Below are 50795 nucleotides of genomic sequence, written 5' to 3'. Positions count from 1 at the left end.
CTCAGCCACGTGAAGAAGTAACTCCCGAAAGGAGCACTGGAAAGGAGGAGTCAAACAGCGTATCTGCTCCTCGAAACTGTACTTCTCTGAAGTAAGAGAACATCAAGAAGAGCACAAAATATCTCCTGGGGGACTCAGGGGAGGCAGCAAAAAACCCGAGCGCTTATTAAAAAAGCAAATTCAGCATTTCCTCCCATAGCTGAGCAGTGAGTAAATCCCAGCTGGATGTAAGACGCTGGTGTTGAAAGAGCAGCATAAACCCGTAACACCCACAGAGAATATTTTGCAAGATCCAGATCCTTTAAAATCTCAACAAGAAGCAACACACAAGCAAGCTAAGGGTTAAAGCAATCCGACTCCCCAGAACCATCATAACAGGTTTTGTTCTTTCTTTGTTATTCCTTCCACAGTGTTTCTGTAACTTCCCTTTCCTCTTAACATTACTCTCCTAATCCTGAAGTTAAAGGGACAAACCAGTCATTTATGTAAAGTTTCCTTAACAAAGACACATAAAGCTTCTCCAGCACAGGTAATAACCCTGCTCTTCATTTCCAATATTCCCAGTAAAACTGGATCTATGGCTCAGCCTGCTCTGCCTGCAATGGCTTAAAGGGCAGCACCAGCTATTTTAGAGACAATCCCTCATAAAAGCATGCAAAGAGGCCATCTCAGTTTTGTTCCCTCCCCATCAACGCAGCTATTTTTCCAGCCACTTTCACCCCACCTTGCGAACATGCAGCCGATTTACTGCAGAAGGAACGCTGCCCGACTGCCCAAACGTCAGCCCCCGGGCAGGTGGAGGGAGGGTATTTGGTCCGGGATGCTTACAACTCCCTAAGCTAACGATGCAAAAACAATCATGGGAATTTCCCCCCCTACACCCCCAACTTTCTCTCCTTACTCCCAATTCTTGCAAAAGTTTATTTCTCTCCCCAAGATTTTAGACACTGGGAAGTAAACCAAGAGGACAGCCCTCCAGCGAGGAGGAACCACCCTGCCGAAGGTGGATCTTTCTCCAGGTGACCGAATGCGCCTGTGGGAAAGCTCCTGTGTACGGCAGGAGCTACGCTGGCTTCTCCTGGCTCGCCCCTCTTCCCAGGAAACCCACAGGCTTTGCGTGTACATTGTGTGTTATATTTCTTACTTAGCTTGTTCACTACAAGTGGTCCTTATGAGAATCATAAGGGATTCAATTCAAAACTCAGGTTATCCATATCCATATAGCTCCCTCCTCCACCAGCTCCAAACCAAGATAAACCACAGAACATGCAAGTGTGTGAAATCCACAGTTAGAACCAAAGCCCGTCCATGAGCCACAGCTTTTACAGCAGCACTGAACTATACATAGGCAGTGTATTAGCATAGAATGGTTTGGGTTGGAAAGGACCTTAAAGCTCATCCAGTTCCAACCCCCTGCCACGGGCAGGGACACCTTCCACTAGCCCAGGTTGCCCAAAGCCCCGTCCAACCTGGCCTTGAACCCTTCCAGGCAGGGGGCAGCCACAGCTTCTCTGGGCAACCTGTGCCAGGGCCTCACTACCCTCATGGTAAAGAATTTCTTCCTTATATCTAATTATAAGCATTCATCCAATAATAAAGACCTTAGCAACGTGCAAAAAGCAAATCAAAACAACTCTGATGCTTTCATTCAGGTACACAGACAACAGTTGCTGCAAAGCTACATCAGACACACAAACTGCCCAGGGCTTGAGACATAGGAGGGGAGAGCAAGGAGGGATGACAACAAAAACATCTATGAGAGATGTGACTGCTCTAAGCTTTGCTGTGTTTACAAACTCAGGAAAGCATTATTTCTCCCCAGGGAGCACCCAGCCTGTCCAAAAAGCTTGCCACCGAGCACACCTTGCCCCGAAACAAGCGGTTGGGTTTCAGGGCATTCCTTCTCCTGTGTGCAATAGCACATCTGAGCTGCCATTACTGCAAATAGATGGGCACAACAGGTCACAACTACGTTTCTTTTACCCCTCAGCTATGTTCCTTCTCATTACATTTCTTTTAATAACTTCAGCCAGCTGCTTGTCCTTTTTGACCAGCAGATTTTCAGACAGGCTGCCAGTCAAGTCACTCATACGAGTGAGCTTCACCATCGCAGGTTTCCAATGCAGCAATAAGAATTCAGCCGGGCTTGTTGCACACTGAGGTGAATTTAAAGTATTCAGAATGAAAACAGAATTCTTTAACAGTACATTCAGCTTTGATTACTCATATAAAGCAGTACACAAGCATTACTGAAAGTTTAAGATCTCTGTGGATAATAATAGCTGCACTACCATCTACAGCCTTTCATGTATTCACTCCTGTCTGGACTTTGGTTATTCATGGAATTTGAGAGGAATAATCAGCAAGTTCATTTCCTAGCGTGTGAGAAAAGAGATGGAGGAATAGGATACGAGGCCAGCTGAGTCTGCATTTTCAGATGGAGTGAACCAGGATAAGTAGTCCAACTCTAGCTTCAAGCTCTCCAGCACGTTTCATGCTCCAGGACAATCTTCCTGGCGTCATTAGAGACGGGCCAAGCTCACTAGGATGAGATATCTGGATCACAGGAGCTGAATCTTACTCAAATATGGAGACAAAGAGACATACCAATGCTCTCAGCAGCCAATTAGTTCAAATGAATCACCGGTACAGACCCAGCACTGTTATCGTCACAGCTTCAGTGCATGAGTTATTTCTGAAGATATCTACACGTCCTGCCAAGCTGACATGACTTGGCTCGCTCAGTAAACCTGATTTTTTTCAGAACCAAAAAGGAGGGGCAAAAACATCCAACACACTTTTGGATAATCAGGAATTTTAGCTGGGCAAAACATGTGCAGGCTGGAGACCTGAAGACAACAGGAATCCTCTGCCAGACCGCAGGGACCCCAGAGCTGGGAGACCTGCCTCTGAACGCTGCCTGACAGGGTTCCGTGTCCGTGCCTTCAGGTCGGCTCGAACACAATGTTCACGAGCTGCATCGCAAGATCTTATGGCAGCATTACATTTTTCAAGCATCCCCAAAGTAATGTTACCGTAAAAATCAAATGCAAGCGAAAGACACTGCAATGTAAAGTAGAGTGGAAAAACCTGAACAGAGATGAAATCTCTAACATGCAATTCTTTTTTCTCCAGCAGGTTTATTTTTACAGAGTATGTAACATTAGGAAAGCCTGAAAATAATTTATCCCCGCTCCACCCCATCACATACCAAGAAAATCCTCAAGTAGCGTTACCTATCCATCACGTGGACCCATTAAGAGGAAGAGATTATTACAGTTTCTGGAGTCACTGAGGCGGTGAGATTATCCAAGTCCCAGCTTGTTCCCAGTCTGCCAGGGAGGCAGCACCCAGGCTGTGGCCTGGGGCCAAGAACTAAGTTGCAATCACGTCTGGGTAACAGGCACCAGCTCCAGCAGCCGCCCCGCAACACCGGCTGGCTCTGCTCTGCCCTGAGCTGGGAGATCAAACAAGCATCTCTCAGCTCAACAGCTGTGAAGAAACAGCCACAGCAACACTCAGACCCTGCAAAGTGCTTCCGCTCGTGACTTTACTTCACAAGACAAGACCTAATTTGTCATCCTACTGGGAGAGATACGGGCATGTCCACGGGAGCTGGGGTATCAACCCAGTGCAAGTGGAGAGGTAAAGCATCACCTTCCCCAACTGCCCAGCATCACCCCTCGGCCCTCTCTGCTCCACCCACACTCAGGGTGGCTCAGACCCCACAGTGAACTGTCAGACCTCAATTACTGTAAAACCCAACCTGACTGCAGCCACAGTCTCTGTATCAGAGCACATAATCTGCTTTACTGCACCCAGGAGTTGTAACAAACAGAGGATTAAGACTTCAGGCAGTGGACAAACAGCAACAACAGATGCTTCTTAAACTGAGATTGTTTGTACACAGATGGCTATTAATCTCTCATTTAAGAAAAAAGAAAAACAACACTGGGCAAAGGAGGAGCCACTGGTATCTGTCAGGATGCGATGCTGTAATAGAGTGGGACTTGACAGCTGTCAGTCAAAGCCAGAGCCACTTCATCACGTTATCATCAGAAGCGGCAGCTCTGAGCAGAGATCACCAGACACCGGCCAGTGGCTGGGTACATGACTGCTTCCCGCTGCCCACCCTGTTCAATACTGTCATGGCTTGGGGGAGGGAAGGAGGAGGGGAAAAAAAAAAAAAAAAATCATACACTCTTTAGACACAGATGTATATTTAGATAAGTGAACTGCAAAGTTACTTAAACCTAATTACTACTGTAAATGTAGTTTAAAACACCCAAAACATTTCCACTGCTCAAGGAAGAGATTTAACAATAGGAGGAAGCACTAAGCCACAGCAGCTATTCTTAATACTCAAAAACATTTATTCTGATGAATAACCAAGACTTACTAATTTAAATTGAATATGTTTCTGTCTCCTGGGCATTTTCAGACTGTATAAAATTAGAAGTTTTAGTGGGTTTCTAAGGATGACCTTGTTTACCTCCCTATTCAAACACGTGCCTGACATCTACCGGGTGCTGTGCCTTGCCAAAGCCGTATCTTCCTTGCTGGACACTAAAGGCAGGAAGAAGTGACAGGCACCAGATTAATAACCACCAAGCTGCTTGTTCACTTCCTTCAAACACAGGGACCTATTACCACTGCAACCAGCTGACAATGTGCTACACATCACTTCTAAGGTGTGATAGAAGAGAGGCAGATGGGGCAAAGGATCAGCAGTCAGCTCCCTCTCCGGCTGCAGTGAGTAACCACCACCTCATGCCAGTCCAGCTATGTCAGCTGAGCTCACACGGGACTGGAGCCCATGCGGCAGAGCTTGCCCTCAGCACCACCTTCACAGAGCACTTTGCATCTCCTTAATTTTCATAGAGAAAGAATATGCAAAAGCTCAAATTTCCAAGCTCTCGTCCCAGCCCATTTCACAATCCCCATTTTGACTTTTGCAAGTTGGATTTTCTGGTGCCTTCTGGGAAATGGATGGGGCAACAGAGCTACAAATAGGAAGAGTGTCAGAAACGGACTTACTCTGCTGCCCCAGTTCTCAGCCCAAAGACGTGATGGATTACGTTGTCATCTTGTTTATTTCCTGCGCCATAATCACAAGCAGCGGGATAGGCTCCATGGGCTGAACTCACCATGAGTCAGTGTGTTTTTGGGCATCCCATAGGAGTTACTGCCCAAAGAACACCAAACATCCACTCCTGAAAGAAGAGAACTCACGCACATGGCACGGCCCCACAATCAGTGCAAAGCAAATGGTTCAGAGCTACCAAGGTTATGAGACAGCTAAACAAGAGCTACTGATAGCTTGACTCAGATAAGCTGGAGTTTTAGCAAGGACGGTAAGACAAGGGGAGGAGAAAAGCAGGAGTGACCTGATCAACTAAGCTATTTATTAAAAGTGAAACACCTGAACACCAGAGCATGGACTAAGAACAAATGCAGTTTTCAAAGCAATGTCTCATTTAGGGGTTTTTTTGATAGATTTTAGTATCTTACAGTTTTAAAAATGTCCCCAGAAATTTTTATATTGGGTCAGACTAGCTGAAACTACTTCGGAGATTAGGCTGGAACCCCCTCTGTGTTACTGAAGCTCATCTTGTTGAATGATTACAGTAAAAACTAAATCCACTTACTGAAATACTCCAAATTCAAGATCCAGAGAAAAATATTACCAAATAGGTCCCCACACACGTGGCTATAGGGCATTTACTTGGGAATGAAATGCCACTGTGCACATTTGTGGGTAGGGCATCCATCAGCCTCTGAGCAGGGGAACAGAACAATACACCATTCTCAAAGGGAGTAGCATTTTTACAGATCCTGATTGCTCAATCAATTATTTCCAAAATAAAAAGAAAATTTAATACAGCCTAGTAGCAGAAGTTCTTATTTAGCAGGCAGGCAATAGTAAGTGCCAATTATTCCACTCATAAGCAACAGTTGTGCTTGTACTCAAAAGTGCCAACATTTATCTTAACAGGCTTCTGTTCTATTTTGTCATCTAGTAACAGGTCCATCAGGAGGAATCCAAACTCCTCTGTGTGTGGACAGATTACAAGTGGCCCATAATTTATATTTATGGGCATTGTCCTCGTTTGTCCTCTAGAAGAGAATGAGAACAGAAACAGAACTGGGCTGCTGCTTTAAAGGCTCAGAAGTTTTTTTTTTAAAAAACAAGTCAGCTGTCACTATTTTTGCTATGCTGGCAACCTGCTCTGAAGTCACCACACACAGCTTGTTTGTACTAGTTTCGTCTATAAACGATGCAACAGCTGGGACAAAACTGCTTGAGATGCTGAACCTGATTGCACAATACAGCTCACAGCTCTTACAGAGCTATTAGTAGCCAAGAGTTTGTTAACTCATTAGGAGAGGACTTGTTTTTCCAAATTATTCATGACAAAGTTTAATTACACAAGTCTTCATGAAAACCAGAATCGGAAGATGGCAGACATCATTGAGGATTTAGGGGCCAGTGAGGGGATGGAAGAGCTTGCTATAGACATTTCCAAACAGCTTTGTAGTAGGGGATTTAAAGGAAGAACAACACAGGGCAGGTGAGGTCAGCAGTGCAAGATCATCTCAAAGGTCGGTCAGACACTAGAGTAGTGCCCATAAATCCCCACATGCTGTTTACTCTTGTATAAAACCCCACTGCCCTAACTGCAGGACCAAAGCGGAGATCAGACATACGAAGTCTCAGGTATCAATGTCAAGTGATGTTGCAAGGCAGATTTTTATTCTTCAGTTTACACCCAGTGTGCAAGTTCACGGGGCTGTTGCAGAGGCAACAAGAAGACAGCACACAGATCATCCACTGAATAAGCACAGTGAATCCAACAAGCAAAACAAGCAGAAATTCAGCTCAGACTCGCAGGTGAGTTGAAAACTACAAAGAGTAAGTAAAAGTAAACCTAAAGACATATACACAAGCAGATGAACTACAGCAACTATGTCTTACCTCACAGCTCTGCAGGTCTGATGAATTCTTAAAACCAAACTGACACTCAGGACTATATGTTTTAACCAGGCTGGTCTAAGCAACCTGTACAATGGACATTTTCTGACACAGGCATCACTTGACTGTGGCTGCTGACTTGACCCCTGCTCAGGTTTTGGCCCAACACACAGCTCATGCTGATAGAGCTCAGCCTGATCTCTGCTGGGAGCAGCACCACTGGGCTAAAGCAAGAGCTACACATACACCAGGTACTGAAGAGAGGAAAAGATAAGACCTCTTGTCCTTGCAGCTGTGCAAAAGCAACTGTTGGGCAGTTTCTGGTAAGACTGAAACTCTTCATAATTAACTGGAACAACCCACAGGAATGGTAGAAAACAAATTTCCATGATGGAAAGCGTAAGTACATCACCTTGCCCAAGAAGCTTTCAAGCTGACCCATCAGCATCTGCACTGCTGGAGGCTCCCAGGTTTCCCACTGTGATACTGGGACACCTGCAGCGTAACAGAGGAGGAAGGATGAGCATTCTCACCATCAGCTGGGAAATGGGCTTCCTCATAAGCACATGAGTTGGTGAACTTGTGAATTAATGAAGTAAGCAATTAGACAATTAACAACTTACACCAGCCCACTGAAAGGGAACTGAGCCCTCGTTTGATTTTTACTTAATGAGCTCATGTAACAAAGTTGGATTCACAGGATACACCCTCCTGTAACTTTGAGAGGTCCAGGTGAACCATGACACTTGACTCAGTACTATTGTCAGAAAAAGTACTTGGATAGGGTTAAATGATATTCATAGATCCCCAGCTAGCAACCAAGCAGCAGCTTCTTGACTAGTTTGTCTTTGCCATCTGCTTTGTTGACACTGACAATGAGATAATGCTAATCCATCACAAAATTGCACAGATCTGACTACCAGAGTTCACAGGAAAGCCTTAACGAAGTAATTCCTTGGTCTTACTTACAGATTTGTCCCCTGGTTCAGTTTTCTTCCAGCTAACACATCACTGCAGCTAGAATAAGCTTTGCAAAAAGCCATTCTCCAAAAAGCTTTTTCCAGAACGCATACTGGTATTTAATAAAGCTTTGAATTCTCCCAACTGACCTGGCAGCTCCAAACTCTTCCTGGCCTGCAAACATCCGGCAGCTTCACGCCTGCTTTATGCTGGCTAAGAGCACGTAGGAAGCACCAAGTGAATGAACTCTGAAACTCCTGGATTAGGGATATCACTAGAAGGACTGCTCCCAGGAGGTATCCTTCCTCTCCCATTAGTCAAAGGAAATACTGCATCTAAATACAGCTGTTACCTTTATCTACTTTACCCTTCTTATGCACAAGCTGGAATGAGTCCAGGACTCTGGAATATTTGACCAAAACAACAGTATCTCAGATCAGCTGCAGGGATGTATATACTGCAGCCTCATGTCCACCTTCCGCTATGAGGCATGCAAGGATTTCCTTCCACTGTGTTAGCCCTGCTGTTTTCAAACACTAACATTGTCTGAGCTTTACCTTGACCAAGAAAAACAACTTTCATCAGCAAAACTGTATTTATTCGTTGCCTAAAGAGGATATCCTTCCAGTTCCATTATATATTGGCCACCTGCTATGGACCTTGCAAGAATTACAGGCTCCTGTTCACTCAAGAGCTTACACACACTCTCAAGGCAAGAAATACTGCTTTCAGTTCCAGTGTTGGTCACTTGGTTAGGGTTGTCAGGAATATGATCAATGGAGATCAAAGGAGAAATGGGGGTTCACGCACTGGCAGCATGCTCAATTGTGTACGTAGAGACACTGAGAAATCTGAGCTCCCAGGACTCCAGCATAACTGTTAATTTGGCAGCATCGGTGAAAAAGTTTTGAGAGCAGCTGAACAGCAACCACCACCAGCAAGACAGCCTCATGCTCAGGCTTCAGAGCCATCACACAAAAGCCATCTTCCCAAACCAGCAGTGCCACGGAACAGCCCTCCAAATGCCCAGCACCCCAACAGGCAGACCTCTTTTCCTCATCTATCTGCATGCTCTCCACATCCACCACAGGCTAAGCCCAGTGAAGGTCCACCAAGAACTGAATGAAGATTAAGGAAAAACACATCTGTTATGCCACCTCCTCCAGGAAACAGGCACTTAACTGACCTCAACTACTTCATAAATGAGACCCTCCAGAGAGAAGAGTGCAGAGGCAAGGGAGTGAAGAGTGCTCTGCACTGGTGCCATTCCACTGTTCCTTAGTTACAATGATGTCTCTCCCATGCTTCATTAGGTGGCCCAGGCAGGGATAACTAAGAAGTATAAAACAATAACTGTTGGTCGCTGCTTCATCCATGCACAGCCTGCCCGCTAAGCTACCGCTGAACCATCAGTGTATAATGGTCGAGCAGGCTCCTGCTGCTGCCCTCACCACCTCCTTGGCAGTCCCCTCCCAATATACACACAACAGCAGCATGCGTCAGTACCAACCTCCACTGCTAACAAAGTCCATCATTCTAGAAGGAACCTTCTGGAAAAGGGCAAAACAGGACAAAGGGATAAGTACACTAGTGCCACAAAATCAACAAACAGGAATTCACGCACTAGAAGTGTGCTTGGCTCCGAGCTGTTTACTGAAACCCTCAGGTCTCAGCTATATGTTGCATTCAGGGTCATTTCCTACGCTCAGGCTCCACCATATGATGGAAGCAGGTATGTTCATGTGGACATCTCACAGACCATAAGCCACACTATTCAATTCGAGTAGCCAGGAACATTGCAAGTTATCATAGGTGACAAAATTTCATATGATATAAAAACTGAACAACTCTCAGACAGCTAGTGAATTAATAATAGGCTTGCCAGACATTAAGCAAGAAGATTCAGTCCTGAAACTTCTGCCTCTAAAAATTTAAAAGGAAAAACAGAATATTGTTTATGTTAAAGAGTCCCCCAGTGGGTGTTGCCCTATTATTTTTCTGTATGACAACAGTGAAGTTCCCTTCATACATAGCTTGCACAGAGGATTTAGTGAGAAAGATCCTCATTTTTCCAAGAGACCCGAATTTTGCAGCCAGCACTAGCAGCCCTGGGGCTGATGGAATAAGCTATGCAGATGGAAACAATTATTTAGGAAGGGAAGGACTCCTACATGTATGGAGCAACATCTCACTAAAACTGAAGCCTCCCACCGACACATTCCAGACTCTTGGAGTAATCTACTTTGGGGAATATGCTTTAAGCTACATCAGCTTTTGTATTTCTTTCTCCAGACTTCTTTGCAATCACAAAACATACTCCCCTGCAAACTGACCTAACGGTCTTACCAAATGGCAACAAATAACAGAAAGTATTATAGACATCTGAATCTAAAACCTATTTAGAGACTTTTCAGACAACAAATCCTAATTTCGGACAAGCTTTTCACTATGCAACACACCTGGAAGGACTTACCCACACGATTAACAACGTTGCAGTGAATGACTTCTGCCTAAAATCCATGGCATAAAATAATGAATAAATCATACAGGCCATATTTGATATGCAGAATATCAAATCGAAGTGCCTTATATAACTCAAAATCATGTTTCTTAGAAAGGAACAGAATTACAGAAAGGAATAGCACTAATTGATCAGAAATACCTAATTAAGGGTAGTGCTTTCAAGCCAGCTGCATAAAGAATATTTCATATAATATGTTGCAGGAGAAAAATAACTCCATCAGGTTTCAATTAAGACTCACTGCCATAAGGATTTTACATCTGCAGCAGGAAGGCTCAAACACCATGTCACAACTAAGACATTTTTATGTCTCCAACTGAAAGCACTTAAACTGCTTGGAATAGACGCATATGGGCCATAACATCCCCAATTAAGCAAACATTTTGCTGAACTGAGAGCCTAAAAGATATATGAAGCGAGAACATCGTGCTTTCCTGGTCATGCATTGTAGCCTCTAATTTTTAAAGGATAAAAAATGCTAGGAGTGTATAGCATGTACTCTTGTAACCTTTAGTGCCCTCCTCACCCAGCCAAAGCAGAAGACCCCAGCGCAAGTCTCACAGTGGTTTTTAACGAGGCACTAAGGGGGTGGGGGGTCCTTTGCTCCCGGCAGACAGAGAAGGGCACTGCTCCCCGGAGCAGTTTACACACTCTATCACAACCACATGTGGAGGGCTCCTCAGATCACCACCTCACCCAACCTCCTCCTTAAAGCAGGGGTCAAAACAGAAGTCAGACCAGGGTGCTGAGGGCTTTGGCCAGCCGGATCTTGTAAAGGGCTGAGGTGCCACAACCTCTATGGGCCCCTGTTTCAACACTCCCCTGTACTCACAGGGAGTGATACTTTCCACTAAGGCAAGCTGAACCCCCACCCATTGCAATTTATAAAGTTTTGACAAGTGGCATGATTCTCCATCCAACTAATCAAAGATGCTATGAACTGGAAAACAACCTTTACAGGTTATTCCTTTCAGCATCAAAAACGCCATCTCAAAAACCATGTCTTGATTAAACCAAGAGCTGTGCTGCTGCCCTTGCAACCTCTTGGGGCATAAGGGACCATAAGCCAAGTCTTCAGAATTATTTTTCTACATGCAGCTGGACCCAAGAACCCCGATTCCTCTTTACTAAAAACAGATGTCGGCCAAGTTAAATCATCCCATGACTCCTCCAGGAGAAGGATGTAAACAGCCACAGCTCACCCAGCTGTCACCAAGAGAGGCCCCACTGACAACTTAGGGATCCCAACATGCTGCAAGATCTTATCCCGAAATGCTTTGACATAATGTCTTCAGACATGTTTATTGCTTAAATCCATCAAAACACGTTAGGTCACTTGAGTTTACACTAGATTAGAGTTTGGGTCTTTTACCAACTTCCTCCAGAGTTTTGAGCTCAGAGAAGAAAGAAACCAATACCTACATTTCTCAATGTACAATGCTTCTCAATGTTTAACAAACCTCACCCCATAACATGCTTGCAAAGTAAATGCTTTACAAATAAGAGTGAAAAAAAGATTAAGTGATGTGCAAAAGGTTACAGTACAGTTTGGTATATAGAAATGCAGGCTTCTGCCTCCCAGGAGGCTTAACCTCAGTCAAAAGAAACTACCAAAAAGAAGCTACCACTAAAGCTGTGCTCCAAAGTGTTCAATCCAGGTTTTGGTATCAAACTTTTGCAGCTAAGAAAACTACATACTTGCTACAATATAGAAGCATCATGGGATGGAGGTGCATATGAGAAATGATGCTTTGCCCCAGGGGAACAAGAGACCTTAACAGGTGAATGAAATCCAAAACTACAGAAGAACCTTGATTTAAAACGTAACACACAAAAAAACCCCAAACTATTTGCAGTCACTGCAAACAATCACACTGGAAGGAGTTCTACTACAATATCCAAGTCTGCAAGCTATAATGCTCCTGCTGATGACCAGAAAACAGCTTTTGCACACAACAGCAAAGGGAAAATTAAAGCACAAATTCACTGACGCTGTACAAGTGCTTGCAGACCACAAGGCAGTTGAGAGGTCACGGTACCTTCACACTGTGAACTCCAAATGCTCAGCAAAGATAGGCACAGGAGCAGGCGTTACAGCTAGATTCAGCAAGGTGGACCACAACATGATGTCTACAGGGTTCAAACTGCGTCCCCAGATCTGCAGGTCTGGGCCCATTCTCCAGGACAGGTTCACACATCACCAACCTCTTGCAAGAAGCACGGACCCACAGCAGAGCCCAAAGGGCCTTTCCATACTACTTCTAGCGAAATCCACACACAAAAGTTTTATTCTTAACAGACAAATATTTAGTCATGTATTATTTCTCATAGCTCAGAGACAGGAAAACCAGGTATAAGCCACTATGGCCACCAGTATAGCTGCGGCGCTGGGGAACTCTGCAGGAAGAATCCTCAAAGCGGGTTTCTCAAGCAGGTTTTGCACGCTGGCACCAGCCTCCCCGCTATTACAGTGACACTGCAAGCGACAGCCAGCCCGGCCAAGCTAAAGCTATTCCGAGCATATTTACACAGACTAAAAAACCACCCAAGACCAGGCTTTAAACATCGCCATGCAATACAAGAAGCTGCAATATTCTACTAGACCTTTAGATACTTTACCTACTCACCTCAGTTCATCTACTTCTTCGCAGTGATGATCCCAGTAAAACGTTTTTAACTTGAATTACAGCATTTTAGCAACTGCCTCAAGACACTAAGGTTTCTTATTGAACTGAGATTAACAGAGACTCCAACACAATCAAGTAGCCTAAATAAGTGAAATCCCACAGAGACAGGAGGCATCCCCAGCGATTCAGCGGCAAGATTAAGTTCTTCTCGCCAACATGTTTTTAAGTGCACCCAGACTAGGTGGAAAAGGAGAAGAGAATAACCTTGAGACTACCAGCAAATGTTCTTCTCCTCGGCTCAGGGAAGACAGCTTTGAGGTGCCAGCAGAGGAGCTGCAGCTGAAACAATAACCCCACTCCCCAACGGGCAGGAGAAGCCAAATTCTGCAGAAAAAGGAGCAATTTCGCACCGAATCCCGTTACAGCACCTCAAGCGACAGAAACCCCACACCCCTGGGGCACAGCCAGCATCAGCCTACCTGCTCGGGTCCGCGCTGCACACCCCAGCGGCCGAGCCGGAGGCGCGGAGCGGTGCGGAGGGGCGCGGAGCGGGCAGACGGGGCTCTCCCGACGGGGCGCTCCCGACAGCCGCCCGCCGCCGCCGCCGCTCCCCGCCCCGCAGCCCCACTCGCTGGCCAGTAGCCACCGCCGGGCCAGTGGCGGAGCGCAGCGGCCAGCCCAAGCGTCCCCCTCCCTCCGCAGGCGGGAGGCGAGGGCCAGCCCGGGGCGGGGGGGAGCCCCGAGCTCGGCCCGGCCCCTGCGCGGGCTCTGGGAGAGGCGGAGCCGGGGCGGGGCTGCCCGCGCTCGCCCCCGCGGCTGTAACCGGTCCCTCAGCATCTGCCTTCGGCCGCCGCCCCGGGCCGCGCTCCGCTGGCAGGCGGGGGAGACCCCGAGACTACCCCCGGGAGGAGCGCCCCGGCCCCGGGTCACCCTCGGGGAGAGGTGGGAGGGACGGAGATTTCCTCGGCAAACAGCTGAAGAACGGCAAATAGTAATTTTTTTTTTTTCTAAATAAAGGAGCTGTAAAAATAAAGACGTGGACAAACAAGTTTTATTTAAGAGTACTGCTCTGGACAAATATTTGGACATGTGGAGTTCAGGGAATGGGGAGGGAAAGACTAGTAAACATAAACGAGGCAAACTTCGTAATTAGTGCGGGCGAGTGTAGCTGTCACACAGACTGCCCACGCAGGACTCCGGGGAGACACCGGGACATTTTTCACAAGCAGCGATGTGCTCTTGGGGATGTGACCTCCTAATTCAGGTCCTCTTTAAAAAAAGAGAGTTTGTTGACTGTGTGCATGAACAACAGGAGCAAACAGCTGTTCTGTTCACAGCCCAAAGACTGGATAAACCCTTAGGCCACAAAATTATGGCTCATCCCAGTCTCACCAACTGGTTAAATCGAGCCGTCAGTGAGTGCCTCTTTGGGCTGTAACCTAACCTTACATCAGCCTGCCAGCAGTGCTGAAAAGCATATCCTGAACACAAATTAAGGAAATGCACGCTCAGTATCTGCTGAGGGCTTAATTATTTCTTGTTAATTGGAGGTCAGCTTGTTTCATTTGTTAGACCTAAGTGTTGAAAAATTGTTTCCTACACTGAGAACTGACAAGTTGGAGATCAGAAAAGTGCTAATTGCAGTATGGATAAAATAATCACTGGGCTGTACTGCATTTAAGCTCCAGTAACAACCACTATTGAGAGCTATTGCCTTGATCTTGTTTGAAATCAGAGAGTAGTAGTGGTGAACAGAGAGCAGCACTGGTGCCAGTGTAGTGCTTCATCCTTATAAAAAAGGAACTCATTCCTCTGTAAAGTGGGAGGGGAGCAGAGTAGACACCCAAGCGCTGGACAAGAGGCTGGCTGCTGTCATCCATTTAACAACTAGCCAGTCGATACTCTTCACTCTGAAAGTGGCTGGTGTGACCCGAGTGCATGTTGCCTTAGTCCCGAGTGAGTCTCCTTTTCAGAGAACTAACCTCTCTGCCATGCTGCAGTAGCTCTGGCTGATGCTGAGCAGGATCGTTGCTAATGGTCGTGGGACTACCTGCTTTATTTCTACCCCGAGGCGGTTCTCCGAGCTTCATCGCTCTGCTCCAGCTTCCTCCCCAGGACTGAAGCCAACAGCCCTCTGCTCTCCAGCCTCAGGGAACCCAGGATTTTCACAATTTTTCCACCCAGCAAAACAAACAGCTGAGCCATGTAGATAGTCAGAGAGGACGGCAGCAGTTGAATCCTTAGGACATTAGAGATCTGGAGCAACTGGCAGACAAAGCTCCAGGTGAGAGAAAAAATCATGGTGCACAACAGCTGGTGGAGAAAATAAGAAACAAAATTGTCACGGCAATGATGTTTTCAAGAGAGGTTCAATTTTCAGTAGGATATAAATGGTTTGAGACCACAAGTGCTTGTTCCCTTCCCTCATCCACTCAACACAACTAGCAAGTCTTTCAGTGTAAGTATTATGTCCTACAAGAGACAAGTTTAAAGCCCAGTTCTTCAAACTGCTGTGTTCAAATCAATATTTGTATATGTGAAGAGCTCTAGGAGAACCAACTGGTACCTTAGACCAGACCAAGCTCATTCTTAGCATTGTTTCCCTAGCCTTTGAACACCAACAATGGAAAAAAAAAAATGTTACTACACTGACTTGGTGGTGTTAATGTCAAAAATACTTTGACATTACTGATGCCATGCTAATGCTCAGCTTCAGGGTGTGTTAGTCAAACAGTGATTTAAGATGATACCAGTCCTTAGCTATTCTAGCCTAACAAAGGTTACTGCTCCAGCAAAACTGGTGCAATTCTAAAATCCCAGCAATGTAAATGTGTGGACAGGACTGTGCATAGTGACAGTGCAGGCACAAACCAGCTTTCCCTTCTGAGCCTCTTCTGCAAAGGAACATAAAGTCGAGGCACAGGGAAAGAGAAGACATGTAAGACACTAAGCTCTTCCACTGCTTCAAATATATCTTTTGGGATTTGTATAAAGCCTGAGCGGATTGGGACTGCTGCGTTTGCAAAGAGACTTCTGGCTTCAGCTCTTATTGAGTGAAATGTCTAATTTTTAGTCACATTGTACTGTAAGAAATCTGAAGCAGCTTTTAAAAATACATGAGCCATACACGCCAGGAGAGTTCCTACATACAGTTGAGCTGAACTTCTTAACTTAGAGGAATAGGTAGCAATTTTCACTGGTTCAAATGCAGGTATCAAGGACTTTTAAGATATGTATACATACCTTTAAACATATACACACATATTTATACAGTACACTCATGTGATGGTTATTCTGTACAATTTTGTGTTACCTTTACCTTGTCAACAGCAGGAATCACTCCAAACAGGGAAGACAGAAAAAAACACCTCTTGTTAGTCATTAACCAAGCAGAAACCAATCTTGCAGCTTTCTATTACCCAAGAGGCCAGGGAATCAGGCAGAGGTGAAAAAAGAAAAAAATCAGAGCTTAGGCACAAAAGCAGTAGATACGCAAAGAGGTAGTCTGGTCATGCTACTCACCATCATAATGTTACAGAAATCGCTCTTCTCAGCATGGCTCATCTTCTGGCTCTGAGACGAGCTGTCTGAGATTACAGAAAAATTACTTTGCTTTTGGCTTTTTGGATTTGAACTTGTATAAGCAGGTTTGGGCCTTGGTTTTCCTACAGATCCACTAGTTTGCATCTCCTGTTGCATCTCCATACTGGATGTGTCATTCCAATTTTCTTCCTCTGTTGGTTCATCCTCAAATTTAGAGTCAGGTTCATCAGAAGATTGGCTTTTTTTTTCTTCTGCACTGGGCATCTGTGCTAGAAATAGGTTTTAAAAGAACACGCAGATAATCTATACGTGACTTCTCCCTAACTACAAGCCTTGCACGTTCCATCTGGGAGTCGGGCAAGGTTCTTCTGAATCATTACCAGCTGAAATAAATGATGTCTAAACCCAACTAGGCAACAAGAGGCCTGTACAGGTGTTTGTTTTTAACCAATTAGCTCTTAATCAGCAACAATATTAAAGGAGGAGCTGAAATACACCCCGCTACAGTGCCTGCTATAAACTAGCCTAAAGTAAGGGGATATGACTGAATGAGTTTGGAAGTTATTGAAAAGAATCGTTTTATTTTTCTTTCTTAAGCATGATTGAGAAAGACTTTAATGTTCTAATCCTGTAAATACATTAGTACATAAAAATTCAGTAATGTGTCTAGTCTCATTGATTAAAATGGAATTTAGAGCATTTGTGGAAATTCTTAGAGGCCTGGTGCTAATAACAGTCACTATATGACCAGAAATTTTAAAGGTGAATGTAGTAAGCATAATCTGAAAATCTCCTTTAAAGCATCAAGGGATTCTAGAGTTACTCTGTTGAGGCAAAAAGCTGACACTCAAGTGTAAGTATGTGGCATAGGCACCTACCTTTTACCTATGTAAAATAGATTTTTTTTTTTTATTCTTCTTTTCAGATCTCAGGAGTAAGCCATGCCTATGCTGCTCAGGGTGGCTTGTATAATTGTCACAACCTCTTATAACCTGCGCTTCTTAATTACTGCGCTTGGTTACCCACAAGAGTGCACTTGAGTGTGTGGAGAGAAGATACTTTACTACTGAAGCACGCAGAGGCTGTTATGAGCTTAGCTGTGTGCTAAGACTGCAAAATGGGAGCTGAAAGTAAAAAATTCAGCATGCGCATACATGCAGGGCAGGAAAGGAGGGAGAAAGTACAAGGCTTTGCTGTGGTGAGTACCTCCTGTTCCTCTGATCTCTGTGGGTCTCACCATCGCTGTTCTTGTGGGATCTATTATAGGACCGACAACCACATTATTAGGTAAGAACAGAGGCACCAAATAGAAGTAAGAGCTCACTGAAGTAAAACTTTGTTCTTCTTTTCCTTCCTACAGCTGTTCTGCAAAGACAAAATCACAGCTTCTGAACTTACGATTGATTCCTCAGCTGGGATTGCTTATGCTCCAGCATTAGAGCAAACTAGCAAGGCTTTATCCTCAGGAGTAGATCAACAAGCCTATTATTAGCCTAAACCAAAGCCTGTTATCAGTTACTGACATGTTAGAAATAGGAATCAGTGATGGATTGGAAAGAGGAGCAAAATACACAAATGAAAATGCATGTCTTGCTTCCTTAAAATTTTTCTGACAGCCTCAGCATTGACAAAAGAATTCCTGAACAGCTCCCCCAGTAACATCACCCCCCACTCAAAAAAGAAATGTGAAAGAACTATAATGCCAGAGTTTGAAAGTGTACAGAATTAGAGGGTTAGGTTTGCTTTGTGAATAAAAATTCACAAAAATTACTTGTCCTTTCCTTTCTTAAATTACCTCTGAGAAAAAGGGAGAGGGTAAGGAAGAACAGCAGGCAACAGCTTGTCGTCTTATAAGCATTTTTAACAGAAAAGCCTAATAATTGGAGTTTGGTTTTTCATATGCTACCAACAGTACTAAAAAACCCTTTAGTTTCCTTCTCTGACAAAGTGACATTAGCCTAAAAATAGCTAGCAGAGTGCCTTAAAGATGAAGCTAATAGATAAAGCCTTTATGCAGGAGCATTTTATCTGATCAACTGCAGAACTTACCTTCATTAAGTAGAAGCTGTAGCCAGATAATCATTATGATCAACAGCATTACAAATGGCAAACAAAACCAGAAGAAAAGAAGAGGAAAGGTCAGCTCATTCACCAAAGGAACCAGAGGATACTTCATTGCTTGCTTCAGGTTACACTAAGTTTAGAACAGCTTGCCTGCTCCGCTTTACTAACTATCTTTTAATAACTCTCATTGCATCACTCTGTTAATCACAAGAAGACGGCTGATATACTCACCATGGTTAGCAAAAGGGACAAGCCCTGCGCTATGCAGGGAGGGGGTAATAAGGATTAAATACGGGATAAGAACAACTGAGAAAACATCTGATTTGATTGTCCTTCCTTCAGCTGCTATTTAAGGGATAAATACAAGTTCGGAAGCTTTCAAGGCTTACGTTAAAACAATAGTTAAAGGTATGTTTATGTCTTCAGGTGCTGGGGAGATAACCTAGCACTTCAGCCACTTTGAGTAGCCAAGGTTGCTTTTGAGAAATCTATAAAACAGAATCAACCCTGCAGAGATGTATAGAGGATGACAAGCTAAAAATTACCTCTCCCAGTATGTGTCCCATATTAACATGGACTCTACTTTTAGCCTACTGTCTACGTTTCCATCTATTAGTTAAGCCATTAGGAAAATAAACTTTTGTATTTTAATTGACTTTCTATCTCCCCTCCAAGAAAGGCAAGCTAGCATGTTCCACAGGATATGTGTCTAAATGTATTGCTTAAAATAAAGGAGTTCAGTAGTGATCAAAGTAGAAACAGGTATGTGACTTTGGTAGCTTGACATTCATCACAGTGTGTGTTTCTCCTTCAATAAAATAAAACCATTATCTATTGCGTACCTCACGGGGGGTTGTCTGGCTAAGTTAATTGTTTGCGTAGCTCTCAGTAAACCTTAGAAGAGAGCAGCTATGTAAGTGCACATTGTGAATGATTGCATGTATTTAACGTTCTTGCTTGTGTGCATGTGTTTATGTAGTAACAGCCCCTTGAAATTAGCCTTTTAGTCCCAAGATCTAAATGAACTTTGTAAATTCTTATTAATTCAAGTTAATAACACCCCTGTGTGATAAAAGAACGCAATTATCCCTACTTTGTGCACTGCGTAAACAAGTGAGAAAAGCCATTAAGCAACGACCTGAGCTTCAAGGATGCTCAATGCTTGCAGTCCCCATCTCACACAGTGAATTTCACAAATGCAGAGACAGGAGTGACGGGAAGGTGCGGGATCCAGCTGTGACCTCTGCGGTCGTAATGGTGAAGTGTTTCTCTTAGTCCCTGAGTCAGTCACTCTCCGCCCAGCCGGGCTAGCGGCTAGGTTTGGCGGGTGGCCCGTCCTCCCCTCCGCAGCCACGGTGGGCCGGCTCCCACCCGCGTGCCCGTCCCCACGGGGCAGGGCGCGGATCCGCCGGACGCCCGTGCAAAAGGCGAGGGTGTCGCGGCCACGGCTGTCACCCCTTTTTCGGCGGGGAGATGCGCACCCCGAATGCTGACGGGGCCTCGGGAAGCACACGCCGTGTATGTGACCTCCCGGGGCGGCCCGGCACAGGCCAGGGCCGCGCGGTTCCACTTCCACGCGGGTCACGGACACGGGGAGCTCCCAAGGTCCAAGTTTAACTCGGAGTGGCAGAGGGCGCGGGTGTCGCTGCCTGAGAGGGGAGCTGGGGGGGGGGCAGGCTCCCGCCACCCCGCGGCCCGGTCGCGGCTGCAGCTCCGCCGAGGGCCGCAGCCCCCAGCCGGCGCTGCCGCGGCCCGGAACGGGTGTGGGTGCCCGCGCTGCCGGCCGGAGGGACCCGCCGAGGGCGCAAGATGGCGGCGGGCTCGCGGGTGTTCGCCTTCCGCGACGCGCGCTGGGCCCCCGACCCGGTGCTGGAGCCGAGCGCGGCCGTGCGGACGCCGCAGCCGGTGCCGCTGGTGATCGACAACGGCTCCTTCCAGACGCGGGCGGGCTGGGCCTCCCCCGACCCCGCCGTCCCCGCCGAGCCCCTGCTGCGGTTCCGCTCGCTGGCGGCGCGCAGCCGCGGGGCCCGCGGCGGGGCCGGCGCCGAGACGCAGGTGGGCAACGACCTGGGGAGCCCCGAGCCGCTGCGCTGGCTGCTCCGCTCGCCCTTCGACCGCAACGTGCCCGTCCAGCTGGAGCTGCAGGAGCTGCTCTTCGACCACGTCTTCCAGCGCCTCGGCGTCGCCTCGCAGGTCCCGCGGGCGCGGAGCGGGTGGGGAGGGGGCGCGCCGGGCCCTGAAGCCGGCGGGGGAACCGGGCGCGGGCCTTGAGGGGGGCTGGCGCGGAGGTTGTGCCTGGGTGCGTCGTGGGAAGGGAAGGGGGGGTCCAGCATCGCCCTGGGTTGTACTGGGGCCTTGTGTTGTGCCCCTCGGCCTGGGGGACGAGCCCTGTGTAGCACGCTGTGGTGACCCTGGCCGGGCCAGGTGCTCCCCAGGGGTGTCTTTTGAACCCCACTATTCCCTTAATTTCTTGGTAGTTTTGTGGTAAAACGAAAGTGGAAGGATACAACTGCAGGGCGAGGGGTTTGAACTGCAGCATCTTGGCAGGCTGTGGCTGAGCACCAGTGCCCAGGACCAGTTTTTGAGAAGGCCATTAAGTATTTATTAGTTTCGTATAGTGCTCTTAGTAGTAGTGCTTCTTGACTGCTTGTTTTGTATACCCAAGTGAGTTGAGAATTGCTTCTCAGACCACGAAGCCTTTTGCCAGTGTGACAACACCAGTTTGAAAGCTTTACCTGATGCTGAACTAAACTTCCAGCAGTTTTCACTCTCACTTCACCTCTTCATTGCATAGATTTTGGTTACTAAGATTTTTAGTATTTCGTATACGCTTTTAAAAATCCATTCTCCTCCACCCTTAGGAGCTTGTTCTTTGGTTGAATTAACATTGGAAGCTCTGCTGTAGACAGGACTTCTTTTTTACCCCCTTAAGCACTAGCTATAATTTAACTTACATGATTATAGCCTGCACATAAAGTGCCTTCTCATTGCTGTTTTGGAGGAGTTATCGCTGATGTTCAAAAGAAAAAGCAAGGACAAGTATCCCTGGATTTACCCTTCATCCTTTTATTATTTTTCTTTTCTCTCGTCTCTTACAGGGCTGTGTTGATCATCCAATTGTTTTGACAGAAGCTGTGTGCAATCCTCTGTATTCGAGACAAATGATGTCAGAGCTCCTCTTTGAATGTTATCAAGTGCCAAAAGTGTCCTATGGTGTAGATAGCTTGTACAGCTTTTACCACAACAGAAGGCAGAACTGGCCCTGCAGTGGTTTGGTAATATCTTCAGGTTATCAGTGTACGCACATTTTGCCAGTCTTAGAAGGCAGGTGAGTTCTTGGTGTGGGAAGTTTGGTGCAGCCTCTCTTTGTCAGTCTTTGACTTCTTAACGGTGCAAATACGCATTCCTCTAGCATTCAGTATTCCAGCTCCTGCAGTATCAGGTCTTAATTTATACTGACAAGTTAAAACTAGGTCTGCAGAGTTTGCTAAGTTCTGTGGAACTTTGAATTGAAGAAGCAGTGCTGTCCTTGTACATCCTGTATTTTTAGTTACTGTTCATGCATAGATCTGTACTTTCAAAAGTAGAAGGGGATATTTGCCCCAAGTAAGATCTGGCATTAAAAACCATAGGTTTTAAAGCAGCTTTGGGACAAAAGAAAGTGCTCTGTGAGATTTCTGCAGTTCCTGAGGCTTTTACCATTCTGATTATGCGACTACGTCGCTCTACTCTTTTTTTTTTTTTTTTTTTTTTTTTTTTAAATCCTGCAGGAAATGGTTTTATTATATCTGGTAGATGCTTCAGATTTTCAAGGGTTACACCTGACCTACTGTGAAATGTTACAAAGGTTAAGGAACTACTTCTAGCTCCACTAACCATCACTTCTCTTCTTAAAATAGAGCATTTCCTTGCTGTAGCCAAAATTATTTAATGTTTGGGTTTTTTAAAGCAGAACAGAGTCTTTCAGAAAGTATCTGCAATAAACAAAGCAGTGATTATGCTTGTTGTCTGAGAAAAGGAGGTGTGTTAGATTCTCTGGTAACTGAATCTTTAAATATTTATCTGTGAATATTCATCTGTCTACTTGACCATCTCAGAAATTAAATAATACTGCGGAAAGTGGGTCTGTTTGAACTTGTGGATCTCTCCAATCTCAGTTGTGTCTCTTTGCGTTTTCAGATTGGATGCTAAAAACTGCAAGCGTATTAATCTTGGAGGGTGTCAAGCAGCTGTATATCTCCAACGCCTCCTTCAGCTGAAATACCCAGGACATTTTGCTGCCATCACTCTCAGTCGCATGGAGGAAATACTGCACGAGCATAGCTACATTGCAGAGGACTATATAGAAGGTAGAACCAGCTGTAATTTACCACTAGATAGCGTTCATCCTCATCCAAACTTAGTTTTGTCCTCTATATCCCTTGTTCTCAAGTTGGCTGGGATTCTGGCAGAGATACTCTTTCTTTTGCTTTCTTTATAGCTGTCTTTCTGGTAATCTACCTCATGGGAAATGCTTGACAACAGTTTTAAATTTAACATAAAGATAGAAACAAAAATAAAATAAAAAAAAAAATCTGTATTAGTGCAAATTTCTCCGTGAGTAAAAATTGGGGTTATGTCAGAGGAAGAGAATTTTAAATGAATTTATTTTATTGGTTACTTTATGCTGCCAACAAAACGTTAAATTCATTAGGGTGATTTCTGCATCTGGCCATGTTTCTTATCTGCTTTAAGATTTCCAGGATTTCAGAGGACACTTCTCATGACTTTTTGTGAATTAAAGAAGTTAAAACTTCCATGGGGAATGTCATCTTAAGTAGTGGCCAAAGAAAAAGTGTTTTCTTAAATTTGTCCCTTACAAAAGAGCCTGCAGGAGTCCTGTGATGTGTGAGAACTCTCCTTTACCTGGGGAAGAGAGAAGAGACGTTAGTGTGCACTTCCCACTTCTTAGTACTTTGTGTTTCTTGCATGCTGGAGATCAGAGCACAAAGAACCATGTGCACCGAGTATGAGACTGGAAGCTGGTGCTCTGAGGGGGTAGCTGAATATGGGGACAGCTGCCAAGAGGTGATAGAATCCCAGGCTAGACCCTTGTTGTCATCTTTCTTCTAAGTCTGAACTTAGTGTGGAGTGCTTACAACATGCGAATCAGTGTTTTCAGCCTGGCATAACAGTTATTTTGCTTTCAAAACATTCAGAGCTACAGAAGTGGCGGTCCCCAGAGTACTATGAGAACAACATGCACAAGATGCAGCTGCCTTTCTCTAACAAACTGCTGGGGAGCACTCTGACGTCAGAGGAAAAGCAGGAGAGGCGGCAGCAGCAATTACGTCGACTTCAAGAACTCAATGCACGTCGTCGAGAAGAGAAGCTGCAGCTTGACCAAGAGAGGCTGGACAGGTTACTATATGTACAGGTAATCAAGGCAGAGTTTTCTGTGTGATCTTTTGGGAGGAGGGCAGGGTGCTCCTGGAGCTTTATCAGAGGGTCCTGCATCACTGTAAAGAGGCTACGACTGTCCTGTTTGTTTTCTGATAGGAGCTTTTTAAGGTTACTTGCAAGATAAAAGGGAGAGATTATTGATGCAGAGGATGCTTCCAGATTCTGAACAATACTTTTGTGAAATATTTTGAATGCTGCTGAAGCGTGCACATCATAATATCTAGTAATGAAGGCAAAGTGTCTGTATGCACACAACTGACAGGTAGCCTCTATTGTTCATCACAGCTAACTCTGATCTGTCTATAGGAACTTTTAGAAGATGGTCAAATGGATCAATTCCACAAAGCTTTGGTGGAGCTGAACATGGACTCTGCAGAAGAACTTCAGTCTTACATCAACAAATTGAGTCTGTCTGTTGAACAAACGAAGCAGAAAATCCTACAGGCAGAAGTCAATATTGAAGTAGATGTTGTGGACAGCAAGCCAGAGGTATAATGCTTTCACCAAGTTAATCCTCTTCTTATCTCTGAGAGAATGAAGTTTCTGTGCTTGAAAATGTGCCCCTTCAGACTTTTTTGATGAACTAAGTTTTTCCTTTAACACACTGCAACTCATTGTTAGTTTGGCAGCTGCTTCTCTCTTGCAGCTTTCCTATGCAGCTATAGAAAGTGACAGTTTTGATTTTACAGAGTATGCCTGAAATCAATACCCCGTCTTGTGCTGTTCTGCATTGTGCTCTGGGCCATATCTTACAGTTTGATTCCATATAGTTCTAAGCATAATCTCTAGGCTTCCTGACAGTAGTTGAACTATAGTTATATGAAATCAGTAAGTTTCCTTAAAAATTTCTTGCACATCTTTAAGAAGTTGAAGAGGGAAAAAAAAAATAGCCCTAGTGGGTCAGAGAAGGTACCACTGAAGATACCACTGCTTCCCTTTGTACTTACTCATGGCAGAGTATGCCAGCCACTGTCCTTACTTAAGTTGGACGTGCTTAGATGTTGTAAATGCAGCAGTTAACATAATGATTTTGTTCATACTTTAAACCAACCTCTAACTCTGTTTTTGCATTAATTTGGGGGAAATAAGTGGGCCTGTATGTTAAAGATTATCTTTTTTTTCAGTGTCTGACAATTAAATGACATGGAGTTTTTACGTACTTAACCCTCAAGCGGTTATAATCCTAAAGCAACCATCCTTAAATGTCAGTAGCTTTCCGTTAAAGATATAGAAGAGCGTATCAAGCTTTTTGTTAAAAACAGTATTTGTTTCCCTTTCTGTTCTTCCCTTTCAGGTGCAGAGAACTTTATGGTAAACAATTAACCCTTTGCCTTCATTTTGGCTATTTTTTTTGGTGCGGTTAAGCAGCATGTCCTATTTTGTTTACTTAACAATGAAAGATTAATTGCTACACTTGGTTGTTGGAGTTGTCTTGAGGATGAGAAGCTTATTTGTCTGCTCTGCCAGACTAATACAGGCACAGCACATAGCAGCTGCTTCTAAGAGATGCTCTAAGACTGTTCGTGTGTTTACTTGTAATTGCCTTTCAAGTCACATGAGATAGAGGTTTTTTTTAGTTGTATCAGTCTTTGCTCAGGAAAAGGTAGAGAGGAAAAACAAAAAATTGAAGCATAGAGGAGGGCGGTGCCAGATACAGGAGTATGGAACTTGAGATACAGCCAAAACTAGCAGGTGAGCAGGTACCTGGGTGTTTTATTTTGCCTATCCTTATCAGTAAAGCCTGTGTAAGAATCAGAGTGTCTGCGTTTGAGTGAAATTGAAGTAGGTGATGGCCTTACCATTGTGATAAAGAATCTTTCTGCCTTCTGTCAAAATAAATCGTTCTAGAAAAAAGATAATTGAAAGACTGTTAGCTTCTTGTAATTTTGCTCAGTGGTTGCGCCCAAGTTCCAACATGTCTGTCTTGGATCCCACACTCCTTTTTACTAGGTGTAGTCTCGGACCTTGGAATGCATTCCCAAACCTTTTTGTTTGGTCTGTGCTTTGTGAGAGCACCTACAACTATCACCAAACCCATCTGTGAAGATAGGCCATCCCTCTGTGGCTGTGTAGAGGAGTCCAAGAGCTAATTATGTTGTCCTAGGGTCTGTGCCAAGCCTTCAGCTGAGTTCTATGTTTCTTTCTGTTGCCTTTTTTTTTTTAAAACATAAAAATAAATGGATTTAACAAAGATTAGATGCTGGCGATACCTTCAGGTGACTACAGTTTGTTTGCTGTGACAATGAACACTGCTTAAACTTCAGTTTGAGTAATTGCTTGGGTTTTAAGTGGATGTAAGCTAGATACTTAAGAACGTTTAAATGATCTAGCTTTATCTCATCCTGGTATTGCTTGCTAGATGTTGCAACAAATGTTTCAAATTTAAAATAACAGAAACAAATCTTTAGCACGAAAATTGCAAAGGTAGCATTGTAACACAAAAATAAAGGAGTAATTAAAAAGCTGCTCCTGCTTCACAACAGTGAAGCACTCTAAGATTTTGAGTGATGCTTTTCAGGAGGAAGGAGTTTTGGGAACACCTTCTCATCTGTGTAAAATAGAAGGGCTTTTGGTATACCCCGTGTGCAAATGCTAGGTGGTTGGAACTGTGTGGCGGCTTTGTAGCTAGCAAATATTTGTTTTCCACTCCCACACAAGCAAGGCATAGAATTTATTGGTAATTATAGAGCAGGTAGAGGTGCTGGGAGCGCACCAAGTTTTAACCAGTTTAAAAAGCTTTTTTAATAAGTTTTAGTATGTTGTTATGTTTAGGACGTGGCTGGCTAGAATGCTGGCAGTCAGACTGTTGACTAAGGCCTTTAATATCTGAGCTGGCGTCATGATAAATTTATTTAAAGTGTTTGATTTTTATGCTTTGGGTGAATGTCTGTCTTCTGTTTTCTGTGTTGTTCACCATTTTGGCTTTTGTCTTCAGTGCTGGAGAACAGCATGTTTGGTTTCGGGCATGTTAAAAAGTTGAGATTTGAGGAGATGGGTGTTGAAATTGTTGAATTGTCACCAGAATTGAAGTCATATGTGTGCCTAGCACACCTGAGCTGACAGACCATAATAAACCTTCTCTGTTTCCAGACTCCTGATTTGGATCCATTAGGCAGTGAACAGTCACTGGAGGATGTGGAAAGTATTAATGAGTTTGAACCTTTATTTGCTGAGGAACAGCCTGAAGTTGAGAAGCCTGTTGCTGCAGTGCAGGTTTGATTTTTGTATCTCCACCTTGTGCCAGAGCTTGCTGCTATGATTTCTCCACATGCGAATGTTTGCCTGCTCTTGGAAGAGATGCTTAAACTATCTGAACAGGACATTAAGAGAGAAGTCATCTTGGAATCTTAGCTGATGGTTTAGAACATGAATATACCCACTTGGCTCACTCTGCAGGCAGTGCCTGTTGTGGCAGTGCCGTGTTATTAGGGAAAGAAAGTCCTCAAATTTTTTTGTGTGTCATCCATAGCCTAATATCACATCCCAGTGGATACAACTTTTCAACTTGTGACGTTGAGCCTTAGGATTGTGTGGCACCACACAGAATAACATATAGGAAAACTCCATCTTCCTTGGCCTTTGGAACCTTTTACAGCATGGCCCTTTCTCTGTGAGAGCATTACAACCTGGGTTTTGTACAGAATTGTTTGCAAACCTTGCATATTCTAGAACATTACTGTTCTTTAACATAATTTCCCACCACTTTTCAATCTCATCTTTTCAAAGCCCGTGTTTAACCTGGCAGAGTACCACCAGCTTTTCCTTGGCACTGAAAGAATCAGGGCTCCAGAGATTGTCTTCCAGCCCTCCCTGATAGGAGAAGACCAGGCTGGTATAGCAGAAACCATGCAATATGTCCTCGAGAGGTGAGTTTACAAAGCTACTTGGCACGTACTTCAAAGAAGCTAGCATTGTTTTGATATCAGCTTTTGCAATACTGGTTACTTAACAATAATTTCAGAAAATATGTTTGAATAGTTGTTTTTGTTGGGGTTGAGCATTGCAGGTTAGACATGTCTTCCTGTTCTGAAAACCATCTGTAACTCTCCTTGTTTTAAGTCAGTGGTCTCCAAACTTTTTTGATCGATTAGCGCATCAGTAAAAAATTTTTGAGCACACAGCTCCAATATTTATAAATTACGTACAGGAAACTGATATATTATGTACATTTTAAAACCTACACAAAAATAGAAATTAAAAAAGGATGAGATGAAGGTGAAATAAGCACTATTTGATTTATTTATTTATTAACGGCACAAAAATTATCTTCTCCCTGCACCCCAATGGATTGTCTTGCACACACCGCACTTTGGAGACCCCTGGTCCACCTTGCTATAGAGAGAAATAAGAAACCCTTATAAATATCTATCCCATGAAACAATGAGCTGGCAGTCTCTGTTTTTGCAAGACCTAAATCAGGGGTGACATTTTTGTTATAATATAGGCACACTTGCTGGACAACTATTTCCAGACAACTTAGCATTAGGAAAATGTCACCCCTGAACTGTTTGAACATATGAGATTGTGTTTTCTGAAATTTAAGAATTCCAGCTCTACTGAGTTGTTGATTTATGGGGTGCAGTGCACAGAGTGCTTTAAGGCTTTTCTTCTGCCACCCCTTGATTTTTCAGAAAAATGACCTCAGGTTTTCATACTAGGGAAGTGAAGGAAGTTTCTCAAAATGAATCCTGAAGACAAGGAGTCAGTATTGCCCTTAGCTGTTCAATTCATAGGACAGATGTCCTTGAGGAAGACTGAAATTGTTTTTTGTTCCTGGTAGGTATTCAAAGGAACAACAAGCTATTCTTGTCCAGAATGTTTTTCTCACTGGTGGAAATACAATGTACCCTGGACTGAAAGCCAGAGTCCAGAAGGAGCTCCTTGAAATGAGGCCATTCAAGTCATCTTTTCAGGTACCTGTATTGACATGATATTTTCATGAACAGCCTATTCGTTTGCGCTCAAAAGTAATTTGAGTTGGGAGAGGTACAGAGCGGGTGTACTTAGAGCGTGGGAATGGAGAGTGGTTTATGACAAGACACTGCAAACAGCTTTTTTGACCTGAGAAGATGAAGGTTAAGCAAAGATACAGTTGCTCTTTATGAAAACATTAGAGAGAGTAGGGTAGATGCCTTGGAAAAGGAAAACATGCTTCAGCTAAAACACCGTGCACACACAAGCATGTTTGGCTGGAAATTTGCAGGTTGCTTTCTTAGGATTGGGACAGTTGCTATCTGGAACAAGTGACTTACTGTTAGGAGTAGTTGCTGGGAGAAACTGCTTGCTTCAAAACTAAGTGACATGTTCAGTTTGTTACATGTAATGACTGTCTGGGACAGCAGCAAAAGAGATTCAGTATCTGTGATCCTTTGCAACCTTTTCAATAGCGAGCACAGTACAAGCTGGGCAAGTCCCAGAGTCTGCCATGCATTTTGTAATGAGACTTGCAAGGGTCTCCCTTGCTGTTCAGAAACCACCTTGTCTCCTCAAATCTGTCTCCTGGAATAGAAAATCAGGTTGTAAACTTGGGGAGAAAAGAAAAAGCAGTGCAAATATAATCTTGTGATTCCACAGCCTTTGTTTTGTGCAGGTACTGTATGTAGCTCTGAGCCAGGTGTGACTGACAGAAGCTTAGTTACAGCCATATACTTGGTAGTTCTAGGAAGGATATTGCTTGCAAAGTTTTGAGTGTGTAACTTGTGTCTGTGGGAAGAAAATGAGCGTGTTTTCTTCTGATGGTATTGCTGCTGCTTGTAACTGAATAAGAGCTTCCTTCTTTCCATTAAAATATGGTCCATGTCACTTCACAGATATCACACGTGGGATTTACATGGTGTCTAGACTGGCGAGCCCACAGCTGAACCAGGAAAGCAGTTCATGCTGGAGTAATAGGAGTAGTTTAAATGGAAGTGTGAATCTACACAAGTGGAAAGAGCACATGTGGTTTTTTCCCCCCATACTGCAATTTTTTTAGCCTGTAGTATTCCTCCCTGCTACTTCAAGCAGGGAGGAAGTTTCATTGGAGCACTTGATACTTGTTTTGCAGTACCACCAACTCTTCCAGCATTGGCTTCCAGCTGTGAGGGCTGTTGGTTGTGAATGTGACACACCCATGTGCTTTCTCAACCTCTAGAAACAAAGCAGGTTCACTGAGAATTGATCTCAAGGTGAAAACACACTTCAAACCCATTCCTAACATTACTTTTCCCCACTGAATAATCAGCTCAAACTTCTGAAATTCAGTTGTTTGTGTCATGTACCACTGTAATGAGGGTAAAAAGGGCTTTTCTCTCCTGTGTTGAATTGACATTGTTGTTCTATTTTCCTTCCATCCAGGTTCACCTTGCTTCCAGTCCTGTTTTAGATGCCTGGTATGGGGCTAGGGATTGGGCAGTGGAATACATGACCCGTGAGGAAGGCTGGATAACCAGAAAAGACTATGAAGAAAAAGGGGGAGAATACCTCAAGGAACACTGTGCTTCCAATGTTTATGTCCCTATTCGCCTTCCAAAGCAGGCGCCACGGACAGCAGAGGCATTAGCACCCAGCAGAGCACTGACGTCCAGCGCAGGCAATCCTTGTGAGCAGGTGTAGCACCGCGCCTTCGGCACAGACCCTCGGATGGGGAGAGCAGTACAGAGAAAAGAAGAGTGACTGGTGTGCAGAATGGGCTGTGCGTGGAGCGCAGGCCTCAGCCTAGCCTTGCTGGCTGCTCAGAGAGCACCAAGCATCTCATCCAGTCACTTGAGCGAGGAGGACGAGCCGTGCTGGGGCGGCCACTGGCCTGGTTGTAGCACTTGCGACGCTTCGTGCTGCTGGTGCCCAGCACAGGTGCGTGCATCAGCAAGGAGGAGCACCACAGAAGTGCGTTCCAGAGCAAAACACCATCTTATAAACTTCCATAGTAAGGCTGAGGGGTTTTTGAGAGTATGTGTTTTAGAGCTTTTTTTTATTTAATTAAAGCGTGCTGGGTTTGTAGGGCTGGGCCAGGGCTTGTGCGGAGCGGCTCAGCCCAGCAGGCGTCTCCCTTGAGCGGCGGTGCGTGGCGGGAGGTGGTGCTGAGGCCGGGGGCTGATCCCTGCCTGTCCTCCTGGGGCCTCCTGCACTGCCCTCTTGTTTGATTTCCTTCCTGAGACACACTTTCTGCTAAACCACCGCAGAACAAGCAGCAGGATTTCAGATACTTTCTGATTTCGTTTCTATCAGTGATATTATTATGTCTTGGGCGGAACTGGAGACCTGGTCACGTAAAGCACTGCTGAGCTGTAAAGACAGAACCCTCCGTAAAGCGCAGTCCTGAAGGACTGCCAAATCTTGTGCTGTCCTTAAGTGCTTTTACAGGAGTGTGGCTGAGCAAGGCAGCTCTTGACTGATGGGGCTTTTTTATCAAAAGTTGTTTTAGCAATAAAACAAACTTTTTGCTATACCACTAACTTACGTGTTTCAGTGATTTGACCTCTTTAAAGAGTACAGCAATAAGGATGTATTGGATTGGTTGTGCCTTGCTGAAAAATGCAGGTTTGCAGCCAGGCCCCTGTCCTGCTGCACAACGTACTCTAGCTTAAATCTGACTGGGGATTCAGGTGCCGCACTGAACAACTTGCTATTGCTTTCCCAAAAGAGTAATCAATACTAAATGCTGAATTGAAACCTAAGCGCACTCCATTACTTTGGCAAAAGCTGTAAACTATTAGGCTGGAAAAGGTAAGACTATGGGGAAAATATCAGGCTGGTATAAAGAAGGTGAGGAGGTGGTGGCTTACTGGCCCCAGGGGCTGCAGAGCATCAAGGTAATTTGTCATCTGGCAGATTCAAAACAAAGGACATGAGGTGCTTGTTGGTGCTGAAGTGAGGAGTTTGTTGCCACAGGATGGCAACATTTCTGGATTCAAAAAGTATTACCCAGATCTATGATTTAAAAAAAGGAAAATCTGCTATCAAACACAGAGGTCTCAACGCCTGTGTGTAGGAGGTCTTGCCGTGACGTATTCCTCCGCAAGTGTATGAGGGAAGCGTTGTTACAGACCTGCTCTCTTACACGGCTCCTGCGGTGCCCAGCACTGGCTGCTCTCGGGTGGGGTACAGGTCTTGGTGGACTTTTGGCGGGGTCCTAACAGGCTGCTGAGCAGGAGAGGAGGAGGAGAAGGGAGCTTGTTGCCTTAAGGTAACCTCAAGTTTGGACTATTGATCATATCCCTATCTGCCTGGAGGCGTACTAATTTGCAAGACCATTAAGGCAATTCTATAGGTGGTAAAGAATGTGGAAGAACATGCTGTGCTGAAACATGGCAAAGTCACACCCCACCCAAGTGTATTTTCTGATCTCGTTCTTGTCAGTGACCTGGAGTAGAGTATATGATGTCCCAGTGCTATTTGACCCCTTTCTGACGCATCTTTAGCTATCACGGCAGAGTGGGTACTCAAGATACAGAAATTTGTTCTCCTACTTGGTGTTGGTTGCTAAATAGATAAGAGGGTGTTGTGCGTAAAACTGTTCCAGAATGAAGGCCTAAAAGGGTATCTGTAATGGATGGTTATATTACTTTTAAACGTTTGGCCAAATTGTGCCAACCACTTCACTTGCATTAATTCAAAGCAGAGCTGCCTAATTCTGTACAGATCAGCTGCATAAACAGCTTCAAGGAAGCATAATTTTATAATCTCCTCAACATTAGCCATTGATTTGTTACTTTATCCCCACAATAGCTAGAGTAACTAAGGAACTTGGACAACGTGATCACAGTCACAGGCTGTTCTGAATGTGCTGGTGGGCATTCAGTTGCGTCGAGTAGCACCATGAAAAGCGTGAACGTTGCAAAACGGGATTAATGTTACCATTTAAATTCAGTTCCCTGATACAATTTGCTGTGGTGCTAAATGAGCATTGGTGCTGGCAGGAGAAAAATGGAAAAAGGGTGTGGTGATGAGGGCAGGAGGACACAGCCGTGTTATTTTTGGCAGTAGTGTTGGTCAGAGTCCTTGTGGAGCTCCATCACTGTGACACTTGTGACAAGGTTTTCTCATACCCATGTGCAGAATTTGGTGTTTTTTCATATAATCGGTGCTCACCAAACCCAGAAAGGGCTTGCACAATTTCTTCTGTGGCTTATGCCACCTGAGAGGGGAGCAGGCCAATAATGCACCTGCTTGGCTCCTTTTTAATGGGACTTGTAATTGTGTGAGGAGGAGTAGGAGGAATTGTTAGAATGAGAAAACTGTTTACTGAAAAAAAAGAGATCATTGTGTGGACAAGAAACTTGAACTGACACTGTGAGGGCCTTTGCCGAGTGGTCGTAGGGCCGCTGTTGAGTGCGCTGCTGTGCAAGCAGCCTCAGAATCTGTAACGTGTTTATCCTGGTGGGTCTCCTCCGAGCTGACAAAGTGCAATTGCCAGTTCAGAGACGGTCAAGTGGTTTCCATTTGGTCCTCTGTATATTAAGTTCAAAGCAACCTTATTATACAATACAGTTATCACCTAATTCAGGTCAAAGAATACAAAAAGTACAAGTTGCAATTTAACAAGCTTGGTGAGCTTGGTCTACTTAATCTAAAAGAGAGCTCAAACTGGGTTCCACCTTTCACGGGGTCCCTAAGACCTGCTCCGTGTGGAAACACCACGTCAGTGAGAAGCCCTGGAGACTAAACATAGATCACGTGTTTAATGTCCCAGATTTCCATTTGAGCTGCATACGAGCCTTGCTTTTGGTCTTCAAGGCTTCTTATGTTTCCTGTGTCATAGCAACTTCAAACACTAACCGTTCTTTGCTAAATCTCTGCTAGGACACCAAGATTAGAACTCTTTGCTCCAGTTATTAATCTCCGAAATACTTAATGCGCTGTGTAAGACAGCGTTTCAGAAGAAAGAGAAGATGGCCATGAACTGTCACTTAAAATTTAGGATTATCCCTCCAGAGACAGCCTGCAATGATCCTCTAGCAGCCAGTCATAAACCAGAAGTTTTGAAGCTTGTGTGGGATGAGCAGGGGAGGGGAGAATGCTGTAATGGATTTAACATTATCCCCAAAGTCATATGGTGGGATTTCCACCCCGGTTTGATACGTCAGGCACAGAGCAGCTGTGCTGATTCCCATTGCTCACTCCCACTGCTTTGTGCAGATAGCAGGCTGGTCCCTGAGCATCAGCTTCAACAAAACTTCTCAGGTTTAAATGGCTCAAACCCCCAGCATGGTTTCCTAAGAGTTCTTTAGGCTCCTTTCGCTCCCTCTTTTCAGGTACTCAGTTTCCTATATTTAGTTGACAAACACCTTTTCCCCTCCTTGTTCATCACAGGAGCCCAGCCCTATCTCTTAGGGCAGCAAAGTGCCTTAGTTTCAAGTTTCTGTTTTTGTTTTTTTTTTTAATTGTATTGGGGTTTTTACATCCTTAGAGATCTTTTCTTACTGTTTTTGAGTGCTGGGCTTGGTTTCCATTTCCTAATGCAGCAGAGACCATGATGAGAGTACTGCACCGAGAGTCAGGAGACCTGGATCCGTTTGTGTTTGCTCATGACAAGCCGTGGCTGTTGGCTCTGACCTCAGTTCTGTGCCTCAGCATCTGCAACACCAAAGCTGAGAATGGTGCTTGCAGAGGGTTTCACAGAGTGCATAATTACTGTAGAAGACAGTAAGGGTGGTGGGAAGGCTGGAAAGGGCTTTGTGGGGAAGAAGGGGAGGTCAACTAAAATCATGGAGAATAGGTCCATCTATGCTTAATGCACAGTTGAGTCAAGTAAAAGGTCTTCAAACTACACATTGCCTGAAGCTGGAAGAAGTATATGGATGGTAAGAATCCCTCCACGCAGGTATGCTTTTATTCTTAAGCAATTGCTATTGACCACTGTCAGAATATGAAGTAAGCTGGATTCATGGTCTGACTTGGAAGCTTTTATGCTCTTAAAATTCCTGGGTTTAAGCAGGACAGTAGTTTTTTAGCTTTTTATTTATTTCAGGACTGAGGTGAAGTATGAAGCAGCTTCTCCCCTCATCTGTCAGGAAATAGATGTGCTGTGCTGATAAGGAGGGAACCTTTTATGTTGCCAGTGAGATTCTGTGAAGGTGTCCAGTTCCTGTGCTCCAGTAGCCATAGTCAGGCTGTTACACCTAGAAGAAGCTCATCCCTGGGGAAGCTCGGTGCACTGCTCTTGGCAAGTCTGGCTGGACAAATGAGCTTTACAACATGCTGGGAAAAAGTGTGACTTTATTCAAACCTATGTCAAATGGATTCCAGAGGAGAAGACACCTTTGGAAAGCGTCTAAGCTCATGTTTGAACTACTTGGGAACACGGTGGATGATAGAGAATTGGACAGCAGGAAGACCGTGGTACACTGGGTGCCTTGTGTGCATGGTGGAGCTCTGGGTGGGAGAAGTTTTGAGGGGTGATGGCAACCTGCACACCCAACAGCCTCACAGCTGCATGGTGGCACATGGGGGTGGCACATGGGGGTGGCACACAGGGCTGCTGTGGCACTTTACGGAGTGCCCTGATGCTCAGGAGGGGTAGGAGGCTGTTGGCTGCAGCTGAGGCCGATTTTCCGCCTTTTCTCTAAACTATAACCCTATTTCTGCACTGCTTCCTGGAACGTCCTCCGTGCCCCTAAATGGCTCCGTACGCACAGTGGGAAAACTGTCCCCTACGAGCCTGGGAGGCTGGGCACTCGCTGCCTTGTCTGAGGCTTGCTTGGAGATGTGTTCGAGTGTGTGCAAAGAGTTTTTGGGTAGTCTTACCTTTCCACTAAGGATTTCAATGTGGAGATTTTGTTCTTCAGGGTGTTCTTGCTCTCTTCAAAGGACAATAGTAATAAATAAGAACTACTAGCCTGCCTTGCTGACACTTGTTTCTGCATTTGAACAGCAGCCCAACTGCATTCAGATAAGAAACAGCCTGTTGGTCTGATCTTCCTGCCCTGCTTTGTGGGCTGGCAGGGACTTTCACAGGGCTCCTCCACGCAATTTTAGAAATAACTTCAGTTGCTGCTAGAATGGCCAGAAGTCCCCTGGGGCACATGGGCCCCCTGTTCCTTGTGGGTGAACTCCCCTGTCACCCCTCTCACCTTGAGCACCACCTGCCTTCCAGCGTTTCGTCTGCTACGCTTAGATAAATCCACCAGATCTAGAAGCCATCAACTAACACTCTGTCAGCGCTCCAGAGGCAAAATACCTTAAGAAGGTCCCAAACAGTTTTCTGAGATGTATCCACAGTGACATGCCCTTGGGACCCCACCATGCACAGGAGGAAGGTTGTCACAAGGTGGATGCCATCTGCCAGCGCTGGGTCTGAGCTATTAGTAAGCTTCTTGCATAACACCTTGCATAGCTTGTCTAGTGTTAGGAAAAGCACCTCTGATTGCTGGATGTGGCAGTGTTGGGTGGTTTTTGTCATCTTTAAACTTAGTTTTATGTCCCTTGGGTTAAGCATGTGCATTAGCACGATGCTTCTGGCTGGCATGGCTTCTCAGCACTGGGAAATATATTTCAAATCCTGATCCTTACATCACTTTTTTTTTTTTCCACACCATAGCTTGGTTAAAATATATCCCACTCCTCCTCTCACCCCAGATTCCTGCCACATACCTGGCATTCCTTCATCCTTAATGAGATGAAGGAGTGGGGGATTTCACCCTCCTGGAATTCTAGAGGAATACTAAGTGGGTTTCTCATGAAAAGCCCCATTTAGGGTACAAATCTCCCTGAAAGATAGTCCCCGCACGGCAAACCTTGCTTTTGCTGGTAACGGTGAACAGAGTTTTTAATTCATTGTTTGGGCCTTGTTGTAAGTATTGTCATTGATGGAGATCGCATTGGAGCAAGCTTATGCTGTTGTGGATGAAGCAGAGGAGACTTCTATCTCTGCAAAGGTAGTGGGAGCTCTGCAGCCCAGTGGAACTCCTGGGCTGTTGGCACTTGAAGTTTTACCAGTCGCTGCAATATGAACAGACTCTCCATATAGACAAGGCGATGTTCAAGGTTGTTCAGTCAAAATAGTTTTCTGCCAGGCTCAGTCATTAATTTACCCTAATAATCATAAAGCTGCGTTGAATCAAAGGTTCCTCCAGCCTGGTCCTGGTAGTGACCTCCAGGAGATGTCGAGGGAGGAGTATAAGAATAGGAGCAGTAGCGGTGTGTGTGTAAAACAGGAAGAAGATTGTAAATAATTACAGCTGGTTAATACTACGTAGCCAGGGAGGCATGCGAACGCAGTGCTCCCGGAGTCTGTCTTTACGCAGGATCCATCACCGTCGCAGTACTCTGCCCTCTGACATGTGTTGAAAGGACAGGTTAAGGTATCCAAATGACAGAGCTCTGCAAGGACGTGGGTTTTGGAGTAGCAACACCCCACTGGACTGTGAACATCCGCTTTGGAGGCACTGTGCTGTGTTGTGGATGTTCCCCAGCCTGCAGTGAAGCTGCTGTGGTAGCCCCAGGCCATGCCCAGAGGTGAAGGGCTGGGGCAGGACACTGCGTCTGGCCCTGCCTCCTGCTTTGGGAGAGGGGCTTTACTGCAGCTCCGCGGGGCGGGTACAGAGACAGAAAGAGTCCTGGGTCCTGTTGTGGGGGGGGGCCCGAGTTGCTTTTATCCAGCTCTGCAGTGGCAGAGGGCCATGGGCTGTTCTTGCTGCTGAGGAAACAATGGAGAGGAAAGCTTTGATTTCACCAGTGATGGACACCCTCCTGCTCAAGGGTGGTGCAGATGGAAGGAACTGGGGGCCAGGGCTCATTTTTTTGCTTTTATCCTTTGTTAACCACTGGTAACTTCTTGTTGTGGGAACTGCTGTGACCTCTCTTTAGGTTTTGTTTATGCACTTTGGCTGACATTGTTCACAGCAGGGCTTTGATATTCAGCCCCGGGAGTGTCCTCTGGCCTGGGAACAGGAAGAGTTGAGCCCGGCTGCCCGCAGGCACACTCCAGCCCGGGAAGAAGGGCTGGTGCCCTGCCGTGGTGGCACCACGCAGCGATGGACCTTTCCATCGCCTGGGGAGGACAAATTAGTTGTACTGTCCCCAAGTTGATGACTTGTGCCCTGCATCTGCCCTCCTCGGCCCCAGCAGTGTCCCGTGTCAGCAGCAGGCATGGCCCATAGCTCTTCCTCAGGCAGGAGCAGCTGATGGTGCTGCACTGCCAGCGGGTGGAGAAGATGCGAGGAAGAATCTGGCATTTATAGGAATTTGCTGTGTTTTTCTAGGAAGACAAGAACTAGGAGGTGGCAGAGCTTTTGTACTGGGTTCAGGCTGTGGATTCATGCCTGGAAGAGCTGGGAGAAGCCCAACACGCGTGATCTGGGGAAGCTTTGATCAGGTCTCCTGTCCACAGTGTCCTGGGGGTGCACCGGCCACTCCACCGACCCCTGTCCTCAGGGCTCAACTGAGACTGGAAAGGATGATCCCCCAGGTCCCAAGGGCTTCACTTCCCAGTGTGATGTAAAACTTACACGTCCGTACCCTTTGCTGTTCCTGTTCACAGGAGGTTTTGTTTCTGCCCCTCACTGCCCAGATTGATTTATCTGGGTGTTGAACAAAACCAACTTTTATAATGATGTAAAAATGGAGGGGATAATTCATATTTATACTACCCCTGAGTCCATTCTCTTGAATGCAGTCTAAAAATCCCAGTGAATACTGTTTTTCACAACACAACAGATTCCCCAGGCAGCAAAGACAACAATTCCCAGGAGCCATAACCCCCTTGAGCATGTTTACTCAATTCAGAATGCACTTTATAATATTATATCACCTTCAACCTACTCTGCTATTTTACATACTGGGATCTGAAATATGTATAAGCACTGGTTGTGCCGTATGCCTTGCAGAGAGATTGGAAATGAGACTAATTGCAAATTTAGCGAGCTATGGATGGCAGTTTTTACAAGCAGTCATTGTTTCAGTCACAGGAGCCAGCAGTCACAAACAATTGATTTTATCAGGTATCAGAGTACACCCTTACAATCTGGGAAGCAGGGCTCATTGAGAGGGGTTTTATCTCGAGCTCCAGGCTTTATGGGGAAGGTTTAAGTAGACGGTCACCGTTTCAAGGAGAACTTTAACTTTCAAGTACTCTCCAATACCCACTGCATGGGCCGGCAGCAGAGGGACTGAGCTACACGGAGCCACAGGGGAAGTGGAGCTGGTTCACGTGTGAATGTCCCTATTCTGCAAGAAGCGGATATTAAGAAAACAAACAAAAAATACCCCCTAAAACCCTGCTGTTCTGATTTGGAACCCAAAATAGCAATTTTGCATTTCCTATAGAAGGAACCCCCCCATGACTTGTTCTGAGCAGTTATACTGACAATTTCCTATTTTTCTTCCTTCTAGAAGGGTGTTTGAGCAGCTCCAGCTCTTGAATTGAAGGAAGTCTTTTCCTGAAGTGCAGACAGAAATGCTGCAGGGTTTTCTGGCTCAGGAAATCAGTCCTCAAATCTGAGGCTGACTTCTTTGGAGCCACAGACACCAGAAGTCCCCACCAGGCTGGTAGAAACACAGCAAGTCAAGCCCTGCAAGAAGTGACAATTTCCATTGCTCCAGCTTTGCAGACTTCATGTCCTCTGCATATTTTTGTTCACAGGCTTTGTCAGAAGATGCTCAACCAGGCTGCCCCTTCCTTTTTGAAGAAGTCACTGTGGCTGAAATCTAGGCAAAAAAATTTTAAAAATCTAGTTTTGTTTCATAGGTGTCCTAAGGACTTTCTTGAAATTAAAGCAAAAGTATGTATATTTTGAAAGTGTTTTGCTCCTTCATGTTTCTACTTGAAAATGAAGAGTTGTAGCTCTCTAAATGTGGCATCAGTTCCTTCTGAGAGGTATAATTTAAACATTTTGAACTTAAGTGCAAGCCTTTAATGTCATAATTTCTTAATACTGCTGCCACAACTGTTTAGACATATAAGCCATTTGATTATAGTTTTATGTTAAATGAGGAACCATAATTAATATGATCATGTTTAATTTCTTCCTTACTGAACATAAAGAGAGAATAATTTCTCCAGAGAAAAGAGAGTTTCCTCAAATGACTAAATGGAAATATTTTTTAAATAATTTAGCTTTTGGAAAAAGAAGTTTAAGCTGTTAGCTAGGATAGAGGCAGGGTATAAAATGCAAAATGCCTTGCTTGAGATGTGGAGAGAGAATCCCAGGGAGCCTTGTTTCGTGCCTGCAGCATCCCCCTTCCCTGGCTGCAGACAAGGTGTGGGGGGAGCAGTGGGATTTTCCCAAGTCATCCCTTTTCCTCCTCCCAGCACCATTTCATGGAAAAGAGAATGAAAAGCCTTTGGTTGCCAGAAGTCTCCAGAAGACCTGCTCCATTTTTCACTACTCTCTCCCATTTTTGCCTAAGCTACATTTACTAGCCATTTTGGGAAGCAGAAAATTTGTAGAGAAGTAGAAATGACCCTGCTGTCCTGCCCAGCCCCTCGCCGTGTTCTTTTCAGAGCTGCTCATAGCTGGTGCACGTGCACCACCTTGGCAAAGGCTTCTGAAAGGTGGGAGCCGGAGCGCACAGAGGCATTTTCACCCACCTCCAAGTACCTGCACATCACCAGCGTGGCCATCTAAATCGGGGATGCTCTGGAAAGGTGCATTGGTGCATCTTTACAATTTGCACTTTCACAAACCAGGGGGATCCTCCACGCCAGCACCCTGCCTGCGGCCGAAGCAACCCATGCGGCTGGCACCGTTGCCTCTCCCTGCAATCCCTGGTAAATCCCACGGGATTCACAATCCAGAAATGGTACTCCTGCACAGCACAAGTTCTGCCATCAAGTCCTTGAGGCTGGGAGCAGTTATCTTCTCCTGGCAGAAATTCAGCACTAATGACTTCAGCAGGAGCAGAGTTAGGTGGCTGGAACGTGCTTCACCTGTACCCTGATACGATGTGCCTGGTCTGCACATTGCTGGTTCACTTCTGAGCTCTTAGTCATCACCCCCAAGTTTTGATGCAACGTAAATACATTTGTGCTTTTTCCTTCTACGTAGCTGCAAGTTGACACCCATTTATCCACCTCTCCAGAGGAAAAGGCTGCTATTAGGCCCGTGTTTCACCTCTGAGAGAATACAGCTGAGCAGGGTGTCATCAAGAGGATGTTGACACAACTTGTGCTCTAGAATACGACCTTCAAATTATTCTCTTAAAATTCTGAATGTAAAGGGAGGAGAGTGTACTGCAAGCTCTCTGTTTCTGCAGGGCTGAAAGAAGAAATAAGTGCTTATTTCTGCCTGCAGTTGCTCCCTGAGCTGATTCCCCAGGAGTACTTTGGTATGAAGTATCCCTCCCAGATCTCTGCTGACATTATTAGCAATAATGGTCAATTAAGTGTACTGGGAAGGAAGAGTGATGAACAGAGATGTCAATTTTAGCACTAGCAGGACAAAAGAAAATTAATGTTTGCTGAGCAGAAAGGATTTAAGACCCTAGCAGGGAAGGGAGGAGAAGGAAAAACTGTAAGCCTTTAAAGAAAGAAATATAGAAAATATTTAATGATGCTTTTTAGGGCTTGCCAAACAAGCAAAACGCATTATAGCATTTTCACCTGCTGGCTTACACGGATTTGACTTTTGATTCACAATTATATAATGTGTTTTGCAGCTCAGGTTTTAAGCAGGGCCTGAAGGTAAGTGGATCCAGGGGCCATTGTATTGTCAGGGAGAGGAATGTGGTTTTGTGCTCTTGATAGAGGTGAAAATTTGCAGCAGGTCAGGTCTGGGCTGCTGAGGGATTAGGTCTGTATCAGCTCTCAATGCTGCCTTAAGGCAAATTGAATTTTTCACAGAAAAGGGAAAGATGAAGGGGAAAAAACCCCTGCAACTTAACTAATCACCTGCCACTAAATAAAGCAGTATGAACTATTCACCACCTCCACTTTGCTTTATAACATTACTGCAGTAATTACATGGCACATTTGATTGGAGCATTTGTAATCCTTGTAGAATAAAAGTGATTCTGCCCAGTTCTGGCTCTGCTGGGTGTTTGGCTGATGGTGGGTTTGAGTTCTTGGTGGTGGGATCAGTTAGTGGGTGAGGTGTGGGCAGCTCAGGGGATGGGTTTTAGCATGGGGAAAATGAACATGTGGGGTGTTCAGCTGAGAATCACAGCTTTATCTCACAGGGGGTTTATTCTCAACCATGTAATTTCAGAAATTGTGGGTCTGTTGACTTGCATTTGCTGATGGCTGTTGTTGGAGAGGTAGGAAACAGGCTGCCTCATCCGAAACAGGTACTGCTCCTCTTTGTCACTTGTTGCTTTTCCTTCTGTATTGGGGCAACCCCAGTGACATCCCACCCCAGACACTCACAAGCAGTGCTTTAACTCCTGTTAGACCCCTGACTCAAATCCCTGCTTGGTTTAAGATTTGTGGGATGGGTGGCTGCTGAGGGTGGGATTTGAATGGTGCTTTTGCTGGGCAGGTGTCTCTGGCCTCTGTCTCCTGCTGAGCAGAGCCGCTTGCAGAAATCCTGCAATGCTCGCAGACTCCCTCTGCCTTGCTTGGAGGAGGTTCACTCTAGGTAGAAGATACATGTTTCCAGACAGAAAACAATAGGAAAGAAAGCTGTAGACAGGTCTAAGGTGATGTTCTTGTAACTCTTGAATTAAGAGAAGGCTTAATGATGACTCTCAGACAGTGTTTCCTACTGTAGCTTCTCAGAGAAGAATTACCAAGAGAAGGGAGGGGAAGCATCTCCCCAGGGATCACCAGCATCAGAACTGTTTCCCTAACTCTCAGCTGGCCAAAAATAATATGTAGCATGGAGTATCCTGTGTGATGCTTTGCTTCTCCTGCTGAGGCTGTTGATCTTCACCCCCAGAAACCCTCCCATGCTGTTGCCATAGTCATGCATGGCCCGGCTGAATTCTGGAGGTGGTTAAGAGTACTAAAATGGAAAAAGAAAAGCCAGCGAGCTGCTTTAGCTTTGCTTTCTCCTCTTGTTTTGATGTGTCTGTCACAGTGTGGACAGCAGCCTGGTGGCCCCATAGAGCATTAATATCTCTATTGCAACAGCTTTGGCAGCGCTGCTGAATGCGCTGATGAAACCAGTGCCTGTTTCTCACAGGCTTGGTGCCAAGGGATGCTAGGAGGTCAGGGACCTGTCAGTGATGGTGTGGGTATGTTAAGGCTGGGGCTGAAACAGAGTATTCAGGTTGGACAAGTTTAGTCAGGTGTGCCAGCGACCTGAGCACTTTCCTTTATGGTCCTGCCAGTTCTGCGGGGGACTGGCTGAGCCGCAGCCTGGCAGGGGCCGTGCTGGCCACCACTGCTGAAGGGAAGGGACTGTCATCTCTCATGAACGCATGTGAAGGGGGACACTGCAGAGGACAAAATGAGCTATTCATGTTGTTTTTCTCCTAGTGATGCCGTGTGTTCTGAATGCTGGGTTGATCTACACTGATGTGTCTGATCGTGGGTCTCTGATGACACTCACAAATCTGGTTTGATGGCCTTGGCACGTCGTGGAAGGCATCGGTTGGTTGGACTTTAAGGAGGGGAACTGGATGATTCACTCAGTGGAGAAGAGGTGGAAGGGTGTTGGCTGAGCTCTCAAGGGTTAAAGCTGCTGAGGCTTCATTATGTTGTGTGCAATGTTAGAGCACTTAGAGCCTTGAATAGGAGTCTTTTTGGTTATTTTTAAATTCACAGTAAAAAGAGGATTCCTGTAGCACTTAGTTGAGATGATCAGAGGACAAATAAGGCTGTGACCCAAGGCAAGCCTGGAGCCAAGGAGGTACACATCTCCAGTGTATCTTCCTCGGGGATTTCAGCAGATTCAGCTGTGTTCCTGCAGCCCCTCCAGGCAGGGGCAGCTCTCATGCCTCTCCAGTGTTATTTCAAGAGCTCTTGGTTATCTCTAACTTGGGTGTCCCCCAGGCCATAATGTCACTCGCCATAGGTGTGTGAGAGCCAAAAGAAACCACACTGACTTTTCTCTTCCAAAACTGCTACATGCCTGTGTCGAGCAGAGACAGCGACAGCATCAGCTTTCCAGTAACAAGAAATTTATAGCAACCCATTAACTCCTGTTCTTGTCTTAAGAAATGAAACGAGAGCTGCATGCTTGAACTAGTAAAAAGAAGCAGAAGAGGATTTTTCTATATCCCTCCCTACACCTTATAACTGAGAACAGCACACCTGAAGGCTGCAGCCCTCGCACTCCCAGGGGAGCACGGCAACCTCTCCCCAGCTTCAGGCTGGGCTCTGTGAGGCGGCTTCCAGGGCTTTGTCCACGTGAGCCTTGATATCTGTGCCTTCAGGAGAGCTGCAAACTGTGACTTTCTTTAAAAAAAGGGAAGTCAAACCTGAAACTTCTGTTATGTTCTGTGGGTATATGTATGTTTGTTTATATATATATATACACACACACCTGACTGAGGACTTAAAACCTACCACATACGGCAAAAAGCAAGACTTTGACCCTTGACTCATCAGAGTTGATACTTCAGGACTGGGCATTACTAGTAAGTGATGGGTCTGATAATGAGACAAGGCTTCTGTTGATGTCTGTGGGAGCAGACTTAATATTAATTGCTTTTGGAAGCCTTACTTCTTACTTTGTTTCAGATTTAGATTTTTTTTTTTACTGTTTCATGGTCAGGGATAGGAATATCTCCTTGATACAAGGTAACAATATTTTAACATCAGACTCCTGTAGTGTGGAACCACAATTATTTCTTGGGGTGTGATTTAAGGCACAGCCAAGAAAATAATTTTTACTGAGAATACTCACCACAGCTGTGAGACTTACTGGATATAAATCTGTATTTCTGGTGACTTCACTGATGCCTCCCCCTCCGTGTGCCTCTAACACACCATCACCAAGAAAATTTAAGACCTTACTGAAGAAGCTTAGCTATAGCATTTTGTGTTACATGTTATTTAGTGTCCTGAAATGCTGAGTAGGGGCTTCTGAGGAAGGGCTGGGTAGTTTAATCCACCACACCTGAAGGCTTCAGAGGCTGTTTTTTGAGAACCTTCATCCCAAGCCAGCAAACCTGGATGCAGAGGTCTGTTGGCACAAGGCAGACCAGAAGTCTCCCACTTTAACCACTGCAAGTACCCCTTGGGAATAACTTAACATGGATGCCAAAGCATCTTATCAAACCAAAGAAACACCTTGTCTACACTCCAGCCCGCTATAAGCCAGCCAGGGAGACAGCAGTCCCAAATTCTTCCTAAGCTTCAAGTAGAGAATCTGCAGAGTTGTATTTCTCTCGAGAGCATGAAAATATTGTAACTTCTTAAGAAATTAAGACTACTCAGATTAAGCATCACAAATTCCCTCTTCTTTCCTTCCTCTCCAGAATAATCCTTCTCAAAAACCCTTAGAAAATGAGTGTTTTTAGAGTAGTTTAGTTAGGTTTGCAGAGCACTGGGGGCAACCAGGTACTGCTGCGAGCTGACCCCTTCCCTTCAGGGTGTGTTTAGTGCCACAGGTCCCCAGTTCAACTTCTACTGGTAGCCAGCACTGAGTCATTACACCATTAACTCTGCTGGGATTCTGTACTGAGCATTCAAAAGAGGACTTAATTCAAAAATCAGGGCTTTATGCTGTTGCCTGTGGGTGGAATAAAAAAAAAAAAAAAAAAAAAAGAAATGCTAAGCAGTTATCAAAATTTAGAAGTGTCTTATGTGCTTTGTAATAACTTTACCCAATGTCCTTTTATATTTCTATAATGCCACCTTCCCTTCTACACTTCTATTTTCCTGGGAACTCCAGCAGTGTGGTAGCTCTGTTTATGTCCTTGCTAATGAGTCAACACCTCTGATGCTTTCAGAGTGAAACAGGCGTTTATGTTGCAGATGTTTATGTAATGCGAGTGGCAAAGGCTGGGTTTTGGGTTTTCATCCATACAGTCACCTTTACAGCAGCTGAATAACTGCATGGTTAAACCCTGTTATTGTTAAACAAGCAGCAGTAGTGCCCTGCAGGGAAGAGGGGATGTGGGATGTTGGTAAAAACTCGAAATGAAACCCTCTGCGATCTGCCTGATCAGAGAGCAAATCTTCTAATTGGAACCAGGAAGTAACAGTTTTATTTCTTAAGAATTGAGGAGTATGTGAACAAAAACTCATCCATGAAACAGCCATCATCTTGCTCTTTGTTCTTTTTTTTCTTAGTATTTCTTTTTCCTGTAAGTTCATCCTTGTGTCGGAACGTATTAGAAAGACAAACTCCATAAGAGAGTAATGTCTGTCATCAGACTAGCTGGTACAGCTGGGAACTGGACACTTAATAGGCACTCAAGGTCTCAGAGCAGGAAACTTCCAATTAATATGGATTAGAAACAATTTTTCTTATTGTAAATACTGTAGCACAGTGTCCATTGTCGTCAGCACTTTTCTTGTTACAGCTGTCATCTTGATTTTTGTTTACTCATCAGGATCTCAATGGAAAGATGGTCTTTTGTTTATTCTATAACATTAACAAAGCCAGTTAACCGGAATACATATGAAAGCAATTAGAAAAATCTTGACCTTCAATAGATGCAGAGCCATGCCTGGACCGACTGCTGAATGCACTAAGAAAGGAGAAAACATTTATCTGCTTTGCTAAAACTGGGAAAATTCTGAGATGCTGCAAAATAAAGCCCAAGTTTGTGGCTGGAGTGACTTGTGCATTCCTGTAACTGTTTACGCACAGGGTTTGTTCTGCATATGTTCTCCTGCTCTGTTAGGTTGTCTTGATATATCATTAAACCAGGTCTCAAGAGCCTCAGGGGAAAAAAGAAATCCTGGAGCTACTTTTCGTGCTGAGTTGTGTAATACTGAATATACAGTCAAGGCCAGATACCTTAACCTTGAGTCTGTATTTCTACTGTCAAGTAACTTTGTTAAAGGGCTGAACTTCTGGTGCCTCCGGATGTGTCTGTTGGTGTTGGTTAGTTCTCACTGTTCTTAACTGCTGATTATTTAAATGTTCATTTATGGATTTAAAGAGCAAAGGCATTGTACCCTCATTTGTAAATACTGTACATCTGTGACAGGCTGGACTCTGATACTGCTGAGAACATAACCCTGGTTATCCGAGTGCTGCTGCAACAGTCTCTTGTGTCTGTGCAGTAACATCGCTATCAGGGCACCTGATTGGTAAAAGCCACCCTTCTTACGGAGGAGAAGGTCCTAAATGTGGAATAATGTGTTTAAATCCCTATAACCCAGTCCTTGACTCTCTCACAGCTGTATATCCCAGCTGTAGCTTTCCTTGCATGTAGCTGCTCAGGCCCTGAGTGCAGCCCTGCTAAAACTAACAGGGGGACTTTCATCAACTGTAGAAATTAGATATGGCCCTGAAAGGTGGACAAAGGCTTCTAACACTCCAGCTCCTGGTGAGGCTTTTATGCCTTCAGCTATCAAATGTGTACTCTGCTGAGCAGCATCATTAAAGATGCATGAACTCTCAGGATCTCGGTTTCCGTGTGCTGCCCAGGGCTCTGAGCAGCAGCTCTAGCATTAAAAGTCTCCTTGTGCTCTTTTGCTTCACAGATGGTCAAGATCTGATGAACTCAGAGCACCTCTGAAGTCCGAGCAGCCAGGTACAGCTCTGGTGCACTGATGGAAGGACTTGCTCGGCGTCGAGGCAGGTGGTGCTGGCTGTTCATGGGCTGCTCGTTGGGGTGCTGGTCCAGGAAACCAACAGTGTGTAGTCGCTCTCAGGAGAGGAGCAGGACCTGAGTGAAATTACCAGAGCCGTGGGAACGGATGGAGAGAAACTCCCCATGAATAAACTCATCTGGAAAGCAGAAGATGAAGCCCCTCAGGCAGTAGAACTGGGGTACTGAGCAGGCTTCAAGACATAGCATGGCCGGTTCATCTCAAGGGTTACGTGATGCAAGTGCCTGCCCAAACCAAAGGCTTGGGGTTATGATTCAGGAAACTGCAGTTTCTCTGCCCCAAAGTGCTCTGAGGCCAAGTTTCTCGCTGAGCTTGGATTCAAAAATACGTTAAACAGTTGTATATCTAAAGAGAAATGCCAGGCACACCCTTAAACACTTCAGCTTGTCAAATACCTGAATGCCACAGAGGATTTTATGGCTAAATGTTCTGTGCACTTTGTGTAAATCAGATTATTGTACGATATTTGCTTAAACTGGGGAGAAAGTTCACAGCTGATGACAAAGCACTGATGAGTTTCAAGTACAGCGCACAGGAGATATTCGGTGTCCAACATAAGGTGAAAGCCCATTTAATGGGACCTGTATGTGATAGTTAGGTAGAAAATGTCATGTTTCTCCTCTGGTAGTGCTCTGATCTTCCTTCTAACCACCACAGTCCTCTGCAAAATGGATGTTTGCTTTCAAAATCAGTGTTGCTCTCTGTATTTATCACCAGACTTAATAATGCTGTTATGTTTCTGTGTTATTTTTGAGTCTGGATTATCTCCATGCGTATACTTTTTTTTAATGGATGAAAGAAGCCAGAGGTTGGAGAAATGTGTAATGTTGCAGGTGTTTCTTAGAATGGTATAGACCCCATTTTGCTGATGTACCAAACTTGCTAGCATGGCTCTGCTCTGGGTTTCAGTGCAAGTCTCTGCTTTCTCTAGGTGTAGCCTGTGTGCTGGAGAATGGGAGCATGGCAATTATTTTCCAAATTTCTACCAGCTTTGTGAAACACAGGTGAAGGATCACCCCTGTTCCACAAGTGAATTATAGGCTGGATGATTTCTTCAAGGCCAAAAACTGAGAAATTCAAGGACACTATCAGGAGCGATGGCTTATTTCAGTCAAGGGAAGGGAGTGGACATGGCTGCAAATAAAATAGCATTGTTTTATCTAAAAGCTAAACCATCCTTCAGTAAAGTGCAGTGCTAAGACGTTTTAGGAGCATCCTGCTTTGCCTAATGTGATCTTTTCTTCCTAAAAGCCTTCAGCACTCCAGAAATGCCTGTTTTCAGGTAGCCAGAGGGTTTGCTTCTGATTTGAAGTCCTTTTGGAGGGTGTTTTTTGACGTTCCCCTCCTCATGATTTGCTGTCACTTTTAAACTCCCTAAGACAGCATACATCGCTAATATGTTAGTCCAAGGAGCTTGTGCAGGGCCAGAAGTGTGCCCTGCTTTTATGTCTTGACTGTAAGTTTTATCTAGCCCTTAAAACATCTTCCCCTCAAAGCTTCTCAGAGGCACAGAGATACTGGGTTAAACCACCTTATTTCTGACCTCCAAAATTTCCAGCCAGATGCAAAGTTTGCACCTTGAGACAATCTTTCTAATTAATCTTCCCAACCTGCTGTGAAGAAGGTAAGTAACAGGCACTAACTGCCATCTGAGGATTGGAGCAAAGAAACAAGATGCAGAGCTGTGGTAACTTAAAAGGTTTTCAGCCCCCAAACCATAGGCAGAAAGAAATGCTGTGCTGTCCAGCTGGTCTTCCCCCAGAAACTGCTGGACATGGCACCTACCCCATGTTTCTCTGTTCTGCTGCAGCAGGAGAGGGGCAAACAGCAGGGGATTTTATGCATTAGGGAAGATGTAGGGATTCATTGTGAGATTAAAGCCACTGTTAGCAAAGGTCTGCTGCTGCTCCGGTGGGCTCTGCTCCGCTGCAGAGTAATTCTGGCTTGTCGCCACAGCATCTGTGTGGAGCTGGGAGGAGGAAACCACCAAAGCAATCCTCCCCTTCCCTCACCCTGTCTCCAAAAGCAAGCCCCATGGGATTTCATGCCAAGCACTCCAGTGACCCTATGGGCATGCTCACCTGACACAAGGGCACTGGCAGTGCCTCTAACAAAAGCTCTCGGTACAGGTATCGGTGACGAGGTGGGGCGAGAGGTGCCCATTCCTTCAGCCGAAGGTGGAGGATGAGGAGGAGCACGCTGTTAATAACGGGAATACAGTTTCACACTCGGCGCTGGGCAGGTGGCCAGCTCCTAACCACAGGGATATTAACTCATAAACTTGCAAGCCGTGGATCTTTGCCCACCAGTCTGTAACATTTCTTTCCTGTCAAGGCATGAAATCTTTCATAGGTCAACCTGGTCCTGGCTCTTTATGCATTTGGAGAGGTTTACTCTCCAAACCTGCTCCTGGCTTTTTTGTTTGCAAATGGGTCTTCTTCTGGGAAAGTCCTGGATGTTAACACTGCAGCACGGCTTTGGGTCAGTGCTGCTGCTGGAGCTGGTACTGAACGTTTTGAGGATGTTGGCCTTTGTGCCTGCAGGAAAGAGGAGGAATGAGTGGCAGCCTTTGATAAGGGTGAGTTGTACAAATATTGAGGGTTGATCAATTAATCTTTTTCCTTCGTTTGGTATATTTACATGGTACAAAATGCTCTTGGCAGCATCTTAATTTTTCTGTAGTGGTGAGGATACACTTGGATAACTGGATGGACTGTTGGGAAGTCATTGTGCCAGTTTACTGGCTCATGCCCAGTTTGGCATAGGCTTTCCTAGTGTGGATGGAGTAACGGTCCTCAAGGTCAAGGCCCCTCCTGCCAGCCTTTGCAAAGTTGTTTTTTTGCTGATTTGATGGTCAGGAATGAAAGATGAGTTACTTTTGACTTCTCTTGCTACAGCACTTTTTTCTTCTGCTGTACCACATTGGAGCCAGATCTGTGCACCCTCTCCTTTTGCCTCCTGGTCTATTCTTCATCTAATCTTTGATTTCCTCTCATGGCCTTCTATTGAAATCAGCATGAATATTCCAGATCTATCCCTCTATTTCTTTCAGTTCCATATTTCTGCAGCTACTTT

General features: G+C 45.1%; 2 protein-coding genes across 10 annotated transcripts; one reads left to right on the top strand and one right to left on the bottom strand.

The window, feature by feature from the left end:
- Nucleotides 1-14114: 14114 nt before the first annotated feature.
- On the bottom strand, nucleotides 14115-19925 carry ADIG (adipogenin). Of its 8 annotated transcripts, none has more exons than XR_012625521.1 (5): nucleotides 18674-19073; nucleotides 16604-16893; nucleotides 16401-16493; nucleotides 15064-15394; nucleotides 14115-14350 (listed from the first exon to the last, which is right to left on the bottom strand). XR_012625521.1 is itself a non-coding variant. In XM_074843031.1 (5 exons), exons 2-5 carry the CDS (start codon nucleotides 18677-18679, stop codon nucleotides 15143-15145), a joined length of 636 nt encoding a protein of 211 aa, XP_074699132.1. In that variant the 5' UTR covers nucleotides 18680-18689; nucleotides 19827-19925; the 3' UTR covers nucleotides 14115-15142. The 8 variants fall into 8 exon arrangements, 7 of the variants coding, with proteins under 7 accessions (XP_074699132.1, XP_074699131.1, XP_074699133.1 ...); XM_074843031.1 differs by adding an exon at nucleotides 19827-19925 and having other exon boundaries at nucleotides 14115-15394; nucleotides 16604-16888; nucleotides 18674-18689; XM_074843030.1 differs by adding an exon at nucleotides 17831-17989 and having other exon boundaries at nucleotides 14115-15394; nucleotides 18674-18806.
- A 557-nt stretch (nucleotides 19926-20482) lies between these two features.
- Nucleotides 20483-41951, top strand: ACTR5 (actin related protein 5). 2 transcript variants are annotated; one of them, XR_012625517.1, is made up of 10 exons: nucleotides 20483-20881; nucleotides 21787-22016; nucleotides 22868-23037; nucleotides 23887-24104; nucleotides 24437-24619; nucleotides 27221-27343; nucleotides 27857-27996; nucleotides 28911-29043; nucleotides 30467-30961; nucleotides 39440-41951. XR_012625517.1 is itself a non-coding variant. In XM_074843016.1 (9 exons), exons 1-9 carry the CDS (start codon nucleotides 20498-20500, stop codon nucleotides 30722-30724), a joined length of 1839 nt encoding a protein of 612 aa, XP_074699117.1. In that variant the 5' UTR covers nucleotides 20483-20497; the 3' UTR covers nucleotides 30725-31563. The 2 variants fall into 2 exon arrangements, 1 of the variants encoding a protein (XP_074699117.1); XM_074843016.1 differs by lacking the exon at nucleotides 39440-41951 and having other exon boundaries at nucleotides 30467-31563.
- The last annotated feature ends 8844 nt before the right edge of the window (nucleotides 41952-50795 follow it).

Source organism: Strix aluco, chromosome 17, assembly GCF_031877795.1.
Source record: "Strix aluco isolate bStrAlu1 chromosome 17, bStrAlu1.hap1, whole genome shotgun sequence".
Classification (NCBI taxonomy): domain Eukaryota; kingdom Metazoa; phylum Chordata; class Aves; order Strigiformes; family Strigidae; genus Strix; species Strix aluco.
This window is presented reverse-complemented; position numbering and strand designations above follow the sequence as displayed.

What these genes read in the sequence shown, in the direction of transcription:
- ADIG (XM_074843028.1), bottom strand. Translation starts at nt 18,800, where the DNA reads ATGAAGTATCCTCTGGTTCCTTTGGTGAATGAGCTGACCTTTCCTCTT. An exon ending in ACAGCTTCTACTTAATGAAG is followed by an intron (nt 16,894 to 18,673) that starts GTAAGTTCTGCA and finishes ACCTATTTCTAG; the next exon opens with CACAGATGCCCAGTGCAGAA. An exon ending in ATTTCTGTAACATTATGATG is followed by an intron (nt 16,494 to 16,603) that starts GTGAGTAGCATG and finishes CTTGGGTAATAG; the next exon opens with AAAGCTGCAAGATTGGTTTC.
- ACTR5 (XM_074843016.1), top strand. Translation starts at nt 20,498, where the DNA reads ATGGCGGCGGGCTCGCGGGTGTTCGCCTTCCGCGACGCGCGCTGGGCC. An exon ending in TTGCCAGTCTTAGAAGGCAG is followed by an intron (nt 22,017 to 22,867) that starts GTGAGTTCTTGG and finishes TTGCGTTTTCAG; the next exon opens with ATTGGATGCTAAAAACTGCA. An exon ending in AGCCTGTTGCTGCAGTGCAG is followed by an intron (nt 27,344 to 27,856) that starts GTTTGATTTTTG and finishes ATCTTTTCAAAG; the next exon opens with CCCGTGTTTAACCTGGCAGA.